General features: G+C 38.5%; 3 protein-coding genes across 3 annotated transcripts in view; 2 read left to right on the top strand and 1 right to left on the bottom strand.

Moving 5' to 3' along the window:
• Nucleotides 1–786: 786 nt before the first annotated feature.
• Nucleotides 787–17,859, top strand: g3bp1 (GTPase activating protein (SH3 domain) binding protein 1). Its single transcript, XM_055159340.1, has 12 exons — nucleotides 787–913; nucleotides 7,060–7,176; nucleotides 8,376–8,457; nucleotides 10,535–10,708; nucleotides 11,386–11,476; nucleotides 12,547–12,640; nucleotides 13,010–13,241; nucleotides 13,822–13,926; nucleotides 14,144–14,258; nucleotides 14,391–14,516; nucleotides 14,602–14,711; nucleotides 15,334–17,859. Exons 2-12 carry the CDS (start codon nucleotides 7,082–7,084, stop codon nucleotides 15,571–15,573), a joined length of 1,464 nt encoding a protein of 487 aa, XP_055015315.1. The 5' UTR covers nucleotides 787–913; nucleotides 7,060–7,081; the 3' UTR covers nucleotides 15,574–17,859.
• Nucleotides 17,860–21,730: 3,871 nt separating this feature from the next.
• Nucleotides 21,731–22,555, top strand: LOC110156359 (protein krueppel-like). Its single transcript, XM_020920568.2, is given in 2 exon segments — nucleotides 21,731–22,363; nucleotides 22,365–22,555. Coding segments are annotated over 2 exon segments (414 nt in total). The 5' UTR covers nucleotides 21,731–22,066; the 3' UTR covers nucleotides 22,482–22,555.
• Nucleotides 22,556–37,048: 14,493 nt separating this feature from the next.
• Nucleotides 37,049–60,948, bottom strand: part of glra1 (glycine receptor, alpha 1) — a 279,246-nt gene continuing 255,346 nt past the window's right edge. Inside the window, 2 exon segments of the mRNA XM_020920567.2 lie at nucleotides 37,049–37,231; nucleotides 37,233–37,349. Coding sequence (XP_020776226.2) covers nucleotides 37,049–37,231; nucleotides 37,233–37,349 — 300 coding nt within the window.

The following is a 60,948-nucleotide window of genomic DNA, read 5'->3' as shown; positions in this document are numbered from 1 at the left end:
TGTAGAAGAGAAAATAGAGAACTGGCAACAATCTGTGCAGTGGCACATGTGTCTGCCATCTTTCAGTGGTTGGACAGAGCCAAATCTAATGCGAGTAATATAAAACAGACAACAGAAGATAACTTATCACTCAAAAGCCCAATTTCAAAGAATCAAAGAGTTATTAATACAAGGATTATCTACAGTCTCAGCCAAGATGTAAAAATATTTTAAATTAATCTACTACTACATTACAATACAAATACAATATTAAGTTAGCTACTCTGTTACCCTAGTTTAAACAAATGATAATAAAGCTATTTTACTAATATTAAAGCAGCGTATTATTCTAAAAAAAATATATATATTTTTTCTCAATATATAGCTTGTTTTCTTTTATTCTATCGCTGCTCTTCGTGCAGTGTGATGTACCTTTTCCTGTTATGAAAAGTAAAAAAAAAACTTTTTTTTTTTTTTTTTTTTTTTTTACAAACGAATGGTTGTAGGCACTTTTATTATTTATCAATGTGTTATTAATACGTAACTACTCTTGATTTTTATTTATTTTGCGAAGTATACTGTTTGACAATGTTGAAAATGTATGATATAATTTAAATGATAATGAATACATCAAAATCAAAGTAATAATAAAATTACATAAAAGGAATAAATGACAGTCACAAGATGGTCGCCGTAGACGCTCTAGCTGTCCATCCTACTGCCTGAATTTGCCTGCCTCTGATTGGTGAATACGCCACTGAGATTGGTTCTGATTGGCCTAATCTTCCCTGTGGGCGGGCCGTAATGGCGGACTTGAAGCCCAAACCGGTGCCTACTTCTCCGGCACGTTGTCCTGCCGTTCGTGTTTGAGCCGAGGAGGTTCGAAGCGAAATCACTCCTTTACTCAACCACTTTTTCGATCAACACACCACTGGTAAGTTATATCCAATCTCGATCAGTTTAACTCTCACGTAAAAAGGCTTTAAAAGGTGAATTGGTAGTATTTGCTGTAATAATTGGATCGTTTTGTCGGGCCCTGTATAAATGCCTTAGCAGTGGTTAGCACCGGTTAGCATTACTCTTGATCAGATGCAGAAACTTTACATTTTTGATCAATTGTGTGACTATAAATGGATGATTCCACTTTTAGTCATATATATGCTCTTTAAAGTAAAAGTACCTCAAAAGAGTGAAGTTACAGCTATGGTACAACTTTAACACCGCATTACTTAGCATTTCCTTGGCTAGCATATGGCTTGAATCTACTGCTTTTGGAATAAGAAGTCATGCAGGAAATAATCTATAGTTAAACCTTTACTCTGGGTTGTACCTGGTGTAATTTTCATGTAGATCTCCTTCAAATGCTGCTTAAAATATGTATAATTTATTCATATTCGTAGCAAATTTCTAGTACATTCCTGGGATAGCCCTGGACAGCTTTCAGTGGCTCCGTGGGCCCAAACACGTTTATCACATGGGGTTTTGTGGATTAAAACACGAAAAATACCTAAGATTATTAAACGATCAAACTATAAACATGTAATTGCATGAATAGTACATGGACTATGTTCCAAATGGCCATTCCAAAACATCCTTTACCTCTTTGCACTGTTACAATTATTCTATTTTTAATACGTGTCTTATTTAGTACTTCAGTCAATGCTTTTTATTAATTTATTTTTAGTTTGCGTTACATTATAGATATTAAAAACAGTTGATAATATATAATTGAGGACTGAAATCTTCAACTCTATCCAAGCTAATCTGAATTAATACTGTATTGCTTGATCGCTTTTAATTATTTATTGATCCATTTAAAACTTGTGATAAAACAGGATTAAATGTATTTGGTGCAGTTTGATAAAGCAATCACGTTTTGTTGGTTCTTTTGCCCTCTGAGGACTTTCGTTTCTGAAGATTAGCCACCTCCCTCGTTAGCTTCCCCCGTGTGCATCGTGACTCCCTCCCAGTTGGACTTTCTTTACCGCTTTTCCTCCCCATTTTCCCTCTTAAAACTCAACAGACCCGTTTTAGTTCGCATGTTGTGGTTTCCAAGTGGGATTATTACCTAGCAGCGGTGGTATTTGTGGCACAGGCCTTGGCAAAAACCGGTTCAAACACGTGCTACTTACTGCCTTCCCCGTGCTAACCCCAATCTCCTCATACATTTGCAATAGACGAGTCCACGCTCCTATCATCGAAGCTTTTAGAATTTAATCTGGAAGCTAGGCCTCATAAACCCTTGATTACTTCAGGGTTTAGATCACCCAAGTGTGGAGGCTCCGTGTTACCGGGCGGAGTAGAGATCGCAAGCCGGGGAAGGGCACTGGAGACGCGGCGTGGCCTTTTGTCTGCGCCCCGTGCCATGCTGCGGGTCTCACTTTCTCCACGCACAAGGCTCTGTTCATGTCTGCCTCGTACCAAGCCCTTAGAAGCACCCATTTATCAAACACTATTGTCCTTATTACACCAGAAATGTGCTTAAGTAACATCTCATTTCGTTAATTGGAGATGCAATCGCCGTGACCCATTTTCCAACACTGATTTGAGCTAAAGTTGTATAACACTGAGATGGACAATTTTACGATGTACTTATTTCAAAACGTCGATTTCGTATTAATTATTATTATTGGTTACTGTGAAAATATGAACACGTTTACAACATTTGTGAGAACTTGATTTCATCTATTTTTGTCATTACTAGTAACTTATGCTTTGTGCTATTTTCTATGGTTAACCGTGTTTCCTGTAGATTTCGTTAAGATTATGGAGGCACAAATGATTTTTATAAGAAAAGATGTAATCTCACTCAATTTGTGGAATATAAAAGTCCCAGACAAGGCCTTTTATTTAATCTTTAACCAATCATTTTTGGCCAGTGTAGTCTCTTTTATAATGTCATGAGAATACAATGAGCAACTAAGTCTAATTTTGTTTTGCCAGTGTAGTCCAGGTATAGCCAAGGGGAGGGGGGGGACTACTGGACTACTGGAGCCACCATAGTCTCTTGTATTATTGAGAAACACTGGGGTAAATAATAAAGGGATACATTTGAATAAAATCTACTTGTTTTGATGAGGACCTTTTGAGTGTTCTTCCTCGAAATGTATTTCATATTGGATTAATAACTGTTCCCTTTTTCAATAAATGGAAAACATGACTCACCACTAAATTACCATAAACCCAGTTGTTTAAAGATTCTTTCCAAAGGTTCTTAGAAAAGGGATTATTTCGTTCCTCTTCTGTGGAGTGTGGAGTGCCAGTTGGCAATGGTGCTTTTTATAGATACAACACAATAATTTCATCTCATTATGTTGGCATTGACATTAGTATTGTCTTGTATGTCTAGTCTCCAACATCATATATTAATCAATAATAAAACTAGTATCGAAACTAGATTAAAAAAAGTCAGGACAGAGCAGAACTTTTCCTGAATTGCTTTAGAATGATGTTGAGTTGTATCAGAACAGGTATAAGAGCACATAGACTAGTATACGCCCATGGACACTTTGGAACCTGAGGGATCAGGAAAAGGAAGTACTACCATTTAATGTTGAAAATCACATTTATACATCTATTGTCTATTTTAGCAACATTGTGATAGCGGAAGCAGTATTGGGTCTGTTCTGTAACGATATCAAGTTTGAAATTTTAATATTTGGTACCACTCTAAACCATAGTGACCAAAAAATTAAGATTGAATAACATGTATACTAAACTGAATCTCTGCCTAATATTAGTGTGAACAGAACCTATGTGAGAAAGTGGCCTCCCTTTGTATTGTGTGGCCATAATATGAATCTATTATAATCTGTAACTGGTGGTGCTTGTTCTGGGTGGTGGTGCGGACAGATGGCTGGAGGCAGAGGCAGGTGCGAGAGACAGATCTTTTTGTTCTTTTTTTTTTTTTTTTTTTTACCTGGAGCCAAACTGACGTGTCACAGCGATGGATTCTGAGTACTCTGCTAATTACTGTCTAACCAGAAAATTTGTCTGCATCAGGATAACTCCCTAAATGTTGATATTCGTGTTTATTATTATTGCTTGCCTGTAGAGAAAAAGGCTGCAGAGTAATTGGGCTAATCAAATATATTACGTTGTATTTTAATAATGGTAATTGCTGTCTTAACTATACAGACATAGACTCTATAAAGAAGTGGACTAAGGGAGTGTGATGTCGTCCATAGTGTTTGGCTCCAGTCAAATGAAGCTCACAGAGGCTGGCAGGACCTGAGTGGAGCAGAGTTCCATATTAGGAATAGGAAATTATGGACAAAATAGCAAAATAAAAACACCAGGATCATTTAGAGCTGGTTAATAAATTTTAAGACCAAAATGATGAGCTGTTTTTTCAATACAAAGAATTAGAGCCAGACTTGAAGGAGCGGGAAGTGCACCCATGCTGACATTAGCTATGTCCATTTACAGTCTATGATACAGAAATGAAAAAACTTTTTATAACAGACGGTGACATTATGAAATCTAAGTCATAAAAGAAAAAAAATCCTCAATAACCCAGTTTGTTAATATTCTCTAATCTATAAACCTTCAGTCACTGTATTTCAACCTTAATTTGGGTGATAATATATTGAAAGTGTTTAAATATGCAATCAAAGTAATTGTTTGGCTATGGGACTAACTGAAAACTTAGGGGAGACGTTCTCGTTGGCCTTTAGTCGGCCAACTAAACTGATGTATTGAGTTAGAAAATCAGCATTCTATATCATAATACAATTAAATGTGAGTGTAGTGAGACCAAATGTCGGGCCTTGTTTATGTCATTTTACCCATCTTCCTGAAGTGGCACCCATTTTTTCAGTTTGTAATATCATTATAAACCTCATTTGCTCGCTGGAGTTTACTTTGAAATCGTATTTTAAATACTTTCCATGTCCTATAGCATCTGTCACTGTTGATTTGGGAAGAAATATTAATTATTTCCTTACCTGCTTTGCCATAAATATAATTTGTAAGCAGTGCAACACAAGAAACTTAGAAAGCTTCTGAATTTGTTCAAAAATCAATCAGAATCACTTTATTTCATTGAAATGTGTAAGATAAAATCCTGAAATAGTTGTGGCACTCACTCCAAAATATTGTTTTTAAAATCTATATGTATATAGATTAACTAACTTGGTTTCATATAGGGTACAATTATGGGGGACTTTCCAGCTGATTTCCATCATCAGATGGTTGAATAAAAAATAATCATTAGTTGTAGCCCTACCTAGAAATACAACCAGGGATGTAACAATACCCCAAATGTCGCGATATTGTTTCGTCAAAAGTCTCAATAATACTGTTGGCCTTCACAGTATATCCAATTACACATTTGTTTGCTTAAATTCATTGTTATGGTGCAAAAGCGGAGAGTACGGAGAGATTACATATACCACAATCCTTTGCTCTGGTTCAGTCCCAATCTACTACATGATGAAATAACTGTTGTTAAGCACTTTTGAGTCTTAATTATTTGGATTTTGTTAGCTTCCATCAAATATTACAACAAATATCTAATATTGTCTAATGAAAATACCGTATCGAGAGATTTGGATATCAGTGCATCCCTAGCTCCTACAGATTTTCAGCATTATTTTATTATTTTTTCTACATCACTTCTTCTGCAAGTTTTTTAAAATGTAAAAATCCAATTATTAAAACATGATTCTCAAAACTATTCGCAGTGCTCGTCAGAATTATCAGATCTTTTTCTCAAAACATTCAGCCTTAATTTAGATTAAATTCAATTAAAAGTAATAAAACAACTGTCTCTCATAATGTTTTGTACTTTGTTAAAACAAATTGGATATCTGATAGTGGGAGACAATCCAAGCTTACTGTTAATATAAACTAATATTAAATAACAATATACACAGTCAAATATAGAAAAGCTGTTACTATTTGAATTTTGATTTCTTCATCTATCACCACATTTTTTTGCACCTGACTTTGGTCCAATCACGTCACAACCAGCTCCGTCCCTGCACACGGCCCTCACAGAACCGTCATGGCGTCTGAAGAACAAGCCGAAACCTGTGTTTTTATGACACACACAAAAACCTACAGGAATCCTCCTCCGGCAGATTCTATCAGACTGAGATATTTTGAATGAGAGACAGAAAACAAAACTGAGGGGGAACTTCAGACTATAGATCTGAAAATTGAAGGGCCCATACTACACAATTTTCTCTTCTGTTATCATGTTTCCTCTTCAAAAACGTACATCAGCACTGGAATTGCCAATCTGTGCTGAACTAAAAGGTAAAAGGTAACTTAATTTGAAAACTGGTGGGTGGATCAGAGCATCTGAAGCTTTGGAGATGTAGACAGACTAATAATAAAGGGTTCCTTAAGCTCCTCCAGGTCTGTTTTTGAGGAGGTAACAGTATTGATTTTGTGGAACATTTACAGTTTCCAATTAATAGAAGAGACTCTGGTGGCAAAATCTCACTTTGTTGCTCCTTGTGTTATTGTTAACATTAAAAAAAAGTTACTACATGTTTCAAAAGTACTGCTTAAAGTATGGCATTAAACCTTTCGATCATTGAGGAGACAAAACCAGGCCGAGTTACAGGTCAGATCTGTGGAGAGGCGACCTGCTCAGTCCTGCTCAGTCCTGCTCAGTCAGAATGCCTGTTTTTGTTGTTATTTTTGAGCATTTAAACCATCTGTAATTCAATAAATGTAAGGTAGGTAGAGCTGATAAACTGGAACATTCCAGGCAGAAAAATTGCATATCCATAGAAACAAGCAGGTGATGGACCCTCCAGCAGAAAACTTACAGAATGCACCTTTAAACATGGAATACAGGCAATAAGTGACATTTAAACTTAACAAATTGTACGGAAACAGTATTAATCTAGAAACTATTTGTTCCACCACTGTTCCAACTATTTGTTACGCACCATTAGAAATGATTGTCAACATTGTCTATTCAGTTATTTAAAAGTCTATTCAATTATTATTTGCCCAACCCTGCAAAGTGAAGATGGCTGCCAGTGGGGCTGTAGTGATGCTGATACGAGGACAAACTTTACATTTGTATTTATCCCCAGTGTTTCTTCCTGTTTTTGTTTTCAGATATTTTCAGTCGACCAAAGCGATGGTGATGGAGAAGCCAAGTGCCCAGCTGGTCGGGCGAGAGTTTGTCCGACAGTATTACACACTGCTCAACCAGGCCCCAGACTACCTGCACAGGTAACCACGCCCACTTGTTTACACCTGCACAGGTAACCACGCCCACTTGATTACACCTGCACAAGTAACCACGCCCACTTGTTTACACCTGCACAAGTAACCACGCCCACTTGATTACACCTGCACAAGTAACCACGCCCACTTGATTACACCTGCACAAGTAACCCCACTGTTATCAGACCTGCACCTGTTCACACTTTTTGTATAGCTATAGCAACATTTTAGAAATCTTGAATTTTCTCCACTGTTCAATTACTATGTTTTCATGCAGGCCAAGAAAACTGTCTGATTCAAATCACTTATTATAAAACTATTACACATTTGTCAGCTGTTTTATTAATACCGTATTTTCCGGACTATAAGTCGCACCAGCCAAAAAATGCGCATTGAAGAAGAAAAAAACACATATCGTATTTTCCAGGCTATTAGGCGCGCTCTTACGCCTCCGACCTCATCAAAAAACTATTGCGCGCCCCACAATCCAGAGCGCCTTATACACGAATCTACTCGGGTGTCCCAGCACAACTTCAGTAAACTACAAAGCTGCACCGCACGCAAATATGCACGGAGCAGACAGGGACCGCGCCGCGAAGTCCCCCACAGCCACACTCATCACTCCACGCCAACGAGGAACGGAACGGAGGAACGAACCGAAAAAGCGAATGCAATGTGCCACTTCTAGACACAAACTGAACAACTGAATCACTGCGAACACGCCGACAATCCAGCGGTCCCAGACAGCACCCTCCCTACACGCCACAACTGAACAAAGCCCAGAGTCACCGTGAACGCGACAAAGTCCCACTGACCCATCCAACTGTTGTGTTTCATTTAAAGTCCAGTGCGGTTTATTTGTGAAAAGAGTTCGAAAATAGACCATTCTACGACAGTGCGCCTTATAATCCAGAGCGCCTAATAGTGCGGAAAATACGGAATAAGTCGCAAGATCACCCAAACCATGAAAAAAAAGCGCGACTTATAGTCCAAAAAATACGGTAATTATAGCTGCGAAGTTTAGAGCTAGATTACTTCATGTCCCTGAATGTCTCATGGCCCCTTATATGCACCTAATCATTTCTTTGACCTGCATTTGAACTTGACGGGAGTTGTCTGACGTACTTTGCATTTCATCCCTCGCTACATTTACATGCAGTTTGTTTAATTTATATTTTTACAGCGTACATGTTCTGTTTCCTCAGGTTTTATGGGAAGAACTCATCCTACGTTCATGGAGGCCTGGACAGTAACGGCAAACCCCTGGAGGCTGTGTATGGACAGGCTGTGAGTTTTATATCTGTCACTGTTTTAAAAAAAGGGACACTCAGACTGCCTCCACACTCCACACGGCAGGACATGGAGACAAATGAGCTCTCAAACATGAACAGTAGGAGTGGAGAGGTTGCAAAAATGGGCACTTCAACTTCTGTTATCCATTTTATAACCTGGGAAATCAATGTAAATAAGGTGTGGTGAAATTGGTATTTGGGATAGTATTGAGAATTAAATATTGCCTGTAATGATTATAAAAACATAAAAAAAGCAGATGGAAAAAATGGTATATAAAAGGACATTTCTACATATTAATTGTTCTAAGGCCCATTTACTTTTGGGCAATATTTTGAACCTCAGTCGTCGCATTTTCAGACTCGTTGCAGCACATTTCTGATAGATTGTAATCAAGAGAATCACAAAACTAGACATGTTTTGTTGATTTAGTTCTGTTAAAAATAGAGTTTTTAGGAATTTAATACATACAGTACAGTTTTGCCAGGACTGTTAACTGTGCCCTTTCTGATTCCCTGACATTAAAAATTATTATAATTAGATGCAGACTTCATACAGCTTGTACAATATATCTAGAGTGGACAAATTTTGCTCACTATGAAAAGAAAAAGCACTACCAATCTAGAAGTCTGTGAACTGAAATCAGTTTGAATTAAAGAAACAATTTGTCTTAGATGGGTGTATATTTTATAACAACTATAAAAGTATTTAAGCACTATAGCTAAATAAAAAATGTGATCATGTAACAGATTGTGCGGAGTGGAGCAAGTGCTTAAAGTAAACACTGACAATAATAAAGAAGTCTTATCTTGTGGTTTATGGGCCAACCCTTTTTTATATCTGAATCTGCTGAAGCACATTCCTGGACTTGAGCTATCATGTGCGTGATCCAATATAAAGTTAAGATCTGGCGTTTAACCCAAAATACTCATAAAACTGTCTGATACAAGAGAGGCATTGTGGATTGTTGTCCCGTATGTGAAAACGAATCCTCAGTCTTATTCTTAAAGGTCCTATATTACACAAAACTGACTCCCGTGAGGTTTAAGCTGTTATATTGTGGTTACCTCATCAAAAACAAACCTCGAGTTGTTTTCATTCACACATGTTTGAGTAATTCTTTTTTATTAGTGTGTCTACATCTCCAAAGCTCAAAATATTCTATCCCACCTTGTGATGTCATGAAGGTCTACCGTTTCTTTTAGTTCAGTACTGTTTGGTAATTCAAGACCTGAAATGATCCAAATGATTCTTCCTGTATCACCATATTGACATCACAAGGTCGAATAGAGTGTTTTCTGTTTGAGACAAGAAAGTTAAACATGTCTGAATTGTTGTCCCATATTTTTTAAAACAAATCCTCAGTCTTATTCTTTAAATATTTGCATTTTATTTCACTTTGGGTGTGCTTATGTGAGCTGAAGGACAGGCATTCTATCGTGGAACTGTCAGATTGCAGATTATTTGACATGGCTTATGGTTCATATCTCCGTTGTTACTGGGCCTATCCACATGAAACAAAAACTGGCACAAAGTTCACCGTCTTCTGTCAGTATAAATACAGTTTGTGGAGCCAATCCCAAACAAAAGGGATGAGAAGGTTCAGCATTTGTGGGTCAGAAGTTTGGAGATTTCCTTCAATATCAATGAAGCCCCCATAGTTATATAGGCTCTTGCTCTCCATCTGAAATTTTAAATTTTGATCACAGTATGGCATTAAACTTTTCTAGCTATTAATTTTCATGGAGATCAAACCAGACCAAGTTACAGGTCAAATCTATGGGGAGGCGATTCCGCTCACAGTCAGAATGTCTGGTTTTCTCTGTACTTTTGAGATATAAACCCACCTGTAATTGAATAAATGTAAAGTAGAGATTAAGATTTAATGTCATACTGTGGAACGTTCCAGGCAGAGCAGTGGCGCATACATAGAAACAAGCATGTGACGACCCCCCTAACCAAAAAGTTACACAGTGCACCTTTAAGTAAATCTAACCACTCTGGATAAGGTTATAGATGTATAGATGTTCTACTGTCTTCATGAATTTGATATGAATGATTTTGTTGTTTGCAGGAGATCCATAAGCGCGTGATGGCTCTGAGCTTCAGGGACTGTCACACTAAGATCAGACACGTGGACGCTCACGCCACCTTGAGCGAGGGTGTGGTAGTGCAGGTGATGGGAGAGCTCTCCAACAACATGCAGCCAATGAGGAAGTTCATGCAGACGTTTGTGCTTGCCCCAGAGGTGAGCTGACTGGGTTTATATTCTTATCACTGTGTCCCTTTTTAAAAAACAGAACTGGATTTATCTAAAGAGGTTGTAAAAACCATTTGATCAGAAATAGTTGAATTAATGTAACATAAGTGTTCTCGGGAAGGATCTCTTGATTAATTAACTCCATGGAGATGTTGTTTTGCCCTAAATCCTCCACAATAAAGCATTAAACATTCATCTCCATGTAGACAAACGGTTTGCCCCTCCAAGCCAGTTTACATGTTAGGACTGTAGAGTGACAGCCTTACTTCCAATAATTTTTTTCAAAATGGATTTTAGCAATAAAAAGTAATTGTAATTGATCAAATGCATAATGCTACTATTGACCATTATTTAAGTTTTTTCAAACTCTATACAACATTTTGTTGCTACAGTTATAAATGTTGGTAGAGCAACCAGAGTGGTCAGTTAAATTGTAATTAGTATGAACAAGATAATCAAATGGAGAATGCTGCAATTAACTGGAGAATGTAACACTTTGCAAAGAACAAACCATCCCCCACAGTTTTAATGATCAGCTCTTTCTAAAACCCTGTATTGTACCCAGTACTTAAATGATAAATTATATGAATTAAGCACTGTAAACAGAATCTAGCTTTTTTTTGAGATTTAAAAAAAAAAAATTTAACTTCTGTTTTTTCTCCTAGGGGACCGTGGCAAACAAATTCTATGTTCACAATGACGTGTTCCGTTACCAAGATGAAGTGTTCGCCGATTCTGACTCTGAGCCCCCAGAAGGTGAGAGGAGCTGGAGGAGCTGGGGTTAGACTGCAGACTAAAATACAGACTTGTAAATATAAAATAAACTGCACACTTGATGTTCAAAATGTGTGTAAAAATGGTATAATTTTCTAAATACCAAATTGAAATCAGTGCTTAGTGTGAGCAGTCAACACTGCTGCTTTTGTTTCTCTTTGATGGATTTAGTATAAACCTGTTTAGAATGAAAATGTATGAAAAGTGACATTCCGTGAAATGGAATTCATCATTTCAGTGAAACAAACCTGTGACTGTTGTAGGTGACATTAAGAATTTAACTCAAAAATATCTGCATGTTTTACAATTTTATTTGTATTATTTACTATACAAGTATAACTATATATGCTACTATATTAAAGCAATCATTTTCATTTTAAATGTAAAATAATCACATAAATGAAGGAAATTAGGTTTGATAGATGCCATTTGGCCATTTGAGTGAGTTTTTATCAAGTTCATTTGAAAAGATAGGAATTTTTTTATTTTTTTTGTATTTCACTTGAACCGTCATTTGGTAAAACATCAGATGTCATGTCGGTGAAACGCTAATATTGCAGAGAAATGTATCAAAAAGTTTGTTTTGACATAAAAAATATTTTTGTTTACATAAGAACTTAAATTTAAAGAGAGAAAGTGCTAACATTCTTAAGTTTTATCCAACCCTGAATTGGTACCAGAGTGTTAACCTATAGACTAATATATAGACTCAACTATAGACTATTGTCCCCCAGGTGATTAAAAATACAGTAGATTACGTTTCTAACTTAAGTAAAGACTAAAACTGGGATAGTGGACAATAGAGAATTTTATGGCAGTATTTGAATTCCAACTGCCGAAAAGCAAATGTTTGACCGGTTTATTGATTTACAACTATGGTGCCTGTCCACATGGGAGAATAGTTCCGGGTCTTCTTTGTCAACAGTTAAATTCTCTGTAGCCAGAAACTAGTTTCATTATTCATTCATACTTTGTCAGTTTATGATAGTATGATGCAGTAATTCCTTTTTCACAGCAGGTGTCAGTAATGATTCTCTTGTTTTTTTTTTCAGAGTCTGAGGATGAGGTGGAGGAGCTGGAGGAGAGGGTCCCATCTCCAGACACCACCGGCGAAGACTCTGCTCAGTACTACGACCAAAACCCATGGTACGAACTGAGTCAAAAATCCGAACTGTGTTAAGTACATACAGGCTTTTTGTTCAGACAGTCATTTTATCTATTTTATATTCACAATCTTATGTTAGGTTGGTTTTATAATGATAAGGTAAGAGATTGAATTACTTTGTTGACATGTTTCTGCTGCTATCTTACAGCCATCTTCATCCATTCATTCTTTGAAACTGCACTATACTGCTATAACAGATATTAAAAGTAAAAAATAGGCTTTCCAATTTTACATAATTGGCACTGCAGCTTATTTTAGATAAATCTTTATATTATGGTTTAGAGTCACTGGTGTAACAGTTTTTGACAGTAGACAATTTGATAGACTCCAGATTATCTGTCCCTCTTCAGCTCCGAGCCTGTTGGCCCTGGAGAGGAGGATGAGGGTGTGGCCGTGAGCCCAGAACCTGAGCCGGAGGAGGAGAAGGAGGAGGAACCGTCTGAGGAGGTGAAGATCGAGGCGCTGGACACACAGACAGACGCTCTCTCTGCAGATGAGACGGAGAAAAGCCCCGCCCCCACAGCCACCCCCACCGAGTCCACAACCACCGAACCCTCCACAACCGCACCCGAGGAGAACAGGGTAAGGAGCTATGAACAGAACTACAGAGAAAGGAAACGTTCTTGCGTAGTGTTCTTGGGCTTATTTCCATTGCTGCCTTTTGTCCTCCCACACAAGTTCCTGAACCATTTGCATCTTTTCACATTGTGTGCATTTTAAATAATCAAGCTAGGGATGAGCAAAACTACATTGTAAGTAGGCTGCTTAGTTTCTTTAGACCCTTTTCAAAGTTTGGAAACAAAATTTAAATTTCAGAATGGAGACAACTGGAGGCAAAAGTAAATTGGAACATAAAGTGATTGCAATGTAGAAACTTGGATTAACCACAAAACCAATCTCAAAATATGAAACACTGAGGTGGGGTTGATGAATGAAAACCACTCCGACAGATGTGAGTGATATCAAAGCGAAGTTTGGACTAGTGGAATTGTATTTAACATTTATTTAATTAGGAGATTATGATGCAAAATTCAGACTTATAGGTTTTAGTTAACATGGCTGCTTTACTTGCATCATACACACATTGTTGACAAGTGCTTATGTGAGATACAGTGCAAAGCTATTCTGTTAAATTGACCACCTTTTCCTCCCTCTCTTTCAGCCTTTCTCATGGGCGTCAGTGACCAGTAAAAACCTTCCTCCGAGTGGCGCTGTTCCAGTCTCAGGATCTCTCCCACATGTCGTCAAAGTCCCACCCACAACACAGGTAAGACTGACCACAAACAATAAAACAAAGAATACGGGGAACTTTTAACAGTTCATCTGTGGCACAGATCGCAGTGCATGTTTACTGTGAACTTTTTATTCCATTATGAGAATTATTTCTGTGCCACAACTGCTGCCGGGTCTTAAATGCCACCTCAAATTCAGTTTAAAATAATGTTCACACTTGGTCTAAAAGAACATTTATATTTCCCCTGTAGCCCAGAGTGGAGGTGAAGTCGGAGTCTCAGACCACAGCACAGAGACCTCAGAGAGACCAGAGACCCAGAGAGCAGAGGCCTGGAGGAGCGCCACCTGTGCACAGACCCAGACCAGGTGAGAACCATACCAGTGTGTCAGATGCCCTGCCGTCCTCCAGTATCCCTCTCATAACACTTCACATAACATCAATTATGTCTAATATTTCTATGAAGTTTATTTATATTCATGTATTGTTGCTTGTTTCAGGTCGGGAGGGGGAGCCGGGGGAGGGCGAGGGGAGGAGGACCATGCGGTATCCAGACGCCCATCAACTGTTTGTGGGGAACGTGCCTCATGACGTGGAGAAGGCCGAGCTCAAGGAGTTCTTTGAGCGTAAGAACTATTTTATTAAACTGTCTTTAAAAAACATGTTATAAACTGTGACCTAAACATCTCCTCTGTCTCCTCTCCTCCTCAGACTATGGTACAGTGCTGGAGCTCAGGATTAACAGTGGAGGGAAGCTGCCAAACTTTGGGTTTGTGGTGTTTGATGATGCAGAGCCAGTGCAGAAGATCCTCAATAACAGGGTGAGAACAGGAACAACTTCATACTTGTACTGAGCAGACGGGCTGTGGGGAAAATATAGAAATCTACCACAAAGAGCTGTGCCAATTGGATATGATCAAAATGTCATTGAAATGAACAGGAAAGACAAATGGAGTTGATCCATTCTCCTAATTAAAGCGTTGGCATGTCTAAACTATGACCATGTGTCCATCAGACAAATTTTAGTTTGCTCTGTGACTTCCTGATAGATCAGCCCAAATAGACATTAGTACCATTTAGAGCATGTTTAGAAAACCTGCTCTATCATAACCTATGTAGCAAAGGTTTTAGTGTGAGATGAACCATATTATAGAATAAAAATGTGGTTGCTTGGTCAACCCTTTGCTAAATATTCCTATTTAAATTATTCACTTAAGTTTTCACAAATCTAAATAACTTTGCTTCAGGTATGATTTGCAACACTCAGTAAAAGTGTTTTAAAGAGCATAAGTGCGTAAAACAGTCATTCCAAGAAGGGCTGCAATTGACAACGCTACAAGATTATTATTATTTTTTTATCCTTAACACATTTCATTAATAGGTAAAGAATTGCTTTATAAATGTCACACCACCATGATCCTGACCTAATTCCTTCTTTTTCAGCCCATTAAATTCCGTAACGATGTGCGTCTGAACGTGGAGGAGAAGAAGACTCGCTCGGTGAGGGAGGGCGAGCGGCGCGATCTCCGACCCCGTGGCGCTGGCGGTCCGGGGGGTCCCAGGATCGGAGGAGGTCCCAGAGGCCCCCCAGGCTCCAGGGGCGGCATGGCTCCAAAACCCAGCTTCGGCACAGGGCGAGGGGCTGGTCCCAACGACGGCCGCTACTCCGCTCAGCGACAGTGAACAAACAGCGCCACCTAGAGTTTTAGTTACTTCACTGCTACGATTGGACTCAAACTAAAGCCAAGAGTGACAAGAGGGGCCAGGGAGTTTGGGATTAACTAAACCAGACTTCACATCTCCTCCTCTTTCTCCATAAAGTGTTCACTGCTACAATCAGACTCTACTAAAGTCAACCTGAGTCTAGGTTTGAGCTTAACTAAACCCAACCTATCTCCTATCTCTCCTCTACAACCAGACAAGTGTTAAGCCTGTTTTTGAGTTTAAGTCTGGACTTAATTAAACCAAATCTTTATCCAGGTTTGAGATTAACTTCACAACTACTCCTGTATCTCATAACATGTTCTCAGCTACAATTAAGACAAGGTTTGAGTTGATTTAAACCCAGCTTCTTCTATCCCTCACCAGACAATGTGTTAACAACTCAAACTCAAAAGAAATCCTAATCTTGAGTTGGAACTAAACTAAACCAAATCTTTTGTCTTTTTTTTTTTTTTTTTTTTACAACTATAGGAGCTTTTCAGGGGTAATAATGAGTCTGGGTTGAGGATTAACTAAAACAGACTTCACAACTCCTCCTTTTTCACTATAAAGTATTTAATGTGGACTCTATAAAGAACTCAAGATAAAGTCAACCTGAGTTTAGGTCTGAGCTCAAATAAACCCAACAAATATCTTCCTATCCCTCCTCTACATCCAGACAAGTGTCATCTACAGCTGGACTCAAAAGAAAGCCTAATCTTGAGTTTAAGTTTTCACTCAACTAAACCAAATTTTTGATTTGTGTAGGATTAACTAAACCAGACTTCACATCATATTCATGGCTGCAATCTGACTCAAATTAAAGTTAAGGTTTGAGCTCAAGTAAACCCAAGATTATCTCCTCCTTTACAACCAGACAAAGTGTGACTAAAGAAAACCTATTCTTGAGTTTGAACTTAACTAAACCAAATATTTGTCTCTTTTCATGACTCAAAGGTTGGGATTAACTAAACCCGACTCTCCATAACATGTACACAACTACAGTCAGGCTCAAGTTAGTCTACGTTGGAGCTGAACAAAACCCAGCGGTACGTTTCCCTCTTTTGTAACTAAAGTGTTAATAGACAAAAGAAAGCCTATTCTTGAGATTGGACTTAACTAAACCAGACGTCATATCTTCCTCTTATTACTAACTTGCAACAACAATTGAGTTAGATTGAACGAGTAACAGAAGGAATTTGTGTGTTCTCATTTTTCAGTTTTCAGCTACAAAATGTTTATTGGTACGTTTGGTCAGTAACTCAGGAAAAAGCAAATTTACCTTGAATTTGGGCTTAATTAAACTAGACTTCATAACTCCATCTGTACCTAGAGCAGGCTCAACTTAACCTGATGTTCGTATATTCAGTGGTCCTTTTAAAACCAGGCTAATAATTGGACTTGTAACACTTCCCACTGAACTGTTAACTAGGTTTTGAGTCCAAGTTTGGGCCTAACTAATCTTGACTTTCACAATTCCACTTACTCTTCCCGTATTGCAAAGATGAGGCTCAACTAAACCTAAAATCGAACTGGTCCCTGCAGTAACAGTAGTAATATTTGAGTCTGAATTTGGGCTTGACTAACTAACTTATCTCCTATTTGTCGCTCCCCGTTTAAACCATAGAAGTGTTTTAGTTCGCGGTGAGCATAGCCGCGTGTGGTCTCTCCAAGATGGCTGATATTTTCCCTCCTGTCCCCCTCTTCCTCCTTCACCATGTTTTGAATGTCTTTTTATTTTAATTTTTCTCCCCCCCTTTTTTTTTTTTCTCTTCCTACACATGAATTACCGGAACATTTGTCTTTTTTTTTTTTTTTTTTGTTAACTTTTGCTGAACTTGTTTTAAAACAAATTTAAAACATAAAAAAAGGGTAAATACTACTTGAAATGGGGCATAAGAACCCAGAGAATAGTTTTTTGTTTTCGCGTTCAGTCTCCTGTTTCTTAAAGGAACGTGTAACTTAACTGCTTGGGCAATCCTGTGTATTGCTGCCACCCCTATGTATCTAGAAAGGGTCTTTTTATTCTACCAGGTCAATGCTGAGCTGCAGTGCTTTTTATCAGAGAAAATATGTGCTTGTTTAATTGTTTGTGGTTCCGTGAATGATGCGTTTGACTGGAGCGTGTCTCAAAAAATATGCTTCTGTTTTGTTTTTTTCAAATTTTGTCGTTCAGCTTCTTTTACCGATGCACTTCATTTGTCACCGTGTTTAAATGAGCTCACCTGCTGACGAAAGAACTAAATTAAAGTGTTTTACTGTTTTAAACGTGGTCTTTTCTTCTACAATTTTATAGTTTTTTAAATAATAACTAGACTGAATGCTTAATTTGCAGTATTGGTTTGTGTGTATATGATCAGTCAAATGTTTGGACGCACCATCTCAGTGTTTTGTTTTTTATTTCTGTCTACTACATTCTACATTTTGTAGTTATTTAAAGGTGCACTGTGTAACTTTTTCATTCTGCTTGTTACTATGATGGTCCCTAATTGCTCTGCCTGGAATATTCCACAGTATGACATTAAACCGCTCTACTTCATTCAATTCCAGGTGGTTCTACAGCTTAAAAATGCTTAGAAAAACAGGCATTCTGACTGAGCAGGGTCGCCTCTCCGCAGATCTGACTTGTAACGTGGTCTGGTTTGGTCTCCATGAAGATGGAAAGGCTTAATGCCATACTGTGAAACATTCCAGACGAAGCAATAACATCTCCGTGGAGAAAAGCACTTTAAGAACCCTCTACCAGAAAAGTCACACAATGCACCTTTAATTTTTTTCTTTTTACAAAATTCCATAATATCTTGCTTCATATATTTGATGTTTTCCACGTGTATGTAAAATGTAGAAAGCAGTAAAAATAGAGAAAAAATGAACAAGTACTAAATTAGATGGTGTGTCTGAATTTTTGACTTTTAGTGTCGCTTCGTCTCTGCATCCTTTACATCAGGAGTCTCCAAACTTTTTCCTCTGGTGTTTACCTTTGCAAAACAAAAATGCTACTAGTTTTAGCAGTCACAAGATATTTAGTACCGTATATACAGTGTTGGGAAGGTGACTTTTAAAATGAATTCCCCTACAGATTACAGATTACATACACCAGAATGTAGTTTACAGCATAATCCATTAAATTACCTAAAGTGAGTAACGTAATCTGAATACTTTGGATTACTTGATTTGCTGTAGAAAAGCAAAGACTAGGAAATCTTCACATAAGATGTTTTGTCTGTTAAAAGAAAATAAAAATCCCAGTCTTTACTTACTTATTGTTACTCCACAACACTGCAGCTGCCTGAACCCACACACCCAAACAACCCAGACACACACACACACTTACTAACATGCTAAAACACATAAAACTACACTGTCAAATGTGAGGCTGGATAGAGGCAAACCAGTTGAGAACCTCTGTGAAAACAGAGGAGTGGAGAGGGAATATATGGTACATTCTCTCCTCTGCAGTGTTGGGGAGTAACGTAATCAGAGTACAAATTATAAGTAACTGTATTCAGTTGTAGTTACTATTTCAATGAGAGGTAATTAGATTACAGTTACTTTGTTGAAATAAATGGATTACACTGCGGTATTTACCTGTTTTCACATTTTGGGCTAAATCAGAACTAAAACCAGGACTAAACAGGTCTAAACCAGGTCTAAAACCAGGTCTAAAACCAGGTCTAAACCAGGTCTAAAACCAGGTCTAAAACCAGGTCTAAACCAGGTCTAAAACCAGGACTAAATCAGGACTAAATCTGGTCTAAAACCAGGTCTAAACCAAGACTAAACCAGGACTAAATCAGGACCAAAATCTGGTCTAAACCAGGTCTAAACAATATGACACTAACAGTAGGTGGACATAATTTAAAGCAGCAGTGATCTCATATAAAAATCATTTCTCTATCAATAATATTTTTAATCTGGTTAAGGAAAGACTGAACTTTTTATTTTCTTTTATCAGACAAAATATCTTATGTTAAGATCCTGGTCTTTGATACTTTACAGTAAACAAAAGTCTGTTCATGAGACTTGGGCTCAGCCAGTTTGAAGAGAACAAACAAGAATTTTCAGGTTGTGGTGGGTACATTCATGTAGTTTTAAAAAGCACGACAATATCAAGTAATCCAAAGTATTCAGATCACGTTACTCACTTTAAGTAATTTAATGTATTATGTTACAAACTACATTTTGGTGTATGTAATCTGTAATCTGTAGGGGAATACATTTTAAAAGTCACCTTCCCAACACTGCTCCTCTGTACCATATATTCACTTCTCTATCACTTCTCTGCACCATATATTCACTCTCCCTCTCCTCCCTGTAGCTTGGAGGAAGGATCATTTATAAGTTGACGCTGGGTGAAGTCTAAAGTTAATCTTCTCAGTTGGAAGCCGGGCACCTCTCAGGGCTAAAAAGAGAAATGTCATTTAAAATCCAGGCTTACTCTTTAAGCAGCGACCCAGGGAGTCTGCAGCTCCACAGCCAATCCACTTCAAACACAATACAGGCTCATTGTTACCATAGACTTAAGTGTGTCTGTTGCATCATAATTAGCCTGTGTTTCAATAATAAACCTTTTTTTCTACACTAAGTAAGAACCAAAATAATTGATTTCTGTCTACTATGCAAACAGTTTTGTCAGGCTTATTGCTGGGTTTCAGATGGCATCCGTACACTGCATAGGTTGGGGGCAGCTCAAATGAATATTGTTCAACTGCAGATTTGTGTTGTAATACAGTATGGTCTTGGGTCTAGTCAATAATAGAAATGATCAGGTTCCATAGGTGGTTTCAGATGATATTACATATACATTATATATTTCATTAATATCTAAGAACAACTGGGAGAAGTAAAAATTAATATTGCTGAAATGCAGATTCGTATTGCAATTAGGGGTGTGCAAAAATATTGAAATATCGATATATCGTATCGTTTAATGTGATGATACAGTATCGATGTCATGGGCTGCTGTATCGATATATCACCAAGAGTATTTTTTGGTATATTTTACTCAATTATTTTGTTACAGTGCTGCAGTTTTGTTGCTTATTCAGAGGAAGGAAACTTTTTTTATGCAACACATTTTGACATTTTCACTGTTTTGATGATTAAAATTGGTGTATTTCATATGAACTTTGCACAAGAAGTGGTTTAACAAAGACTTTTAGTATCTCAGCCATGATCTAGCGATTATTGCTGATTGAACCATACTGAACCGATTTGAAATATATCACATCGAATCGAAAGTTCACTGTATCGAGATATGTATCGTATCGTGGCCTATGTATCGATGTATGTATCGTATCGGCAACTTCAGAATAATACCCAGCCTTAATTGCAATACAGTGAAATCTTACTTCCAATTACTAATAAAAATGATCAGGTTCAAGGTTTGTGAATTTACATTTTGGATATTTCATGACAAAGTACATTGTAATCCATAGGGAAAAGTGTCTCTTGGCCCTCGTCTGGGAGAATGACATCGTCACGTTGTGGAATCTGAAAACCACCAACAGACCAGTATTGTTTAAAGGGACAGGTCAGAAATTTGGACATAGGATCTCATTTCCTAGTGAACCAGAGTGTTTGAGACGTCTGGAGACTCTTCTTAAAATATTCCATCCCATCCTTGTATTTGCAGAGGTCACTGGTGCTAGACTAGTGCATACAAATCTGTTATTACACCAGACTGTCCATTTTAATGTCTGTGTCGATAGAATAATTTTAAAAGTAAAACCAACTTTGCATTTGAAGGATTTATGTGTGAGCAGCAGCAGCAGTGAGTTGTACTTCCTGATAGAAAGCTCGGCAGCGGCGGACTGATATCACCAAGCACCTATCTTACCGGCTCTGTAATAGTTTGTTTACCTGCCGTTGCCATAGCGACACATAGAGCACAGGAAGGAGCCTGTTCCAGATATGGCCACGTTCATATTATCGCAACTAACTAGAGCAGAGTAAAACTCCACTGCCGCTGAGAAAATAGTCCCTCAACACACGACGATTCATGCCATACAAGGTTTGTTTTACTTCTAAAATTATTCTATCAACATAGACATTCACATGGACAGTCTGGTGTAATAATAGATTTTCTTCGGGTGTTTTGTGGAGTGGGTAAGACTGTTTTTAGTGTCAGGATAATTATGACCATTGACATGCACTAGTCTAACACCAGTGACCTCTGCAAATACAAGGACTGAATGGAATATGTTGTTCAATGTCTCTATTTATGTTTCCTTCATTTGATCTTTTGCTACAGACAGAAAATGTGTGACTTTAAAATCAAATACAAACTTAGTTCATTCATTCAGCCAAATGGAACTTTCTTGTAAAACACTGAAACATTCTTACATATGATTTACTATGTGTGATTTTAGGTGTATTTAGTGAGAGTTACTTTATTTGAACAGTTTAAAAAGTGATTTTACTTGACACTTTATTTCCTTTGTTCTGATGCAGAGCTACAGGATCCACCAGCAGAATGTCCTTCACATGTGACCAGTGTGGAAAAGTGTGGTCAAATGCTTACAAACTGAAAAGACACTACACAAGTCACACAGGAGAAAGACCGTACGAGTGTGACCAGTGTGAGACGGGATTCAAACAATCTGGTGATCTCCATCTACATATGAGAATCCACACAGGAGAGAAGCCACTTGAATGTGACGCTTGTGAGAAGACACTTTCACAGTCAGGCCACCTAAAATCACATATGAGAATCCACACTGGAGAGAAACCGTACCAGTGTGACCAGTGTGGGATCCAATTTAGAGACTCCTAGTGGCCTCCATCGTCATATGAGAATCCACACTGGAGAGAAACCGTACAGATGTGACCAATGTGGGAAATGTTTCTCTCAATCATACAATCTCAATAAACACATGAGAGTTCATTAAACGCACTGTTTTTAACTTTGTGCATTTAGTTTTGTTTTTGTTTTGTTTAGTCTTGTTTGACTGCACTTGCCTGTTCCCTGTTCCAATTAGTTTTACAATTAGAAAATAAAATCTGTTTTTAGACCATTTGTTGTTGCTTGTCTCATTGTGACTGTGGTTTAACTTAAAGGTTCAGTGTATAAAGGATGCAGTGAAAAAGAGACAGAGACACATTTTATGAATAATTTATTAATGAATTACCAGTTTAGGAAAAATATATCTTTTTTTGTTATTTGTTCTATAAATACTGATCTAGCTAAAAGGACATCTTAAATCACCAGTTTAGGAAAAATAGGTCATTTATTATTTATTCTATTGATCATAATTGAACTAAAAGGGTCGTTTCTCCACACACACACCCCTACACGCAGGCACACACACACGCACACACACAGACACACACAAAGACACACCCCAACACACACACACCCAGACACACACACACACCGTTATGTTTGTATTTATACATGAGAAGGCAGATTCAAGGTGCTATATTATATTTCAAACCATGTTGGAATGTTGTTTCCTCCTCACAAACATCCCTAAAGTTGTGTTTTCTTTCATTCCTACATGTCCAAATGTCCTCAAAATGCTCTGTTCCACATTGTGATGTCATGAAGCGGTAGTTTTCAAGTTGAGCTCAGTAGAGACGGGCAATTCCAGGGCTGAAATCATCCAAATGATTCTAGTGAAGGTGCATGGAGTTTAAAAACACACATTGTAAATTTGCAAAGTTTGTGTGTTAAAATGAATGAATGAAAGAAGAAAAAAACAATGACACAAAACATTTAGTTTTTGATGAGGAAACAACATTATAACATCAGAAAATAGTGTAATATGAGCCTTTGAACGTATGATTCACTAACAAACCTTCTGCTAAATCACACCATTAAATCTCTTTGGTCATGGTCCATATAAATCTTCATAATTCCAATAAAATATTTGGTCATCTAATGTAAACAGTGTAAATACTGATGTGTTCCTGATTTGGCAGGATTGTTATTCTTCCAGATGTAGCATGGATGTGGCCACTGGACATGGAGGGAGCCACAGACCTGCTCGCTCAGATGTTGAAGATGGGAGTGTCTGATCGAATAACTCCCTCACAAATCCTCCAACATTCATTCATACGCTCTGAAAGGTTTGTTTTTAGATCACCACTGTTCAAACTTTCTTTTCACTTCTCAAGCTTCAAGTGTACTATGGAACTTTTCTACTTGTCTCCCTGGAGATGTTTTTGCTTTAATTGCGCTGCAGAGATCAAATAGTACAGGTTCTCTGCTAAAGAGTACAAGATGCCAAATTTGTGCTTCAATGAAATACTACTCAAAGTACTAGTTACTATTTTACACTTTTATCAGCTTTTTAAACAATTTTCTGCTGTATTCATTGTTAAACAGGGAAATGTGATGGTGGTGGATCACAGACAGAGGCCCCCGCAGGTGAAACTCATTGACTTCAGTTTGGCCAGGCCCGTAAAGGAGGCCAAACTGGGCAGGAGGATCCACCACGTGTGCCACAGTAGGTCTCAAAAAGTAGAGAAAGAACATAACAGGGAATACAGTGGTGGGACATACAGGGATGGACTTGGGATATTTAAAGACGGGGTATTTGACTTTTATGGGCTTTTAACCTCTTACACATAACATATTTAGATCACCATGCTTCCTTTTATTGTTTTGAAAATGCTATATTTGCTCATCTGACCCACTGCTCTTAATGTCTCTCTCCTCTCCAGACCCCCTGAAATCATTCTGGGTTTGCCTTGGAACGAGGCCGTGGACGTGTGGTCCCTGGGGACCATGTTTGCCGACCTGTGGTTAGGAATTAAATTATTCCCCAACACCACTGAATTTGAGGCGGTAAGTCATCGGACAAGCATAGATCATGAAAACCCTTTTTTCTTCTTTTTGAATTTGACATACATATTAAAGGTGCACTACGTAACTTTTCTGGTGGAGGCTCTGATACCTGATGGTCTCCATGAGGATGGCATTGCTTTGTCTGAAATATTCCACAAAATGGCAATTAATCTGTCTTCCTGGAGTCAAGCAGTGGTTAGTTACCTGACCAGCCAGTCCCTTCTAGGCATAAAGAAAACCCACATATTGTGACATTGTATCGTCAAAAGTCTCACAATAATAGCGGAGGCCCTCACAATATATCGAACATTTGACTGCTAGTGTACGTTTAATACATACCCGGGTTAACAATAACTTCTCCATGGTACCGGACCCTCCAGAAATGTTACCTAGTGCACCTTTAAGTCTTGTCTAACAAACGTGTGCTTCTTTTGATACAGTTGAGAATTATGATCAAACTCTTCGGTGCACCTCCTGATCACGTGCTCAGTTAGGGGCGCATGACTAAGACATTCTTCCGCCGGGTCGACAACAGATGGTTCCTCAAAGTAAACATTTCTTCTAGTTAGATTCATTCTTTTATGTGTGACAAATGTAAAAATGATAAACTTCTCAAATGCTTTTTCAGACTCACGAGTGTAAGATCCACGACGCAGAGCGCTTCGGCTCCCTCCGCCATCTGATCCAGGTAAACACCGTCTTTGACCCAAACAGCGATTTCAGAGGTGTACATTTAAACTAGAGCTGTAGTCCTCTGAGAAAACTGACTAAAAACATGCCCTGCCAATCGATTAGTCGACTAAAATGGGAGTTCATGCAAAAATACAGAAAAGTTCTTGCAAACATTTGAACAGACACACACAGACACACACAAACACACACACACACAGACACACACAGACGCACACAGAATCACACTCACAGCTGGTTGTTATTGCAGAGACGCTCGTGCCCTTTTCACTGGAGCAGATCTGTGTTCATACAGACGTCATCTTCTGTGTGGATCAGATTCCTCCTGTGCTGAACCAGAGAAACACGTGTTGTCTTGAGTGTGGAGATGTAGCCGACCGCAGCACGTCTACGCGTCTACGTGCTGTGGGTCTTAACCAGGCCTGGAAAGAGGAGCCATCAGAGACTGTTTATAGAAATGAACATAGATAACCTGCCAGCTGCGTTCCAAACAGGCTGTGGAGGATTAAGGACCCGATTTTGTTACTTAAGACACAGAGGCAAAAAGTTCCTCATGCAAAAGTATCACATGAGAAAAGCGACGTAAGTAAAAGTATGAATGAACCTGTTTAAAATGTAGTTAAAGAATAAAAAGTAAGTATTTTGCTGAGATTTTCAGAACAATTTAAGGATGAAATGTAATGATTTTGATAAAGAATATGGCAATTTTTAAGTGATTCAATTAATTTCTTAATTTAATTTGATTGTACTTCTACTTTTGTACTTTGTTACCTATTAAAATCAGCAAAAATCCAAGGTTTACTGTCTAAATCAGACTTGGAGAGACTTATCCATGTGTTTGTCTCCAGTAGGTTAGATACTGTAATGATCTGTTCACTGGTCTCTCCAAACGAGCTGTGAGACGCTGCAGAACATCCAGAACACTGCAGCTCGGGTCCTTACTGGAACCAGGAAGTGCGAGCACATAAGTCCTGTGCTCAAGTCTCTGCACTGGCTCATTCAGACTCTCATTATGTTGGCAAAATATCATATACACAAAACCAAATGGGCTCAAAATAAACCAAATATTCATCAGTATAATATGGAAATCCAACAATATTTTCAAACGATAAAACAGGTCCAAAACAAAAAAGCAGTTAAAACTTACAATATCTATAAAAAGTATAGTATAGCTTTATTTAATTCATGACATTATTCTGTTTTGTTTAGTTTTTTTGTTGTTTAGTTTTGGTTTCATTCCTTCTGCTCCCCTGTATAATAATTTGCAAACCACCCCCATGTTGCAGAATGTATGTATGTTTATGTATGTTTATGTGTATGAATGTATATGTATATTTTCCACCCCTCACTCCTGCCATAAGTGTGAACTGGACTTTGCATTGATGTAACAACAATCCAATCTGCAGCCTATACTGTATATACATTTGTTGTTTTGTCTTGTTATGTTTTTGTAATTAAAAAAAAAAAAAAGGTCTCTGCACTGGCTTCCTGTGGCTCAGAGACTTTAAAGCAGCTCTGCTTGTACAAGTGTCTCCATGGCCGAGCACCAAAGTGCATCTGTGACATGTTAGTGCCACATGAACCATCTCGCACTCTGAGGAGCTCAGGGACCGGCCTCCTGCTGGTGCTCAGAGTCACGACTAAACAAGGAGAGTCAGCGTTTCAGGTTCAAGCAGCTAAAACCTGGAACAGTCTGAACATGTGAGACTCTAGGTTACGGCCCCAGGCCTTAGATTCTAATTTGTTTTGAGTGTTCTAAATTATTCTGCTGACACATCTTGATTCCTGCTGTGGGAGTCCTGGTTTGTGATTGGTGGGGCATGTCGACGCCCACCTCACCTGCAGCCACCGCCCCCTTTTAAGAAGATTGCCTGCACCTGTTCGGGGCTGCTGGCCTTGATGGCCACTCTGCCATTTTGTGTTTGTGTGTGTAGTTTAGTTTAGTTCTGTTTTGTGCATTTTTTGATTTGGTCACTCGATTCTGTTTGTGGGTTTATGTGGTTTAATTTGGGGAACTTGTGTTTTAGTTTTGTGTGTGTCCCTTTGTTAACCACTCGTTTTGTGTAAGCCTGCGTGACCCGTTTTGTGGCACAAAACTCGGTTTATTCTGTTGTTGTTTCTTAGTTTAGGTTATTTTCTGTATATTTTAGTCTTTTGTTAATTTACCTTTACATTCCTGTTAATTAAACATAATTTAATTTATTCCATTTCACATCTTATTTTTGTTACTTCCCTCACCCCAACGAGCTGGGTCGTAACTCTCTTTAAATCCAGGCTCAAAACGGTTCTGTTTCACTGTGCATATGACAAAGGTTTTCATTTCACACTCTTCTAATTTATGTAATTAATGTCTCTCTCTGTCTTAATATAAAATATAATTTAATATTCAAATTATTTATGTTTTGATTAGTTTTTATTGTGATTTTAATGTATTTCTTATTCCGTAAAGCATTTTGAATTTCTTTGTGTACGAATTGTGCTGTACAAATAAACTTGCCCTGCTTATCTTCCACTGCTGCAATTAGGAAGTGAGCATGGGCACACTCCACGCTCCACTGACTCCATCCAATTAACTTTGTACTGAGGCAACTGCTGCTGTCAACCTCGTCATTTTGGTTTTAAAATGAAATTTGGTCTTAAAGTTCATAATAGGGAACTAGCTCCAAATTCACCTCTATAGCTGCTAACCTTATGAGCTTCATTTGACTGTCCCGTAGTCCACTTCTTTATACAGTCTCTGGTTCAGACTCACCTGTGCTCTCTGGTTTTCTTCTGTCAGGACAAAGCTGACACAGACACTATCAGACAGAAGTAACATAGACAGGCTCTAGTGGTGAAGTGTGAGAACACAGCAGGAGAAGGTCGGACAGATTTATTATGAACGGTACCTTTAAAAATCCAGAAATTGTGTAATAATCAGATTGTTGTTTGTATGTGAACATGAAGGATGGGTCAAATGCAGAGAAACATCTCTTGTACGTATATACAAGCTCAAACACTCAGTCAATAAAAGCAGACAAAGTACAATGTTTTTATTTGCAATTTTTAATACTTTTCCTTAATGATTACACAGATCCTTGAGTCGAGAACAGAAACTCCAGCGACCTCCGACAATGTTCAAAAACAGGTAAAGATTTTTCAGAAAACCTTGAATCGTTAATAGAATTAGTATGACATATTTCAATAGATACTCATATTTACAGCGGAAACGGTACATTCTTTTTTCTCTTCAAATTGCTTCACGTTTTTTGTACAAGCCAAAATATCTGCAGTTTTATTCATATTCATGCAAAATATTGATTCTCAGATTAATGAAAATAAAAGGATTTGCTGCATGTTTTTCTATATTTTAAGGGTGCACTTTGTGCCAATACACAAGAGAAGCCAAAAGCAAAAGGAGATAAGGCCATTCCAACGCTGTGCAAAAAAACAAAAACAGACTCAGACCAGCCTCTCAGAGCGGAGGAGGGAGGGGCTAGTGATGCTGCAGATGATGTCATCAACATCCTGGGGGGGGCTGAACCCTGAGGCTTTGTTAGACTTTAATTTGAGCTTCAGTTTAACACAATCTGACCAGAAAGAACTAATTTAGCTGGAACTTCAACAGATGAGCTGATTTGTGCTGTTAAACAAGCCCCTCTCACACATAAAATTACAGTCATAAACTAGTAAGCATTAGCCAAAAGTTTTCCAGTGAGTCTTTCTCACGTTTTAGTTAAAAATCAAACTCCTAAACAGGACCATGAATGCTCAGACTGATCACAGGCTCCTGAAAATGTGCTGTTTAAATCTGTTTTTTCTTGAGTTTTCAGACTATCTTAAAACACCAAAACAATATTTGCTATAATTCTACCACACAGATACATGTAGAACACCCCCAGAGTGATGTCACTACAAAGTATCAGTTCTGCAGATAACAGCTTATATGGAGCTAATGATGAAGGGGTGGTACATCGGTTTTATCAGAAGATTTCCCCAGATCACTACTGGTCCATATCAGGAGTATTGAAACTGATATTTTATCTCCACAGAGACAAATATAGAATATCAGATCTTCCCTGCATGTAATTATTGTGCAAACAATCAAATATCTGTAAGATAAAGCACATAAACACAAGTGCAGTATTCACTAGTTCTCATCTGTTTTATTTTTGATTTGGTGAGAGGCTGCAGCAAAATCAGAACCTGGAGACTTCAGATTGAAACTGATTTGACCAATTCCTGAAGAACTATTGATTTTAATTTCACTCTGAGCAATTACACTCTCAATAATTAGTAGAAATGTTCTATTAATTAGGAGGTCAGTGGTTAAATCTCACCGTCTGACCAGCACACACTACACTTGTGTCCTTGGGCAACGCACTTCACTATCTTGCCTAAGTTTGTTGAGAATCTGTTGGCGCTAGTGGAGGATCTGTCACCTGTTTGTTTCCATGGAGATGTTATTGCTTTGCTTGGAATATTCCACAATACAGCATTAAACTTATCTTATCACCACCCGGCCAAGTTACAAGTCAGATCTGTGGAAAAGCTGGCCCTCAAACACAAGAAGAGTACACGTTTTTGAGTGTATTTTTGCGCAATAAAAACAACTGCTACTGAATTGATACATGTTTACTTTAATACTGCGGAACATTGACAGGCCAAACAATAACATCTCCATAGTAACAAATCTGCTATCGGGAAAATTACACAGCACAACTTTAAGTATGTTTTTATGTACAACTGGCTGGATGAATATAGTAAATAATATTCGTAGAGACCTTTGAGAGACTGGTCTGATTAAAACTTAAATTACTCGTACATTTCATTTCACAGTTCAGGAGCAGACTTCCTTTGGGGCAGATTGTACTGTATATACAATGATACAATAAAAATCTCCCTTTGAATAAATAAATTAATAATATAATCGTCAACAACGCAAACCATGCTACATCAAAAAACCCATATACCCCCAAAAAACTGAAACCAAACCTGACGTTCCACTCGTTAACTCCCTCTAGTGTTGAACAATGGGAACACAATGGAGCGGTTTTGAAACAGCGCGAAGCAATGTCCGTACAATATCAGCGTTATTCGTATGAAAATAGTGGCTGCGTTATATGCGTATAGGTCCTTGTGTTTGCATATTCAACCCCCTATGGCACAGTTTGCATGATATGTTTTTGTGATATGTTTTTATGATAAAATGGAGGTTTGCTACAAAAAGACACAGGAGGCTGCAGCTTCGATGGTACAAAAGGACAGGCAGTTTTTGAAAGAAGTTTGAGCTTGAGATCACAAAATAAAAATGCACAAAAATTAGATCAAATGTGATAATGGCTGAAAACTGCTAGTAAAATAAAAGCTAGAATAAAAATACTATTCAAGGTGGACAATATGATGCTAACAGCCCGCCCACCCCTCCCATTGGTCAGCCTCTGAGTGAGTGACAGGTGAGTTCAGCCAATCACAGTGAAGCGTGAACTCTCAGAAAAAGAATACAGTTGTGATTTCTGCTTAAAGCTACTGTTCTTAAGTTTATTTAATTTTTTTTCTTCGATGGTAGATGTGAACCCTCTCACCTGGCCCCTCTCCTCTCACCTGTCCCCTCCCTCTCACCTGGCCCCTCCCCTCTCACCTTGCCCCTCCCCTGTCACCTGTCCCTTCCCCTCTCTCCACTCACCTGGCCCCTCCACTCTTTCTCTCACCTGTCTTTTTCTTTTACCTCTCACCTGTCCCCTCTTCTCTCACCTGTTCCCTCTCTCCTCTCACCTCACCTGTCCTCCCCTCTCCCTCTCTCCTCTCACCTGTCCCTCCCCTCTCCCTCACCTGTCTCCTCCCCTCTTTCTCTCACCTGTCTTTCCTATCTCCTCTCAGCTGGCCCCTCCCCGCTCTCCGTCTCCTGTCCCCTTTATTAACTTTTGGTTTGTGGATTTACAATTTCTCCATTTTGTATCATACTGTAAAATGTAAAATGTACTTATGTAAAGCACAGATGCCTAAAAACTGTACTTACGTAATGTACTTTTACTTTTCTACTTCGTTACCTTTTCACCACAGTCAAAAAAGTAAAACTGAATAAAATGTAGTGAAGTAAAAGTAAAAAGTATCCACTGTAAATGTACTTAAGTGAAGTACAGATGTGTAAAAATTTTACATATGTATTGTATTTTTACTTTTGTACTTCGTTACCTTTCACCACTGTCAAAGACTTATAACTGAATCATATTCATATTCAAGTAAAAGTAAAAACTGTCCACTGTAAAACTGACTTAAGTAAAGCACAGATGTACTTACGTATTGTACTTTTACTTTTGTACTTTGTTAATATTCCACCACTGTCAAAAACTTATGACTGAGTGAAATGTAGTGAAGTAAAAGTAAAAAGTATCCACAATAAATGTACTTAAGCACAGATACCTAAAACTTTTACGTACATATTGTACTTTTACTTTTGTACTTTGTTATTATTCCATCACTGTCAAAAACTCAAAACTGAATGAAATGTAGTAAAGTAAAAGTAAAACGTATCCACTGTAAAATGTATTTAAGTAAAGCACAGATATTTAAAAACTGTACTTTATATATTGTACTTTTACTTTTGTACTTTGTTACCTTTTCACCACTGTCAAAAACTTATAACTGAATTACATGTAGTGAAGTAAAAGTAAAAAAGTATCCACTGTAAATGCACTTAAGTAAAGCACAGATATCTAAAAACTGTACTTACTTATTGTACTTTTAGTTTTATAGTTCGTTAATATTCCAACACTGTCAAAAACTCAAAACTGAATTACATGTAGTGAGGTTAAAGAACAAAGTATCCACTGTAAATGTACTTAAGTAAAGCACAGATATCTAAAAAGTGTACTTATGTATTGTACTTTTACTTTTGTACTTGGTTGGATTGTCTGTGATCTCAGGCTCAAACAGGCGAGGTCGCAGTGAGATGCATAGATCTGAATGGAGCTGATATGACACATGTTTATGGCACTTCCACATTTATACAGATATATTAACACTTGAAATATTTAGGACTGGAAACAGATGGAACAGAAGAGTGATGCTTTAGCCCTTCAGACCAATTTGACACTTTGCACTGAATCTGTGAGTTTAAGTGACAGACACACGATCACATCAGACACTAATTATGAACCGATATCTCATCTATATGAGGTTTGAGCTACGAAAAGGTCTAGCAAACAATTAGATTAAGAAAATAAGACAAATTATAACGTGTTAAAAAAATAAAAGCTCAAGTGAACAGAATCAGTTTCATATTGTTATCATTTTCAATACTAAAAAACGTCTTAGAAAATTTGAAACAAAATTTTGCTACATAACGCATCTTTGGTTTTGATTTGAAACCAATTAAAATCCAATTTAAATTTAATATTTCAGAATAATATTTTTTGTAATTTTTCGTGAGTGAATGATGCTACAACAATCCCGGTTTTTGTCGACTAACCAATCAAATCAAATTATCGCCAAAAAAAAAAAAAAATAAATACATAAATAAATAAATATTAATTAAATAAATAAATAAATACACATCAGTTAAATAAATAAATAAATTGTATTAAATATTATTGTTTATATTATTACAATTTTCCAGGCTCTATAAAAGATAATTATCTACTATATATTTATTCTGTATTTATGGTGAAAAGCACTTTGGGATTTTTGAGTAAACAATGACATGTGATGCACAGATGGTGGCGCTACACTTCTAATAATAGTAATCGATGGTTGGTTTCATATACGAGTCCATGAAGAACACAGTACCAATGGAACAGAATGAGGCTTTAAGCTTCAGACACCACACAGAGGCTAAATGAGAGCAGTTGCATAAGACATAGAGAAGATCATTGCATAGAGAAGCAAAAAACGCCCAGCCAATCAAAACAAGAGGCGAAAACTGCGATTTCAATTGAGTTACGCCATTTTTGTTTACATTTAGGACCATATGAAGAAAAGGTCTGAGTCAGAACGAAATGCGTCTCGCCCCAGAGCGGACATATCCTATAAGTGGCTCTTGAGGTCCAAATAAGTGCGCTGTGTCCTGTCTGCATCCAGTCTAAATCTAAAGAGCTTATTGTTCGAGAGTCAGGAAGTGCACTGTTAGCACGCTGGTTGCTGTCAGCGTTATTGTGACAGCAAAAACCCGCTTTGGACTCTTGAGAAAGTTGCGGAAAGCGCTTATAAACTCATCGTCGTGAATCATCAGGATGCTCTGAATGCAAAATTAGAATTGTTTTTCACGGTTTAACTAACTTTAATTCCCGTGTCAATTTAGATCTAAAGGTGCACTGCGTAACATTTCCAATGGAGTGTCCGCCGCCTGTTTGTCTCCAATGAAATGTTATCGCTTTGTTTAGAATGTTCCACAGTATAGATTAAACCTATCACGAGGGAGACGCAGCATTACAGTTCAGATCTGTGGAGAGGTGCCTCTATTCACAGTAGTGGTGTGCAAAACTATTGAAATATCGACATATCGCATCGTTTAATGTGATGAAACAGAATTTATATGGTTGGCTGCTGTATCAATGTATCATCAAGAGTATTTTTTGGTGTGTTTTACTAAATTATTCTGTTACAGCTACAGTTTTGTTGCTTGTTTAGTTTATGCAACACATTTGACATTTTCACTGTTTTGATGATGAAAATGTTTGTGTTTCATATTCTCTTTGCACAAGAAGTGGTTTAACAAAGACTTTTAGTATCACAGCCATGATTTTGCCTTTATTTTTTATTGAACCATATCGCATTGATTTGAAATATATTGTATCAAATTGAAAGTGCAAGATTGAGATCTGTTTCGTATCGTGGCCTGTGTATCAAGGTATGTATCGTATTGGGAACTTCTTAATGATCGCCAGCCCTAATTCACAGAAGGAATTATTATATTTTAGAAACATAGCCAGGTTAGCGCCACCTAGTGCCTCTGCTCAATTTCATTTTTCTCCAGTGACTAGTTCAAGAATCAAAATACACTAGGCGGTTTGCTAGAACCCCGGACGTTGTAGACCACGCACCGGCCAATCATCGAAGAGCTGAACCAACATGAGTTGCGATAGCAGACTGTATACGCTATCCTCCTTTGGACATTTTTTATTGCACTTTTAATTTGCAAGTTCATCTCGCAGAAACAACAATGATCAATTTTCACTCTCTGCTTTGTTTGCTGTTGTGCCGGCAATTACTTGGACACCACTGAGCGTTCCGGCGCATTACATACATCACGACCAAATAGCAGCAATTGGTTAAATAAAAAAAGTACCCGCCTACCGTCGAGCGAACGAATCCTAATGCTGCGAGGTCAGACAGTTTCCATGAAGTGAAACTGGCTGATGAATCAGGGTAATAGAAACACCCAAATGCTAAATTGAAATGTTTAAATTCATACCATGGAACATTCCAGGCAAAGAAATAACATCACCATCAGAAAAGTCACGCAGTGCATCTTTAAGGACTTGTAATTAGGCACAAAAGTCCAGGTGGATTTCATATAGAAGTTCTGTTAAACTTTTGGTTGGTTGTTTTTGTATTTGTAGGTTTGGAGTAGCCTACAAACTGGTCCAGAATCTTCTCGGAATGACTCGGAATTTGACTGAAAATAGCAAATAGAATAGCTTTTCTTGTCTGAAATGTTTTGCAGTATGGTATTAAACCTTTTTATCTTCATGGAGACCAAACCAGACCAAATTACAGATCAGATCTGTGGAGAGGCGACCCCGCTCACAGTCAGAATGCCTGTTTTTGTTGGTATTTTTGAGCTATAAAACCACCTGTAATTGAATACATGTAGGGTAGAGCTGTTTAATGTCATACTGTGGAACATTTCAGGCAGAGCATTAACATCTCCATAGAAATCCTCTACCAGAAAAGTTACACAATGCACCTTTAAGTAAGAAAAAGAGCCTACACATAATCCCTCAGAACATTAAAGGCCTTTAATTTGACTTTTTAACATCTCATATTTCTTCATATGGTCCAACCGAAATTGTAAAATAACAAGTATTTTGAAGTTTTTGAATCGTCCACGTAATGTTTTTTCGACTGGGCTCGAAAATTAACGCGATTCGGTCAAAGCAAGGAAGCATTTCTGTTTTTCAATGCATTCAAACGAACCAGATTTCCAGCTAAAACATGTTAAAACCTCTATAGTACTTCACAAATGTATACTGCAGTACTGGATAACTGCGTAGCCACAAGCAACAACAATTTGGCATATGAGAAAATATTTCAAAATCATAACCAGACAGAATCATGAACACACGTAGGACACACACGGAAATGTCTCTTTCTGGCGTATTTAAATATTATAAGTATTTTTTTTTAGTCGCGCGAATGAGCAAAAAGCTGCAAAACCTCAATCATATGTTTAATTTTTAGCAGTTCAAGGTTTTCTGTTGAGGAGAGGAGGAGAAAAGCCAACAAGTGCTCATAAATACAGAAGCAAAATCTATATAGAGTTCTTTATGGAAGCACAGATCCCTTACCGAGATGGCCGCCGTGTCGCCGTCCACCCAGAAGTCCCAGATGAGTATTATATATTACAACTTCTCCTTTTTTAAATAGATCTATATTTCTCGTGTCTTTTTAAAATAAACGCACACTTTTTCCGGCATCTCAAATTGAAGAAGTTCCAAAGTACTCCAAAGTCCCCTCCCAGAAGTTTGTATCTTTTTGTATATATTGCCACATTCAATTTTCATGCATTTGTCTGCATTGCTATTGCACTGGTTGATCAGTAGGGGGAGCCAGGACTTTGGGGGGGTGGGGTGGGGGGTGGAGGAGGGGGAAATAAAGCAGGGAGGTGGTATCTGAAATCTATATATGGGAGTCGAAGGGAGAGTTTGGTGTTTTCAAATAAAGTTAAATGAGGTATTGAAAAGTAAAATGCGTTGCCTGTAGGAGATAAGCTCTTTTGTTTGAGTTTGTTTGCGTTTGTGTTCTTTTGATCCACTTTTTTTGCCCTACTTTAGTTCATTTCTTGTTTAGATCTACAGTGGAAATGACGAAGTCCACTTTTAGACCCGGTTCAGCCCCATTTTCTGAACTTATTCCGTTTGAAATATAACAGCTCTTTGCATTTTTTTTTTATCATAACTTGTCTGAGGGTAGATTGAACAAATTTCATATTTATCTTTATTATTTATTGATTTAATAGGGACATCATCCATCCATCTTCACTTATCTGGGGTCAGGTTATGGCTGTAGCAGTCTTCCTCTCCCCAGACACTTCCTCCAGGCACCCCGAGGCGTTCCCAGGCCAGCCCAGAGACATAGACACAGGGGGGGACAAAGGGTTCTATCGTCCCGGGCTCCAGGATCTTAGGGACACAGAATTGAACAGTCTTCCTGTTCATTTATAATAGAGGGGGGCCCATGCGAGACTTATTGCCCCGGGGGCCCCCAAATTTCTATCGACGGGCCTGCATAGTCGCATGTAAATATGCCGGTTTATAACTACAAAGCTGATTTATATCTGCAGTCCCTTATTTTATGTTAACACCCTTGTGTTTACTAAATTTCTATGCATTTTTTCTGCATTTTCAAGGCCAGACATAACTTTTTTTTTTTTTTACCAACATCGAAATGCCTTTAAAACCTTAACCTTTTTATTTCCGGTTTAATATTGTGGACAAATACACGATATTTAAATTCTGAAGTGTTATTTTCTAGACTAAACCTACTAGTCTAAATATTCTCAATGCATTCTGCTTGTCTTATTACTGTCCTCGACTATTTCAGACAGCGACAAAGCAGAGTATCTCCTTTAGGCAATGCAAATGCTAAACCTCAAAAACTTCACTTAAAAACAGTCCACTCTCCCCTTTTCTCTTCAAAATAAACCACTTCTCCTGCGTTCGCTGTAACCAGGAGCCCATGACGGATTCCAAAACGGGACCAAAACAAAAAACAAAACAAAAAAAACAAGATGGCGTCCGGTCCTCTAGATGGCGCCCGCGGGTTGGTCCGGAGCCTCTACTGCTTGTGTATGTCCTCGCTGCGGATGATCTTGTAAATGATCCAGTAGAAAATGTTAAAAATGAGAAAGACGAGGGGGAAGGCCACGCGGGACACTGTATCGATGCGCTTGGCTCTGCTGATGAAGAGCTTCTTCATCTCCTCGATGCTTTTCTCGGGGGCGGAGCTTGTGGTGGTGGTGGGCTGGGGCGTTGTTGTTGTTGCTGCCCTTGATGGCCATGCCGTCTTTGGGCTGCAGACACGTGGGACCCATGCCGTAACCCTGGAAACCAAACCGCCCCTCGCCCGTCTCGTCCTCCTGGAAAACAGGGAGAGGAGGAGAGAGGAGGTGTTAGGGGAGAAATGCACAATGTTAACTCTTTCCCCCATGAAGACGACATTTGACAACCCTCCTTGTTTCCTTAATGATGTGTTTTGACACCTCCGCTGTTTCACTAAAGATGTGATTTGATGAACATTAGAAACAGTTCCTGTTCCTGGGTGTATTTTGTGGATAAGTTTAGAGAAAGTGACTTTTATAGATTTCAAAGTGATGATGAAGTTTCGGAGAGTGAAACTTATGAAGGTGAGAATGCCGCTGATGCATCTGTATGGAGTCCTGCGATATTCGAAAAAACTATCTGGAACTTTATACTCGATTATGGACCAAAATTGCCCCGAAATCTGGATGTTGCCCAGGCTAATCCTTTGAAATAGTTCAGTCTTTTTTTCCAAGATGCGACGTTTGACATAATTGTTACAGAAACAAACTCTTATGCGGAGCTCTGTGCACAAAAAAGTAGCCAAGATGACAAAAACTGGACACCCACTGACGGGGAAGAGTTTTATTATTATATTATTATATTATAATAAGTTAAATTAGTTGAATAAGTTAAATGGAAAAAACAAATTAGGTGCACACAGGTGTAAAACAGATAAAAACAAGTGTACACTTGTATCTGGTGATATGAAATCTGTTTAAATACTTTGACAAATACAGTTTTACATTTTTTTAAATAAATACACTACTCAGAACATGCATATATATGATGCAGAATGTAGTTTTATGTTTTCGATTTTGCACCTGACCAGGTGCAAAAACTCTCATTTTCAGTGAGCTGTTATAAACCTGTAAATTAGTTGAATCACATTTAAACATCCATAAATGAACAGTTCAGAGTCTGAGGTTTCCAGAGATACCAAATGTGTCTGTGTTTCAATAAAGTTCATGAGTGTGAAAATCATTTATAATCACTCGTGGACGTCCGTGTTCTTTTATGCAGTTATGCTCTATGTGTGTAGCCCTAGTAATATATGTATGGGTTGTTCCTAGTGGGCGTCCAAGGGGGAAAGAGTTAAAGGTCTTTACACAAAACAGAGCCCACCAGAAGTTGTCATCACATGTTTCTAAACGTCTACCTGGTTTGTGACGTAAGCATGAATAGAACCTACTCCAGGTTTGAAATAATCCAAATGATTCTAATGAAGGTGTACCGAGCTTAAAAACACAGTGGAGCACCTGTATTACCACATGACATCACAAGGTGGAACAGGGTGTTTTCAGTTTGAGAGAAGCACTCAGCCTAAATGTGCAGGGTTTGCGTGTTTAACATGTTTGAATGAAACAAAACACAACACCAGGTCTGTTTGTGATGAGGAAACTATAATAACATAGATCCCTTAGGACCGTTTACTTTGTTTTGGGAACTCGTATTGGAAAAAAGAAAGCAGATTTAGGTGTCTCTTGGGTGTGTTTTGTGTTTGTGTTGAGGTGGAGACAGAGCAAACCTGACATTATCAATCTGAAATAGCTCTTGCTGAAAAAGATCAGGAAAAGGTGGATCAACATGACAAATACTGGGAATATCTGAGTCATCAAAGCTTCACAACAGCAAAAAAATCTGAGTTTAGTTAAATCCATTTAAGTGAAAAGCACAGACATCTTCCCTGTCCACAAATGCACAAAGCTCTTCCCTCTGCATGTTACCCTAAACCCTAACTAAATACCGTATTTTCCACACCATAGGACGCGCTCATAATCCTCCAACCCCATCAAAAAACGACCGCGCGCCCCACGACTTCAGTAAACTACAAAGCCGCACCACCTGCAGCGCACGCAAACACACACGGAGAAGACAGCGAAACACACCCACAGACACACTCATCACTCCACGCCGACGAGGAACGGAACGGAAGAACAAACCGAAAAAGCGAGTGCAATGTGCCACTTCTAGACACAACTGAACAACTGAGTCACTGCGAACACGCCGACAATCCGTTGGTCCCAGACAGCACCCTCCCTACACGCCACAACTGAACAAAGCCCAGAGTCACTGTGAACGCCACAAACAAACAAAACCACTCACCCATCACACTGTTGTGTTTCGTTTAAAGTCCGGTGCGGTTTATTTGTGAAAAAAGTTTGAAAATAGACCATTTAATGAAAGTGTGCCTTATAATCCAGCACGCCTAATAGTGTGGAACATATGATAACCCATATTTCTACTACAACAGGCTGAAGTACATTACAGGTCAAAAGTCTGGACTCACCCTCTCTATCAATGTTTTGCTTCTTTTTTCTTACTATTTTCTACATTTTAAATACCAGTACACTGCAAAAAACAAAACAAAACAAAATCTAAATAAGTTAAAATGACTTAAATTAAGAACATTTTACTTTATTTGATTACTGTATTTTCCACACTACAGGGCGCACTTAAAGGCCTTTAATTGCATCAAAAAATGACTGCGCGCCTTATAATTCAGAGCGTCTTATATATGAATTTATTGGGGTGTCTTAGTACGACTTTAGTAAACTACAAAGCCGCTCCACTTGCAGCATTATGGCTCCCGTAGTCAGGAGCATCGTGGAGTAAAACATACTGTGATTCCTTTTAATATCAAAATGCACCTGTCAAGAGACATGCTCACAACGCCCACTTTAAACTCAAGGTGTTTATAAAGTGAAAGTGCGAGCTGCGTGGGAGCAGTGGATGAGAGAAGGAGAACACACATTCACCAAGACAGGGAGACAGCGGCGAGCCACTTATGCCACGATCTGCCAACGGATCGTGGACGCCTGGACAACTGTGGTCCGAGCTTTCACCAAGACCAGAATCATCACTGAACTGCCAGGGAACAGTAACCACACTGACTCAGATAATGACGAGAGGGATGTGGACGTGCTGGACGCTGTAATCGCCCAACTGTTTGAACAGTTATGAGTTATTGTGAATATTCTAACAATTTAACGTCTCAGACAGTATTTTTTTTTACACGTTACAATTGAACAAAGTTGAGAGTTAGTGTGAACGTGTTAAATAATGTTTGTCTGACTTATCTAACTGTTGTGTTTCGTTTAATGCGCCTTATAATCCGGTGCAGTTTATATGTGAAAAAAGTTTGAAAATAGACCATTCAATGACAGTGCGCCTTATAATCCAGAGAACCTATGGTACGGAAATTATGGTAGATTTAATTTGACAAGTAAAATTATCTAATGGAATAAGTGTGTTTTTCTTAATTCAGGTAACATGAGATTTTTTTTTCTTATTTTAAGTGCAAAGAGTTGTTATTTTTCTTATTTTAAATGTAGCCAGATGTATTTTCATGTTTCAACTCCAAAAAGTCTTGTTCCATTGGCAGATCATTTTATTTCTCAAGTGAAATTTACTCAAATTATGATAAAACTTTTTGAATTCAAGTGATCTTAACTTGGCTAGATTTGAGGTTTTGCGGTGTACGTACAAAGGACATCAGCTATACAAAGCAACATATTTGAAAAAAAAAAAGTTTAATAAATCGAATAAATATTTAAATATAAAGGTAGGTAATTTGAGAATTTGGCTTGGTATAAAGAAAGTAGAGTTACCGGTCAGATCTGTGGAGAGACAATCCCGCTCCCAGTCAGAATGCCTGTTTTTATTTGATCTTTTTGAGCTGTAAAACCACCTGTAATTGAATAAATATAACATAGAGCTGTTTAATGTCAAACTGTGGAGCATTAAGTTTGTTTTGGTCCATTTCGTAGCTTCGCCCTTGGCTCCGCCCACATCACAATGCTACTCTGTGATTGGTCTAATCACCAGCCTGGCCGCCGCCGGGAGCAAAAACGAGACGGATTCTCCTGACAAACATGTCTAGCATCCATTTTAAGCGCTCGAGGTCTGCGTCAGGGCGGTGCCTCCGTGAAGTCCTGACCCCAGACGGTTTGACTGACACGTGTTGGTGCAGGTAAGTTGTGTTATTTTGCCCTGAGCGTGGGAGATACCAGGCAGGTGCTTAGTCACTGGTCTCTGGCTCTGTTATCTGCTCCACAAACTCAGAGTTATATATGAGCCAAACAACAAAGCCAAAGTCACCTCCAAACTCCTGCAGCTCTGAGTTTTACACCGAAGACACGGGGAGAGATTACACAGAAACACCAGGCCTGGCTTTAAAGATGCATCGTGGAACTTTTCTGGTGGAGGGGCTGTCAAATGTTTTCTCTGTGGAGATGTTTTCACTTTGTCTAGAATGTTTCACAGTAAGGCATTAAACCTTCCTATCTTTATGGAGACAAACCAGACCAAGTTACAGGTCAGATCTGTGGAGAGGCGACCCCGCTCACAGTCAGAATGTCTGTTTTTCTAAGTATTTTTCAACTATAAAACCACCTGTAAATGTTTGATCAGTGTAAATTGCTTTAAAGGTAAAGACATGCTGTTTAATGTCATTATCAGCCTGTAGTGTCACCGTTGTTACTTCTGTAGTGGTTTGTCTTCCTTACTATATACTTTAATTTCTTGGTTCACTGTTTTATGAAGATCCAATGCTACCTCCTCCTTTCCCTGCTCCCGCTTCCCTTCTCTCCTTATTTGGCATTTCCTGGGCGGGTCCCCAATTCATCACACCTGCTGAGCTCCACTCCTGGTTCCCATCCAGTAATCATCTCCTGCAATAAGAAACTCTGCTCTCCAGTGCCAGATCGTTCCGTCAACCCAGTGGTGAATTACTCAGGCCTTTTTTTGTGTGTTTTTGAGCATTCGGAAGATTTTTATTCTTACCTGATTCTTTTGTCCGTTCCTCAGTTCTTCCATTTGGAGCCAGCCTCATCCTGTTGCCACCTGTTCCACAAGCCTCTGGTCAGCCTCAACCCCACATACCTCACACTTACGGCCAACCTGGACCCGTCCTGCCTCCCCTGGAACCGATCCCCTTTCCGAGACTAATTTTGTTAATAAATACTTTTGGTTTCTGCATATTTGGGGAAGACCAGTGATTTTTCCTTAACAGGTTGTTCTTTTTACAGTCAGTCTGATATGGCAGATTTTAGGTTTTCCTGTTCTGTTTTGTCTTTTTGTGTTCTGGTGAGTCTCCCTGATGTTTCCTTTTCACATTCCTTTTGGTGTTACAGGTGTACAGGAAGTAACAACAGCTGATACACGACACGTCATGTCAACAAGGTAAACACACTTTACTGCATTGTCTTTAAAAAGAACTCAAGAAGTTAATGTTTAATGTCATACTGTGGAACATTTCAGGCGTTGCCATTTTTGTTTTGGTCCATTTTGTATAGCTTCAACTTTGGCTCCGCCCACATCAAAATGCTGCTCTCTGATTGGTCTGATCACATCAACACGACGGATTCTCCTGACAAACATGGGAAGCATCTGTCTTAAAGTCATACTGTGGAACATTTCAGGCAGAACAATATCAGAACCATATCCAGGGTCCATCACCTGCTTGTCTCCATGGAGATGTTATTGCTTTGCCTGAAATGTTCCACTGTGGTATTTTAACTCCTCTACATATCTATTCAATTAAAGGTGTTTCTGTTGCTCAAAAATTACATTACATTACATCTTGTGAGCAGGCTTGCCGCTACACAGATCTGACCTGATACTGATTCCGGCCCTCCACACCCCTCTGTCCCCAATCCAAGTCTCAAAAGCTGTCATGGACTATTTTTTTTTTTTTAATGACATTTGGCAAATAACACGTCTGCATCTTGTATTTTTTTTAATTTTTTTTTCAATTAAAACACATTTATATGAAGTGTTTGTATTTGGATTTAAATAATTATATGGCGTATTCACATTTGCCTCCCAATTTGGTGGCGAATTTTCATTACCTGACAAGCTCAAACAATAACGGCGCAGAGTTCAGAGGAAATGGCTCATGTTTAAGTATAGAAATTTGACAAAGTGCAGAGTTTTCAAAGAACAGTGAACGGCCGATTATTTTAGTGTTCAGTGTAAGGAGCGAGCAGGTTTTCAAAGAATATGAACTGCGCCGTCAGGGTCGTACAATTCTGTCATTCGGCCGACCCGAACTCGGCGCCCATCAGTCAGGAGCCATAATGTGGCACCCAGAGAAAAAAGTTTGACTCCTGCTGTATGTTTAATGCCACTGTGACACATTCCAGGCAGAGAAATAGCATCTCCAAGGAGACCAAAAAAGTTACAACCAACAGCTTTAAGTTACATGTGTCTTGTTAAAGCTAATTCTGATTTAAGATGTTTGGAGGTTATTTCATGGAGAAAAATTTATATAATATTGATAAATTTATTTAAAGCTTTTAATGGGTTTAGACTCAAACTGAAAACACCCAGTTCCAACTTATGTCACTGAGTGGTGATACAGGAAGTGCTCCATACACATTTACTAGAATCATTTGGATCAGTTGCAGCCCTGAGATTACACAATTTGAAGCTACAACTATTTTTTTTTTCTTTTAAACTTCTTGGTGCACCAGAGGCTCTTGTAGACGTCAATCTCAACTGAACAAAAGGCAAAACAACATTAAACAATATTCTATTGTAGAGTAACAGTTCAGTTGAGATTAAAAATAGCTGTTAACTTTAAAACTTCCACTTGATGACATCACAAGATGGAACAGCACATTTTGAGCTTTGGAGATGTAGACAGACTAATAATGCAGGATAACTCAAACATGTGTGAATGAAACAAAACACAACTCCAGGTCTGTTTTTGAGGAGGTAACAACATAAGATGACTTAATGCTCACAAGGGTCAGTTTTGTGTAATATAGCACTTTTGAAATAAAACAAAAATACATATTCTAAAGAATTCTGTCTTCCTATTATCAAATAAAATACTAAACCAAAAAAATTCCTTCACATTTTTCTATCTTAAACCCTGCTTGTTTCTCCCTGGGCCTGGTTTCATCTGTGGAGGCATTTATCAGCACAAGCCGGAGCACTGCAGCCGAGTCTGATCAGCCAACAGCCTTTAACGACCGCCGCAAACCTCTGCAGTGACCACAAATCACCCAGAGAGACGCACTGCCTCCCGCCGCCACCAGAGGGAGACACACTAACACAGACAGAGGAGGAGCAGAGGAGAGAGGTGCAGTACCAGCCAGCGCCACCAGAGGGAAACAGAGCTACACAGAAGGATCAAGTGTAACTCATAAACTCATCGTAAGAGGAGACAGGATAAACACTGTGGAACATGGCTGTATAAAGCAGTTCATTTGTACTGCTGTAGATTAGAATGAAGGACGAACCACAGACTGCTGTGCAAACAGACCTAATCCAGAAACAGATGGTTACTACGGAAACAAGGACAGAACCAGGACACATAAATTTGGACACACCTGGAGGCCATTTATTCTGCTGACCAGCATTAGGAGCCTGTCATGTGACCATGTTTTCTCATCAGACATTTATTCACACATGTTTGAGAAATTCTGCACATTTAGTCCGTGAACCTCTGTCAAATGCAATCTGTACCACAGCCCCTCACCCTCACCCCACCACCACCAGATTTGGTATGTTATACTTCATACCAGAGGTTTCCAAAGTAGGGTCCAAGAACCCCTGAGCAAACTCAGAAGTACTGCAGAGGCCCCAGAGGATGTTCACACAACAAGCAAGAAAACAGAGTTTTACATCAACTTTTAAATCAAGATATTTGTTTATATTTCTTTATCTGAGTATTAAAGGTGCATCGTGTCACTTTTCTGATGGTAGTCAGCTGCTTGCTTCTATGGAGATATCATTGCTCTGCCTGGAATGTTCCACGGTATGACATTAAACAGCTTAACATCTTGCATTTATTCAATTACAGGTGGTTTTATAGCTCAAAAATACCTAGAAAAACAGACATTCTGACTGTGAGTGGGATCGCCTCTCCACAGATCTGACCTGTAACTTGGTTTGGGTTGGTCTCCATAAGATAGAAAGGTTTAGTGCCATACTGTAAAACATTCCAGCCAGAGCAATAACATCTTATTGGACCGTCCACCAGAAAAGTTACACCATGCACCTTTAAACTTAGACACTACAGTGACCTTTAATGATTTTCTTATATATCTTGCAGATCTCCACTAAAGTTGTAGTGTAACTTTGGAGCACCAAGCAGCCCTGCGGAGTCAGATGCTTCCCCAGCAGAAGAGTGTGTTTGTGGGGAGGCCTCACAGTGACCCCCCCTGTGCCCTTGGTCCTCTCCGGTCGTATATTGTGGCCATGCTCATTCTTTAGCTCAGGTTTAATTAGCAGTTACGAGAGGAGGTGCAGTAAAGATGGATGAGGTGCGTACACACACCATGTACACACAGTGTGTACACACATATTTGTGTGTGCGTTTGCTCCTATGGGCCTGTACATAACACAGGTTTAATTTAAAGCTAATTCATTTGTGTTGTGAAGAAAACAAAGCTTTTCTCTTCTCCCCAAGGACACATCTGCTCCTGCATTTAAATAAGGACAGACCCTCAAAGTGGACTGCAGGGCTCAATACTACTACTACTACTACTACTGCTACTACTACTACTACTACTACTACTACTACTGCTACAACAACTACTACTACTACTGCTACAACTACTACTACTACTACTACTACTACTACTACTGCTACAACAACTACTACTACTACTACTACTACTACTACTGCTACAACAACTACTACTACTACTACTGCTACAACTACTACTACTACTACTACTACTACTGCTACAACTAAACTACTACTACTACTACTACTGCTACAACAACTACTACTACTACTACTACTACTGCTACAACAACTACTACTACTACTGCTACTGCTACAACTACTACTACTACTACTACTGCTACAACTACTACTACTACTGCTACTACTACTACTGCTACTACTACTACTACTACTACTACTACTACTGCTACACTACTAACTACTACTACTACTACTACTGCTACTAACTACTAACTACTACTACTACTACTACTACTGCTACAACTCGATTTTCTACTACTACTACTACTACTACTACTACTACTACTGCTACTACTACTACTACTACTACTACTACTACTACTACTGCTACTACTACTACTACTACTGCTGCTACTACTAACTACTACTACTACTACTACTACTACTACTACTGCTACTACTACTACTACTAACTACTACTACTACTACTACTACTGCTACTACTACTACTACTACTACTACTACTACTACTACTGCTACTAACAACAACTACTACTACTACTACTACTACTACTACTACTACTACTACTGCTACAACTACTACTACTACTACTACTACTGCTACAACAACAACTACTACTGCTACAACAACAACTGCTACAACAACAGCTACTACTACTACTGCTACAACAACAACAACTGCTACTGCTACTACTACTACTACTACTACTACTACTGCTGCTCTGACAACAACTACTACTACTACAACTACTGCTACTGCTACAACAACTACTGCTACTACTACTACTACTACTACTACTGCTACTACTGCTACTGCTACTACTACTACTACTACTACTACTACTACTTGCTACTGCTACTGCTGCTGCTACTGCTGCTGCTGCTGCTACTGCTGCTACTATGCTACTACTACTACTACTACTACTAACTACTACTACTACTGCTACTACTGCTACTACTGGTACAACAACAACTACTACTACTACTGCTACTACTACTACTACTGCTACTACTACTACTACTACTACTACTACTACTACTACTACTACTACTACTACTACTACTACTACTACTACTACTACTACTACTGGTACTACTACTACTATACTACTACTACTACTACTACTACTACTACTACTACTACTACTACTGGGTTACTACTACTACTACTACTACTACTACTACTACTACTACTACTACTACTACTACTACTACTACTACTACTGGTTCTACTACTACTACTACTACTACTACTACTACTACTACTACTACTACTACTACTACTACTACTACTACTACTGGTTACTACTACTACTACTACTACTACTACTACTACTACTACTACTACTACTACTACTACTACTACTACTACTACTACTACTACTACTACTACTACTGGTTCAAGTACTACTACTACTACTACTACTGGTTCAAGTACTACTACTGGTTCAACTACTACTACTACTACTACTACTACTACTACTACTACTACTACTACTACTACTACTACTACTACTACTACTACTACTACTGGTTACTACTACTACTACTACTACTACTACTACTACTACTACTACTACTACTTACTACTACTACTACTACTACTACTACTACTACCACTACTACTACTACTACTACTACTACCAGTACTGCTACTACTCCTACTACTTCCACTACCACTACCACTACTACTACCACTACTACTACTACTACTACTACTACTAGCAGTAGTAGTACTACTACTATCACTACAGCTACCACTACTGCTACCAGTACTACTAATACTCCTACTACTACCAGCACCACTTCTAATAATACTACTACTGCTACTAATTCGGTTACCACTAGTAGTACTACTTCAACAACTACTACTAATGCTACTCCTACTACTACTTCCACAATTACTCCATTAGTAACAAAGTAGTGATTAACCTGAGTTCCTGTATTCACTTTCAAACAGCTGCTTTCACATTTTGCTCTGGTCTTTTCAGAAGTGACAGAGTTATTCTCAGAAATATAAAGAACATTAAAACCTGCCGTACGAGAAAGTGCTTTTAAAAATCAAAATATAACATGTCTCTGATGAATTGTAACTTTGAACCTGATGTAGGACAGTTATTTCTGCGACTGAACCTCCAAGAATAGACACGCCACACCTCTACTGACAACACACTCAGTTTAACCAAAGACTGTTTACAGAGAGAGGGAGGAGAGAAGAGAGAAAGAGGAGAGAAGAAGAAGGGGGGTAGAGAAAGAGGAGGAGGGATAAAGAGGTAGGAAAAAATACAGAAGGAGAGAACAAAAAGGAGAACATGGGGCAAAAGAGAGGGAGACAACATAAAGAGTGAAGAGGGAGGTGAAGAGAAAGGAAAGAGAGAAAAGGAGAGAGTGAGTGAAAAATGGGCGTGGAAGAGAATAGAAAGATGGAGAGAATGAGGGGAGGAGAAACAGAGAGAGAAGTAATGGTGATAGAAAGAAAAGAGAGAAGGTAGAGCAAGAGAGAGGGAAGAAAAGAAAGGGAGGGAGTAGAGAGAAAATGAGAAACAAGGGGAAGGAGGAAGGGGGAAACATGGGAGAGAAAGAGACAGAAAGAGAAAAGAGGGAGTGAAAGACATGAGAGAGACAGAGAGACAGAGAGAAAGAAGAAAGAAGAAATGGTAAGACTAGAAGAGAGAAAGAGAGAGAGAAGTAGTAGTATTGTTTGACAGAAGTAGTAGTATTGTGTGACAGAAGTTGCAGTATTATTTGACGGAAGTAGTAGCATTGTTTGACAGAAGTAGCAGTATTATTTGACAGAAGTAATATTATTTGACAGAAGTAATATTGTGTGACAGAAGTAGTAGTATTGTGTGACAGAAGTTGCAGTATTATTTGACGGAAGTAGTAGCATTGTTTGACAGAAGTAGCAGTATTATTTGACAGAAGTAATATTATTTGACAGAAGTAATATTGTGTGACAGAAGTAGTAGTTTGTGTGACAGAAGTACTATTGTTTGACAGAAGTTGTAGTTTTGTGTGACAGAAGTAGTAGTATTGTTTGACAGAAGTAGTAGTATTATTGACAGAAGTAGTAGTATTATTTGACAGAAGTAATGTGTGACAGAAGTAGTAGTTTTTGTGACAGAAGTAGTAGTTTGTGTGACAGAAGTACTATTGTTTGACAGAAGTTGTAGTTTTGTGTGACAGAAGTAGTAGTATTGTGTGACAGAAGTAGTAGTATTGTGACAGAAGTAGTAGTATTGTGTGACAGAAGTAGTAATATTGCGTGACAGAAGTAGTAGTATTGCGTGACAGAAGTAGTAATATTGCGTGACAGAAGTAGTAGTATTGTTTGACAGAAGTTGTAGTTTTGTGTGACAGAAGTAGTAGTATTGTTTGACAGAAGTAGTAGTATTGTGTGACAGAAGTAGTAGTATTGTGTGAAAGAAGTAGTAGTATTGTTTGACAGAAGTAGTAGTATTGTGTGACAGAAGTAGTATTGTGTGAAAGAAGTAGTAGTATTGTTTGACAGAAGTAGTAGTGTGTGACAGAAGTAGTAGTATTGTGTGACAGAGTAGTAAGTAGTAGTATTAGTGTGACAGAAGTAGTAGTATTGTTTGACAGAAGTAGTAGTATTGTTGACAGAAGTAGTAGTAGTTAGTATTTGTGACAGAAGTAGTAGTATTGTTGACAGAATAGTAGTGACAGAAGTAGTAGTTATATTGACAGAAGTAATGTGTGACAGAAGTAGTGGTTTTGTGACAGAAGTAGTAGTTTGTGTGACAGAATACTATTGTTTGACAGAAGTTGTAGTTTTGTGTGACAGTAGTAGTATTGTGTGACAGAAGTAGTAGTATTGTTTGACAGAAGTAGTATTGTACAGAATAGTAGTATTGTGACAGAAGTAGTAGTATTGTGTGAAGAAGAGTAGTAGTGACAGAAGTTGTAGTGTGACAGAAGTAGTAGTAGTTACAGAAGTAGTAGTATTGTGTGACAGAAGTAGTAGTATTGTGTGACAAGTAGTAGTATTATTTGACAAAGTAATGTGTGACAGAAGTAGTGGTTTTGTGACAGAAGTAGTAGTGACAGAAGTACTATGTTTGACAGAAGTAGTGTTGACAGAGTAGTAAGTGTGTGACAGAAGTAGTTATTGTGTGACAGAAGTAGTAGTATTGTTTGACAGAAGTAGTAGTATTGTGACAGAAGTAGTAGTATTGTGTGACAGAAGTAGTAGTATTGTGTGACAGAAGTAGTAGTATTGTGTGACAGAAGTAGTAGTATTGTGTGACAGAAGTAGTAGTATTGTGTGACAGAAGTAGTAGTATTGTTTGACAGAAGTAGTAGTATTGTGTGACAGAAGTAGTAGTATTGTTTGACAGAAGTAGTAGTATTGTGTGACAGAAGTAGTAGTATTGTGTGTGACAGAAGTAGTAGTAGTTTGACAAAGTAGTATTGTGTGACAGAAGTAGTAGTATTGTTGACAGAAGTAGTAGTTTGACAGAAGTAGTAGTAGTATTGTTTGACAGAAGTAGTAGTATTGTTTGACAGAAAGTAGTAGTAGTATTGTGACAGAGTAGTAGTAGTGACAGAAGTAGTAGTATTGTTTGACAGAAGTAGTAGTATTGTTTGACAGAAGTAGTAGTATTGTGTGACAGAAGTAGTAGTATTGTGTGACAGAAGTAGTACGTTTTCAATATGTTTCAAACTCCAAATAAAAAATTAAACTTTTAAATATTTTCAAGCTCTCAAATTCAACAGTCAAAATTCAGAAATTTGTTCTCACCAGTCAGATTTGTTCAGCACACTATTTCCCTGCTTGTTGCTAAATTAGATCGGATCACTTTGCATTTTTGAACTGTGCAAATTTTTTAACTGTGAATTTTACTCTCTGAATCTTGACTGCTGAATTTTAAAGCTGAATATTTAAAAGATTTATTTTTTTATTTTAAGTTTGAATCATATTGAAAAAGCATAATTAAAATTTCATCAACTGCTCACTCAGAATAAAAATAATTCAAACATGTTTTTTCAGAGTTAAAAAATTCAAAGTGAGAAATTCAACACAACATTTAAAATTCATAATCTGATTAAAAAAAAAGAAAAAATCTTCCTTATGCTCGGACTGATCACAGGCTCCTGAAAACGTGTTCTTTAAATCCATTTTGTATTTTTTCTTGCGTTTTCACACTAGTTTAAATGTTTCATGTCTGTGTTTGTTAATGTGTGGATTGCGTCACCACGGTAACCACTCCACATTCCGCCATAGACATACACGTAAGCCCCCCCTACAGAAGTAAGGGGTAATACTACTACTTCTGTCAAACAATAGTACTTCTGTCAAACAATACTACTACTTCTGTCAAACAATAGTACTTCTGTCAAATAATATTACTACTCCTGTCAAATAATACTACTACTCCTGTCAAATACTACTACTACTTCTGTCAAACAATAGTACTTCTGTCAAATACTACTACTACTTCTGTCAAACAATAGTACTTCTGTCAAACAATACTACTACTTCTGTCAAATAATACTACTACTTCTGTCAAACAATACTACTACTTCTGTCAAATAATACTACTACTTCTGTCAAACAATACTACTACTTCTGTCAAACAATACTACTACTTCTGTCAAACTATACTACTACTTCTGTCAAACAATACTACTACTTCTGTCAAACAATACTACTACTTCTGTCAAACAATACTACTACTTCTGTCAAACAATACTACTACTTCTGTCAAACAATACTACTACTTCTGTCAAATAATACTACTACTTCTGTCAAACAATACTACTACTTCTGTCAAACATATACTACTACTTCTTCTGTCAAACAATACTACTACTTCTGTCAAATACTACTACTTCTGTCAAACAATACTACTACTTCTGTCAAATAATACTACTACTTCTGTCAAACAATACTACTACTTCTGTCAAACAATACTACTACTTCTGTCAAACAATACTACTACTTCTGTCAAACATACTACTACTACTTCTGTCAAACAATACTACTACTTCTGTCAAACAATACTACTACTTCTGTCAAATATTACTACTACTTCTGTCAAACAACAGTACTTCTGTCAAATAATACTACTACTTCTGTCAAACAATACTACTACTTTTGTCAAATAATACTACTACTTCTGTCAAATACTACTACTTCTGTCAAACAATACTACTACTTCTGTCAAACAATACTACTACTTCTGTCAAACAATACTACTACTTCTGTCAAACGATACTACTACGTCTGTCAAACAATACTACTACGTCTGTCAAATAATACTGCTACTTCTGTCACACAATACTACTACTGTCAAACGATACTACTACTTCTGTCAAACAATAGTACTTCTGTCAGATATTACTACTGTCAAACAACAGTACTTCTGTCAAACAATACTACTACTTTTGTCAAACAATACTACTACTTCTGTCAAATACTACTACTTCTGTCACACAATACTACTACTTCTGTCAAACAATAGTACTTCTGTCAAACGATACTATTATTTCTGTCAAACGATACTACTACTTCTGTCAAACAATACTACTACATCTGTCAAATAATACTACTACTTCTGTCACACAATAGTACTACAGGGTCCATTGGTTTGCAGTTGTGTTTCTGTAATGAGCCTGACTCTGCCCATCGCCGTCACCACGACTGATACGACTCTTCTCTTCTCTTCCCTCCTTTCTTTTTTTTCTGACTCTGTCTCACCCTCAATCTCTCTCTCTCTCTTTACCTCCTTCTTCTCTCTAACCCTCTCTGTGTCTCTTCATCTCCGCTCAACTCCTCCTCCTTCCCTGCTCTCCCCTCTTTCCTTATCCGCTCCATCAACGTCCCACTTTCTCTCTCTCTTTTCTTTCTTTCTTCTCTCTTTTTTCTTCTTCCTCTCCTCCTCTCTCTCTCCTTTATCTCCCCTGTCTCTTATCGCCTTCTCTCCATTTTCTCCCACTCCTATTCCCTCTCTCCGTTCTCTTTCCCGCATCTGTCCCGCTCTCTCTCCCTTCTTTCCTGCTATTTCCTCTCTCTCTCTCTCTCTCCCCCCATCTGTCCCCCTCTCTCTCTCTCTCTCTCCGTTCTTCTCCCTCTTTCTCCCTAAACCACGGAGAGTCAGATGAGGACAGTGTTTGAGTTAATGGCGTCATAAAGAGGCAGTTTTATGGGATCAGAGCGGAGCACAGACGGATGCATTTCAAATACAGGAGCTTTGTCAAAGAGACTCATTTCTACATTTACATTCAAGAGGAATATTGCACTTCTGTGGCCTAATAACAGCTAATAACATCACCAGCGTGAAGTTGGCCCCCCATCAAACGCACACCTACACGAAAACTATCTCTATCATTTGTGCTCCATTTGTGCTGCTTTAGTTTTGGAGATATTAATGATTCTTTTATAGTTCAGATTGAGGTGAGCCAGCCCCCAGGAAGAAATGCTCTAAAATCCTCTAAAACGCCCAAAATGGTGTCATTTATTTGTGTTTTGTTTGTGTTGTTTTGTACTGCAAAAGGTTTCATTTGTGCGATTATGGTTCTTAAGATATTAGCAGTTTTATTTTCGGCTGATGACGTTGTCTAGCAGCCTGATTCATCATACAAAACGTCTGACCTCGCAGTGTGTTAGGATTTGTTCACTCGACGGTAGGCGGGTACTTTTTTCATTTAACCAATCGCTGCTATTTGGTCGTGACGTATGTAATGCACCACTAACGGGGCTAACTGGTATATTAAGCTTTTCACAAATCCTGTAAGAAGAAGGGAAATAACGTCTTTCCCCTTGATAAAATTCATCAAACATTCTCTTTGTTCCGGCTTTAAATCCTTGATCTCGGGAATCGTTGCCAACACTGAATATATGGCCCTTTGCCGATTGGCTGGTGCCCGAACTCGCACTTCCGGGGTTTTTGTGATCTGTCTAGTGTATTCTGATTCCTGACCTAGTCACTGGAGAGAAATGAAACCGAGTGGAGACAGTAGGTGGCACCAGCCTGGCTAGATAATAAGATAACTAATACTGCACCAAAACGAAAAGGATTTTGAAGAACTATAAAGCATATCTTAAAATATTGAGTTTTAGCATCATGGTAAAGCTAAAATAAACAACAACAAGCATGCTAACAACACAATTCCTGATAATCGGAGAATAAACCACTTTATAATTACATGTAGGCAGTACACAGCAGACTTGTTCTGACCTCAAGAGCTGATTATACACTATATCTGTACTGGGGTAAGACACATTCTGTTCAAACACTAGTTTGAAAAAAAAAAGATATCATGGAAAAGCTGTCGTAATCAAAAGAAATAAAGAAATAAGGCTTCACTTTATGTGTCATGAGTCTATGCATTATATGGGTTTGTCTTTCTGAAATAAGAAACAAAAAATATGGAATTTTTTTTTATGATATTCTAATTTTTTCAGATGGACTAGTACAGGGGTGGGCAAATTACGGCCCGGGGGCCATATGCGGCCCTTTAAACCTTTTAATCCGGCCCGCCGATTTGGAATAAATTACAATAATAAACCTTGTTGATGTTTTATTTTTCATGCATTTCCGGCGTTTCCCAGTAGGTGGCGCACTCTATATATACATTGAGGTGTGGGGTATTATGTTGGCCACAATGCTTTACGGGAAAGTGTTCTTACAGGAGTTATTCGGACCATGAGTGAAGTAGTGGTGTTCAAGATATAACCTTGCACTGCTTCCATTTTGAGTTGGTAAAAATCAAAGGCAAGAACTTGATAGATGTCGTGTTGTACGTCTTAACGCATGGATCGTTTTAAGATTTTTGTTGTGTCGCACGTGGATTTATGGCGTGGGTTTTGATTCTCAGTAAAACACAGTCGCTTGCAATTCACTTTCGCCTGTGATATGTAGTGGAACAGATTTGTTAATTTTAATATATTCTGGATTTTTCGCGGCAATGTCGTAGCGCATAGTGTGCTTCCTACATAAGCGTAAATACGAATAAAATGCAGCTGAGCTCTTTACACCTCGTATCCTGTGTTCTGTCTGGCCCTTCATGCAAATTTTAGGACCCTATGTGGCCCGCGAGCCAAAAAGTTTGCCCACCCCTGGACTAGTACATGGGAAAAATCAGATACAGGTCCTTTAATGCAGTACACTATATACTCGCTGTCCTCAGTGTTATATTTCTTGTGTGTCTGGACCACACGCCCTGAGCTCTGCATGTGGCTCAGACTTCATTAGGATTACAGAGAGCAGAGGTAAAACACAGAGACCATAAACAAACACAGGTCTGTGGGGAGGAAGCTTCTATAATGTTTAGTTTGTCTATAACGGACAGTCTAATCCTCCATAACAGACGTGTGCACAGGCTGATAACTGCACACAGGAGACGGGCAGCAGCAATGAGGGAAATACTGTTGTTTCAAGCTCCTATATTAAACAAAATGGACTCTTGTGAGCTTTAAGTCATGTCATAATGTTGTTACCTCCTCAAAAACACACTGGAGTTACATGCTGTTTTGTTTCATTCACACATGTTTGAATAATCCTTTTATTATTAGTCTGTCTACATCTCCAAAGCTCAAAATGCTCTGTTCTGCGATAGTTTTCAAGTTAACAGCTACTTTTACCTTTATTTTATTAGAAATGGGCAATTTCAGGCCTGAAATGACCCAAATGATTCTAGTGAAGGTGTGCGGAGTTTAAAAATGCAGCTGAGCACTTGTATTACCACATGACATCACAAGGTGGGTTTGTGTGTCAAACATGTGTGAATGAAACAAAACACAACTTCAGGTCTGTTTGTGATGAGGAAACTACATTTATAACACAGATCAGAATAATATGGGACTTTTAAACTGAGCTGGAGGACAAGTTAGAATTCTCAGATGGACACACACTGGGAGGACCTCTGTGATGTTGGCTGCCCATCAAACACACACCTACACAAAAACTACGTCTATCATTTGTGCTATGTTTGTGCTGCCAAAAGTTTTGTTTGGCTGCTTTAGTTTCGGAGATATTAATGATTCTTTTATAGGTCAAATTGGAGTCAGCCAGCCCCCAGGAAGCTTCAAAATGCTCTAAAACACCCAAAATGATGTCAATCGTTTGTGCTTTGTTTGTGCTGTTTTGTGCTGCACAAAGTTTTGTTTGTGCTATTATGGTTCTTAAGATATCAGCAGTTTTATTTTCGGCTGATGGGTCTAAACCAGGACTATATCAGATCTAAACCAGGACTATATCAGGTCTAAACTAGGACTAAAGTAAGACTCAACCAGGACTACATCAGGTCTAAACCAGGACTAAACTAAGACTAAACCAGGACTACATCAGGTCTAAACCAGGACTACATCAGGTCTAAACCAGGACTAAACCAGGACTAAATCAGGACTAAACCAGGACTACATCAGGTCTAAACCAGGACTAATCAGGACTAAACCAGGACTAAATCAGGACTAAACCAGGACTACATCAGGTCTAAACCAGGACTACATCAGGTCTAAACCAGGACTACATCAGGTCTAAACCAGGACTACATCAGGTCTAAACCAGGACTACATCAGGTCTAAACCAGGACTACATCCCACTAAACCAGAAAGGCCAAAAAAGGAGGAAAATTATACAAAATATTTGTATTTCATTTGTTTTATGCTGTAACAGTTTTCATTTGTGCGAGTATGTTTCTAAAATTATACATTTTCTAAAATTATTACCTTCGCTAAGGAGGTTATGTTTTTGCCGGCGTTTGTCTGTTTGTCTGTTTGTCTGTTTGTTTGTCTGTTAGCAACATAAAACAAAAAGTTATGGACCGATTTTGATGAAATTTTCAAGATTAGTTGGAAATGTGAAAAGGAAGAACTGATTTCATTTTGGGGGTGATCCGGAAGAAATCCTGGATTCTGGATCACTTTGAAATTTTAGTTAACATTGTGGTAAATGGGGCCAAAAATTTTGTTTCTCAATATCTGGGTTAATTATTGACCAAACCCCATGAAATTTGACTCAGGGATGGACAATGGGATCCTCTTTCATATTCCAAAGGCTGATCCGGATCTGATCCAGAAGACTGATTTTATCGCAATTTATATAAAAAATGGGGGTAGTCCTTGGCGGAGGTCTGCGCTCTCTGAGTGCTTTTCTAGTTAATTATTATTTTTACTTGCTACTTACTTACTTACTTTACTTGAGACTGATCCCTTACCCCAGGTGTCCACGATCCATTGGCAGATCGTGGCATAATTTGCCCGGTGTTGCCTTCCTTTTCTTGGAGAATGTGGATTATGAATGTGAATGTGGGTGGAGAAAGTTTTTTCAAATACTGTATGGATTGAATAATAATGTATTTGATGCAGCTTTGTGCACATTTGTTTACATTTTAGAGAAACAAAACTTAAAAACACATGGCTCATTTGCATAAACTATAAGCGCTGAAAAAAACAGCTCGCTCCTTGTGCCCTGATGCGTCAGATTCTGTCGGACTAAAGGACACAACTCAATGGAATATGTGTGTTCTTTCTGCAACAAGGCAACAGCGGTAGTGTGAGCTGAGTTGACGCAGAACTATACTTCACCCTTTGCCCCGCGAGGCTCCTGACTACGGTAAACATAATGCTCCGACAATCCATTAAGCGGTGCGGCTTTGTAATTTACCAAAGTCGTACTAAAACATTTTGACAGATTTTTGAGCACTGTGTACCACATAAAATCAGTTCAAGGTCAGTAAGAAAACCAGAATGAATACATAAGGTGCACCGGATTATAAGGCGCACTGTCAACTTTTGAGAAAATTAAATGATTTTACTCGTGCTTTATAGTCCAAAAAATACAGTACTTAAAAAAAAATCTAATATTTTAAGAAACATAATAGCACAAACAAAACTTTTTGCAGGACCAACGGAGCACAAACGATTGACAGTTTTTGTGTAGGTTTGCGTTAGATGAGGAGCCACCTTCACTCAGGGTCTTTTCAGAACATGTAGAGATCTAAACTACAGGGCCAGCAGTTTTAACACAGAATAAGACCCCGTGGTGACACAGGGAGGGCATCTGACACACCGGGCCATTTATTTTTCATGATATCACCTTTCATTTACATTTTTCTAATTAAGACCAGTCAAATTGCTGTTTCGATTTGCTTGCGATTACCTGCACCTCTCTTACATAAACTCCATCCCAGTGTGACCCGATGATTCTCGGGTTAATTTAAGTCTGTGCGGTTTCTCTGTGTCAGCGCTTTTATTATTACTGCCCCTTTCACCGAGCTCTGAATTAAAACTCATTATCCAAGAAAGACTGGGACTTTGGAGAAACAGATGCGCGTTGTGCTGGCGTGACCTCAGGAGCAGACGCTGAAATAAAGAAAGGATTAAAGATTCAGAGGTTTGTGTTTTAAAAGAGATATTACGCAGAGACCAGGGCACAAAGTCAAGTGGTTTTCAGTGTCCTTCAAAACGCACTGAAGTCAAAGCAATGTCTCTGTTTAGAATAAAATAAACCAAGAAGGTAAAAAACAGGACTGAACCAGGAAAGAAACAGGTCTGAACCCATACTAAATGATGTCAGAACCAGGACTAACCCAGGACTAAACTAGATCTGAACCAGGACTAAACAATGTCTGAATCAGGACTAAACTAGGCCTGAATCAAGATAAACCCAGGACTAAACTAGGTTTGAACCAGGACTAACCCAAGACTAACCAAGGCTTGAACCAGGTCTGAACCAGGTCTAAATCAGGCTTAATCCAGGACTAAACCAGGACTGTACCAGGATTAAACTATGTCTGAACCTGGACTAACCCAGGTCTGAATCAGGACTAACCCAGGTCTGAACCAAGTCTGAACCAGGACTAACCCCGGTCTGAACCAGGTTTAACCCAGGACTAAAGCAGGACAAACCCAAGACTAAACCAGGACTGTACCAGGACTAACTCAGGATTAAACCAGGACTAACCCAGGACTAACCCAGGATTAAACCAGGATTAAACCAGGACTGTAACAGGACTAACCCAGGACTAAACTAGGTCTGAACCTGGACTAACCCAGAACTGAACCAGGACTAACTCAGGTTTGAACCAAGTCTGAACCCGGACTAACCTCGGACTAAATCAGGACTAACTCAGATCTGAACCAGGCTTAATCCAGGACTAAAGCAGGACTAACCCAGGACTAAACTAGGACTGTACCAGGACTAAACCAGGTCTGAGTAAAAGTTTGCACTACACTTGTATTAAAGTTCTTAGTCTGAAAGCATTCTTTTTTTACAGACTTTTTTCATCAAGAGCCGCTCATCAAAACACAGACAAGGCGGGGGGCCGATGGAGGGCCGCAGACTGGTGTCAGTACAGTGAATAATTCAAATGTGCACTTAAAACAGGCCAGAATGAGCTGCTAGGCACACTAAATATTTGATGATGACTTTATTAAGGTAGATTTTCACAAAACTTGCTGTAAAAAGTGATGCTTAAGGAAGTATGAAACAAATCAACTAGAAGCCTGAGGGCCAAGAAAAACTGTCTGAGAGTTTGGACATACATCTGTTATAGCAACAAAGACACCCGCAACTGATCTTCATAAATAAATGGTAAAAAGTCCTCAAGCTCCTACAGTTAAATTGCGAAAGGTTTTATGTTGACGTAAACTATTTTGTCTTGGAGCAAAAAGATGTTATAAAAGTGTCTGTGCTATAAATAGTGTGTCTCTGCTGAGTCTGTGTGTGTTTGTATCTGTGTGTTTGTATCTGTGTGTGTGTGTGTGTGTGTGCAAGTCTGACCTCTGGGCTGTAAACACAACTCAAATCTGGTGACTGCTCTAACTGTCCTCTCCTCACCTGCTCTCCTCAACAACAACACCGGAGTGTGTTAAGTCGAATCGAAGCTCATATGATGTTATTTTCTGATCTATGTTCTAATGTTGTTTCCTAGTGACGGGCAAATGAGTCGGAGCTCTGGAGCACGTCTCGTTCTTTCTGAAACTAATTCCTCTGAAGCGCTGCCTCGGAGCTCGTCTCGCAGCAGCCGCTCACGTGACCAAAGTGTGGAAGTGTGGGTCCCTCCCCCGACTGCTTCACTCTGCGTGTCAATCGCTTCAGTGTATCGAAGCGTTTCATTGGCTCAGCAAATGTTCCGCTCTGTGATTGGTTCAGAGTGCTTCAGAGTGTTCAGCGCACTTCCGTGGTTTGACAAGCGCTAAACTGCTACAGTATAAAAGATGCACCAATATTTCTTAAAAATGTTGGGTAGTGAGGAGTATTGTGTGACGTTAGTGGTGATTTTAGAGACTTTTGGCATTTGTTTCATTTTCGATGGCATCTGCAAGTGGAAAAATGTGATCCATGGTTTGGGATCACTTTGATCTAATTGCATAAGTCCTGTGCTCAGGTCTGTGCTCAGGTCTCTGCACTGGCTCCTGTGCCTCAGAGAATAGACTTTAAAGCAGCTCTACTTGTGTACAAGTCTCTCCATGGCCGAGCACCAAAGTACATCTGTGACATGTTAGTGTCATATGAACCATCTCACACTCTGAGGAGCTCAGGGACCGGCCTCCTGCTGGTGCCCAGAGTCACGACTAAACAACGGGAGTCAGCGTTTCAGGTTCATGCAGCTAAAACCTGGAACAGTCTTCCTGAACATGTGAGACAGACTCTTCTGTGACGCTGTTTAAATCCAGGCTCAAAACATTTCTGTTTAACTGTGCAAATAACTGAAAGGTTTTCATTCCGCACTTTTCTCTCCAATTTATGTCTCTCTTTTTTAAATTTTAATCTTCATGATTATTTATGTTTTGATTTGTTTTTATTATGATTTTAATGTATTTCTTATTCTGTAAAGCACTTTGAATTACTTTGTGTATGAATTGTGCTATACAAATAAACTTGCCTTGCCTTGCCTTGCCTAATTCCACCGAACAAGGAAACACCTATTTTTTTATTTACAGCATGTTATTTATGTTGCTCTTTACATATTATTTTAAATCATCATTATTATTGTTGTCGTAG

This window comes from Boleophthalmus pectinirostris, unplaced genomic scaffold (assembly GCF_026225935.1).
Source record: "Boleophthalmus pectinirostris isolate CB_2022bp ecotype Guang Dong unplaced genomic scaffold, ASM2622593v1 HiC_scaffold_23, whole genome shotgun sequence".
Classification (NCBI taxonomy): domain Eukaryota; kingdom Metazoa; phylum Chordata; class Actinopteri; order Gobiiformes; family Gobiidae; genus Boleophthalmus; species Boleophthalmus pectinirostris.
This window is presented reverse-complemented; position numbering and strand designations above follow the sequence as displayed.

Excerpts from the sequence above, each read along its gene's own strand:
- g3bp1 (XM_055159340.1), top strand. The coding sequence starts at position 7,082 with ATGGTGATGGAGAAGCCAAGTGCCCAGCTGGTCGGGCGAGAGTTTGTC. Across the intron at positions 7,177-8,375 it reads GCCCCAGACTACCTGCACAG|GTTTTATGGGAAGAACTCAT; the intron begins GTAACCACGCCC and ends CTGTTTCCTCAG. Across the intron at positions 8,458-10,534 it reads AGGCTGTGTATGGACAGGCT|GAGATCCATAAGCGCGTGAT; the intron begins GTGAGTTTTATA and ends TGTTGTTTGCAG.